The 53925-nt window shown below is 38.6% G+C and overlaps 2 protein-coding genes and 1 non-coding gene across 5 annotated transcripts in view; all 3 read right to left on the reverse strand.

The window, feature by feature from the left end:
* The window catches only part of Spg21 (SPG21 abhydrolase domain containing, maspardin), a 26262-nt gene extending 12456 nt beyond the window's left edge, over positions 1-13806 (reverse strand). Inside the window, exons 1-5 of one of the 3 annotated variants that reach the window (XM_027926055.2) lie at positions 13717-13806; positions 9521-9607; positions 7355-7516; positions 2897-2977; positions 1874-2019 (exon numbers count right to left, since the gene is read on the reverse strand). In XM_027926055.2, the coding sequence (XP_027781856.1) occupies positions 1874-2019; positions 2897-2977; positions 7355-7516; positions 9521-9583 (452 nt within the window). In that variant the 5' untranslated portion in view covers positions 9584-9607; positions 13717-13806. Of the gene's footprint in view, positions 1-1873; positions 2020-2896; positions 2978-7354; positions 7517-9520; positions 9608-13028; positions 13154-13709 lie in introns of those variants that run through there. The other 2 variants (XM_027926056.1, XM_027926057.3) reach the window with 2 other exon arrangements.
* LOC114085136 (U6 spliceosomal RNA) lies at positions 5484-5590 on the reverse strand. The gene has a single exon (XR_003581421.1). It is a non-coding gene; the product is annotated as a U6 spliceosomal RNA (small nuclear RNA).
* Positions 13807-22122: 8316 nt separating the features above from the next.
* Positions 22123-39537, reverse strand: Mtfmt (mitochondrial methionyl-tRNA formyltransferase). The gene is given in 10 exon segments (XM_027925911.3): positions 22123-22412; positions 22415-22573; positions 24339-24421; positions 25214-25292; positions 28518-28609; positions 32345-32420; positions 33552-33654; positions 34198-34320; positions 36573-36782; positions 39304-39537. Coding segments are annotated over 10 exon segments (1182 nt in total). The 5' UTR covers positions 39525-39537; the 3' UTR covers positions 22123-22376.
* Positions 39538-53925: the final 14388 nt, after the last annotated feature.

Below are 53925 nucleotides of genomic sequence, written 5' to 3' on the forward strand. Positions count from 1 at the left end.
AGAACCCATTTTTCTGTCAAATTAGCCAGAGTAAAACAGGGGATCTACCACATGAGGGTAAAGTCTGCAACCACTGACTCGCCCATTCCAACAAGGCCATTAGATTCCTGGACTTTTGCCCCAAGGGAGAACCCCAAGTACTTAATTTAAGAAAAAATGAAGGCTCAACAATATGAACTGGTAATATTTACCGAAATTTTCCTCCTTGGTGATCTTATGAGGTAACCCTCTCAAATGCTTGATAAAACCTCCCATGTCTGATCAGGAATGTGGGTCTTGGGGAACGAAGTTTACCTGATTAAATGAAGATGGCTCCCTCAGTATGGTCATATCCTACTTGAACCCCCTCAGTTCACCCATTAGCTCTAGATTTAATGGATATGTTCACTATATAGGGGGTATGAACAAATAAGGAAAATCTTTGAAATCCTACTGGTAAACCATATGGAAGGATCTTATAAAGAGGTACAACTAGTTCCCCATAGGGAGAAAATGGGCTAGCCCAAATGGGAGCCTGTCCTAGGCTGCACCCCTGAAAAAAGGATTTTGATTGTATCCTGAAGGATACAAGGGAATGTTGATTTAGTTTAACCTGGCCTAGAGTTAAAACTCCAATGCAGAACACCATTTGTAATATGGGGAAATGCTGATTTTGTTGGGGAGAAATACACCACACAGTAATCATATCTCTTATGTGATGCATCAGAACTAATGTTATAGTAAAAGTTTACTGGAACAGGCTAAGACTTCAAGTCCAAGTTAACCATTCCATTCCATATAACCCCTCCTTTGCCTGCTTTCAACAGGAAGTGGCCAGAGCAATCATTGCCCTTTGTCCGACAAGATTGTGAAATAGAGTATTGACAGTTGGGAAAATTGTGGCTGTACTTATGAATATCCTCTGCTAGAAAGAGCCTGTGCCTCCCTGAGCATGCAGCCCTTGTTAATCTTTTAAATTAGCAGCACAAATCAATAGATTACCAGCTACCAGGTTTTCCCCTACAGATAAAAGGAACTTAAAACCTGTGTTAAGATTTTTTTTTTTAATTTGTCCTACTTAGTTGTACATGAGAGCAGAATGCATTTCAATTCATTGTACAAAAATTAAGATTTTTGAGGGGATGCTAGTCCACCATTCTTGGTCTTGCTGAATAAATATTTTTCTTTGCCTCAACAACTTGTCCTAGATTCACTGGGCCCTTTGAGTGTGGAGTAAATAAACTTGGGTTTGGTAACAGGCCTTTTTTTTTTTTTTAAGATAGAGCCTACCTTGCTGGCAATGAAAGAAGTGAACAGTAAACCAGCTTTCAGGTACTATCCAATATCTATCCAACTAATTAAAATGATAAAATCAATGAAGGGATACCTCTGAGGAGACAGGTACCCCAATGTTATCCCCCAAGCATTTTCACCACTTCCATCTTTCTGGAGACATGATATCAAGTGTCATGATGTGAAGAGCATCTGCTGGTGAACTAACTGCTCTAGTCTTCCCAGTTGGAGAACACATCTCAGGAAAATAACCCAGAAAAGGAAGGAAAGCAATGATTTGTACAAAAATTTATAGCAGTGATGGAAAACTGGGGAAAGCCAAATGCCTAATGAAATTTTAGTCAATATATAGAACTGTTCACACAAAAAGTACAAGGAGAACACAGTAGCAGTTGATGCATTGTGAATGTACATTAAGCAATAATTTAGAGTAACAGAAATAGCTGAATTAAGAGTTCACTTGCAAGTGACTGTTTTAATTTTAAAAAACAAGGAACTACAAAAGACAGAAGATAGGAACCTTTTTCTCCCACTGCACCAAAAACTCCAAATTCTACTGAATAAAAACAATACCTTTTTGGTCCAAAGTTTATATTCTCACCTGTTTGCAGTCCAAGTTTGGTTAAAGATAGAGGTATCACTGAAGGAATTGCAGAGGATGAGGGAATGGACTCTAGGTGATTTGTGAGTATATTCAGCAAACTTTTGGGCCAAAAAGCCTCCCAAAGAAGCCCCAAATAGATGAACCTAATTATAAACAAACATAAGGTAGATCCTAAAACACTGATCAATCATGACCACAAGAATCAAAAAAGTTGCTTCAATTATCACTAACTACAGAATATAATGGCATCACTACCCAACAGACTGAACTATGTACAGTAATTAGAAATTTAGAAAACACAGCTGGGTAAAGTGGCACTATGAGATACAATTAATTATATATATAGAATACACACACACACACACACACACACACAATTTTCCATATATGGGAATTTATTAAAACACAGTGAAATGTAAACTCTAAAAGGATAATTGCATGGCTGGGTGCAGTGGTGTAAACCTGTAATCTCAGCTACTTGGGAGTCTAAGGCAGGAGGATGGCAAGTTCAAGGCCAGCCCCAGTAACTTAGTGAGACTGTTTCAAAATAAAAAAAGGGCTGGGGGATTTAGCTTAATGTTAGATAACCTTTGGGTTCAATCCCAGTACTTTAATAAAAATAATAATTGATTATGTGAATTATATCACAATAAAGCATTTTAAAATATAAAAAGAAGCTGAGTACAGTGGCACATAACTGTAGTTTCAGCTACTTAGAAGGCTAAGGATCACAAGTGTTCAAGACAACTTAACCATAATCTCAAAAGATAAAAGGGCTGGAAGCCAGGGTAGAAGCACATGCCTATAATCCCAGAAACTCGGAAAGCTGAGACAGGAGGATTGCAAGTTTGAGGCCAGCCTGGGCAATTTAGTAAGACTCTATCATAACATAAAATAAAAAGGGAGCACCGCTGTGTTCTATCCCCAATACCACAAAATAAATAAAAACAAAACATTAGGCTTTGCAAGATAGAGGCAGAATTAAAATCACATGTAAGTAATTAGCTTCAGGGTACTCACTTTATCCAATTGTAAATGGTCTAAAAGTTTTCTGAATCCATCACAGAATTCAAGATGATCCCAATAAACTGGATACTGCAACTGAAATGATTTTTTATTTTAAAAACTACAGAAGTAAAAAATGCAACATGTCTGAAAAATTTAGGACTCATCTAATACCATTTCTTATTTGCCCAAGCTTTGCTTCCATATTCAAAGTATGTGAAAATATTCATCTTCTAAGTATAATAAAGCACATTTTACTTAACAGTGCAGAATTTAAAGAGAATTAAAAGTAGTTGGGTAGGCTTGTAATCCTAGTGACCTGGGAAGCTGAAGTAGGAGGTTTGCAAGTCTGAGGCCAGTCTCAGCAACTTAGTGAGATGCTGTCTCAAAACTTTAAAAAAAAAAAAAAGGCAAAGGGCTAGAAATGTAGCTCAGTACCTTTGGGTTCAATCCATCATACCAAAAGAAAAAAAAAAAAGATTTAAATAATAGATGAGAAAGTCTAAGCACTAAAACAACAAGGGTGAATAGAGCAGGCAGACCTCATCCAAATAAAGAAACAGTTTCCCCTAAACCCAATTTCATTCTGAATTGAAGACATGATGCTCTACTTGCTCAGGAAAATAGGAAATAAAATCTGTTCGGAGGAGAGCTTCTTCTCTTTTTGGTAATATTTCTTTAAAGGGGTGTTAAATAAAATTGTTATTTTAATCGACCCACTCTATATGATATCCTGTACTTCCATTTGTGACAAAAAAGTAGCCTATTAATGCTATCAATGATGAAAAAAGAAGTACAAGTCATAAATTCATTTTAATGGAATTTAGGCTTGTCCTCTAAGGATTCCCCCTTTTTAATATACATACAATTCATCTGATGGGCTTGTTGTTTCAACGCTTAGATTTTTTTTTTATCACTGGAAAAAAAAATCAATGGAAAAAATACTGCCATGTGAATTATGGGATTATTTTGGATGTAATATATTACTTTTATTTTTAAAATTCTATTTGTGGATAATAATTCCACTATTCTGAAACAGGATGGAGACCAGATTCTCCCTAGCCGAACATCTGAGAATTTGCATCAGATAATAACCTAAAAGAAAGGGGATGATATTTTTATGAAGCCTTTAATTTAAAAATACCCATACCAGGCTAGAGGTATAGCTCAAGAAGAGAGTGCATACTTAGCATGCATACGGCCTGGGGTTCTATTCCCAACACACACACATTTGAGTACAAATGAAACTGAGGAAATCTGAATAAGACTGGCAGATTATATTAGCATCAATACCCTAGCTATGATATTGTGTTAGTTTTGTAAAATGTTACCACTGGGAAAAATATAAGAGGAATATTTCTTTGCATTTGTTCTTTTGGTGGTGCTAGGGATCAAGTTCAGACTTCACTCAAGCTACGCAAGAGCTCTACTACTGAGCTAAACTGAGCTAAGCCCAATCCTTTTTTTTTTTTTTTAAATATTTCTTTTAGTTGTAGATGGACACAATACCTTTATTTGTTTTATTTATTTATATGTGGTGCTGGAGATCAAACCCAGTGTCTCACACATGCTAGGCGAGCACTGTACTGCTGAGCCACAATCCCAGCCCTCTTTTGTTTTTTTAATAGTTTAATGTATTTTATTAGCAAGCTTTACAGGAACAGCACAGAAAACAGATAACATTCAAAACATATACTTACATGTAGAAACAGAAAAATATAGTGACTGGATGTAACTTACTGTATAATATAAATGCTTCAAGCACCATTTAGTTGCTAAAAATAAGAAATTTGTTTTAAAAAATCCAACCAGGCACAAAGTACATGCTTGTAATCCCAGCTTATAGGGAGGCTGAGATAGGAGGATCCCAAGTTCAAGGCCAGCCTGGGAAACTCAGCAAGATGCTGTTAAAATATAAAAATTTTACAAAGTGGAAGTTCAGTGGTAAAGCACCCTTCAGTTCAATCCCCAGTACCATAAAAAATAAAACAAATAATTTAATCCAAAAGTTGGCACTATCCAGAGAAACTTTAAAAGTTTATTTATAACGATTATAAAATTGAACTTGTTCACTGAAACATTTTAACTTAAAATTTTACTGTTTTAGGTCTGGGGTTGTGGCTCAGTGGTAGAGCACTTGCCTTGCACATGAGAAGCACTGGGTTCGATCCTCAGCACTACATAAAAAATAAATATAGGTATTGTGTCCATCTACAACTAAAAAAATATTTTTTAAAAAAGTTACTGTTGGGCTGGGGATGTGGCTCAAGCGGTAGTGCGCTCGCCTGGCATGCGTGCAGCCTGGGTTCGATCCTTAGCACCACATACAAAAACAAAAGATGTTATGTCCGCCGAAAACTAAAAAAAAAAATAAATATTAAAATTCTCTCTCTCTCTCTCTCTCTCTTTTAAAAAAAAAGTTACTGTTTTACATCTCTACATTTGTATTAAAAACTGATGAAATAAATTAGAAAAACTGTCAATATCTGATTTTTTTCCCCGTTTCCACTTACAATCATATATTTAGGTACCGTAAGATCTTGTGGAAAAAAAAATCTAATGTTCATAACTACCAATAATAACAAGAAGAATAATACATTTTTAAAAAATAGAACATTTCATCAATTTTCATATCACCCTTGAGATGGGGCCATGCTAATCTTCTCTGTATCATTTCAACATTAGTATACGTGCTACCAATGTGAGCATTTTGTATTATTTCTTACAAATACACATGACTCTGTAATCACCTCAATAAAAATGTGAATTAAAAAAGACCCATGCATTTTAGTTGTTAGATACTAATGAATATCTAATAAATTTCAAAACTTCTGATCAAATTCTGATGACAGTTTTGAAGACACTGTTGGCCTTTTCTTGATTCACTATCTACTTAATAAAATAGAGGAAGACCACCTCAAGAACCTTGAGGGCAAAGAAATATCAGGCAGAAGCTAAAGTTATTGAGACCTGCCAGCCTGGAGTAATAAACACATTGTCAGCATCTGCTTACACTCCCCAGCAGGCCAGACACCTGAGGGTGGCTCATTTCCCCTCCCAGGGTATAGAGGACTGAGATGAAGGTGCACCAACTGCTCTCCTATGATGCTACATATGAAGAAGGATGATGAATACCTAGAACGCAGGAGGATTAGGCTACAGAGACTCAAACATGTCATCTTACAAATATTTTAAGAAATGAGAAATGAAGCCAGAAAGGAAAAGTCCTGGGGGGAAGGGGGCAGCAGGCAATGCTTATAACTGTTTTCTCAAGAGAAAGGCTGTCAGGAGGAAGAGGACTTACATATTTGGTGTGGTAGTGTTGGTGGTAACCCTAGTAGAATTTTCAGTTACCTTCCAAGAGAAGAGAACTGATCCACTTTCTCTTCTTTAGATAGGATACTGGCTATAATTATACAATTTATTACTAACACAGAGCACCATGTGCATGCTAATATTCCAGGATCAGAAACCACTGCCAGCTCCAAAGCTAAAGAAGGGTCTCTCTTCTTCCTCACAAGTTAGAAGAGCTATCAGGCATGTAATCCCAGCTACCCAGGACACTGAGACAGGAGGATGTCAAGTTCAAGGCTAGCCTTGGTAACTTAGCAAGACCCTGATTCAAAAAACAAAAAAGACTGGGGATGAAGCTAGTGGCAAAGCATCCCTAGGTTCTATCCCTAGTACTAACACTGCCCCCCGACCCCCTGCCAAAAAAAAAGTTAGGAGACCAACTTCCTCACCAACCTGTGCTATTACACAGGCACTGGAGGGAGGGAATCAGCCACAAGCAAGTGCCTTCCCTATACACACCTTTGTTTCAGAGAAAGAAATTTGAGAATGATCAGGGGACACTAGGTTGAGACTTTAGACCAAACTTGACTATAAAATAACAATGGAAAAAAAAACTTCTTAACCAATACTAAGGATATGAGTTAACAAAAGAACCTTATTTCAATGTCAAAGATTGACATTAAAAGCAAGGTTTTCACTCAGCAGATTCCTGTAAATTAGTAGATCCCTCTGTTGACTTACATTCCATGCTCAACTTCCTGGAAACAGTGGTGATACAACAGGAGGGGAAATGGAGCCAGAAGACTGAACTTGGTCTCCCCCTCCACCATCTATCTGCTGGCTGTGTGACTTTGGGTGATCACTAAAAATGACTGCACCTCGGTTTCCTCTTCTATACACAAGGACAAATGCTTCTTAGTATTCAGAACTATGAGAAGTGTGTCAGGAAAGAATGCATGTAAAAGCTGGTACAGAGAAGGCTACCATTAGCAGATCTCTTCCAAAACTCTGTATGTCTGTATATACACACCAGTTTCCGGCAACAGGTTTCATCTCACATTTTAAAACAGGAAAAGAATATCTTATCACAATAAAAAGAAGTGCCCATCACTACGATTGTCAGAAACAGAAGCATAAAAAACACAATCTGAATTTTAACACTGAAGCGATAATACTTACAGCTATAACCCGATAGCCCCATCCAGTCAAAGCCAAAATCTGCCGGAAAAATACATCTGCAGTTCCGCTGACAGGGGGGAGAAATATGAGAGGACACCTGATACTTCTGGGGCCCGCATCATAAAGCGACCATATTTTACTGTCATCATCATCTACGATAATCTGGAGGGAAAATTACAAGAAAAAAATGGAAAACTTTATGAAATTTGGGTTTTATACTATTGCTTTATACTAATTTCACTGACAATTTTAACAGTACTGCTTTGTTACAAGGTAACTTGGGGATCACACCAGATTAGCATAAAAGGCCTTGGTTTCCTTTTCTTACTCCAATGCTAACAGATTGTTCAGAACTGCTTTGTAAACTTCCAGAGAGCTGCTTTTTTTCTGTTTAAATTTTCCTGTTCATCCTTGATAATAGGAAGAAGTCTACTTTGTTTACCACTAGGCAGTAAACTCTGTACATAGCATCTTATTTCTCCCCTATACTTCCGGTGGTGGTGGTGGTGGTGGTATGTGTGTATAAGGAGGGCGGTATGCACAGTTATTCTCTGGCACTGACCCAGAGGCCTGGCTGGGATCAATAGGGTCAGAGGATAAATAAGGGAGGATAAACTGGAAAAAAATTACATTAATTAAATTAATTCCTACAACTACTTCTAGAATATTTAGGTAAGTGGGAGAAAAACAACAAAAAACGACCCCTGAACTCTTAATGATCTTTGACAGAGCACACAACAAATACCAATCTTGTAGTAACAAAATCATGTAAAATGAATGCATCTTCAAAATCTCCTAGGGAATTACTTTAATAATCCAATTTGGAAGAATAACACAAAAATAGTATGTTCACACAAATATGTTCTGAAATGGTACATTCTGAAATAGTACATTCTGAAAACGGATAGAGACAATGTTATGAACATAAATGTGTTTATCACTTTGACTTTCTCAAAGGACCCTGAATGGCAATTTTGTCATATTCCCTAAGAAAACGCAATATATTTAATAATTTAAATTCAAACACCAAAAAATTTCAAGCAAATTCATCATGACTTGTGAACCAAGCTGACTGACATCAATTAAAAATTACATCAATTAAACTAATTCCTACAACTACTTCTAGAATATTTAGATAAGTTTGGGTGTTTTAGGTCTGGTGATCAACATGCTGAGGGAGAGAATCCATCAGGAGGAACTTGTTACTTGAAGGGATGGAACCAAGTAGAGGAATCCCAGAGGCCAACTCTCCTTTTAGTATAAGCAATAGTCTCCTAGAAAGCAAAACGGAAGGGGAGCTTTGGTAAGCAGCCCAAGTTCTTCTGAATTTGTCACCAGATTAATCTGATTTCAATACATAACCTACCAGGCAATGTGACCTTTAATATGTTCCTTATCTGTGAAATGAGCACCCAAGGATCCACCTTTTCAAACTGCTCAAAGTGTTAAATAAGACATCTGGGGATGTCCTACAATGTATGTATCCTGTCTACACCTGGAGAACTGTACCTTAGATTTCTATATGGAGAACAATTTTTTTATTAATTCAAACTTGCATGATTCTTCCACAATGCCTGCCCTGACAAAATGATTATGACAAAAAAAAAATGATTATGACAGAGACATAGAAGTTCTTGAGATCACAGTACTATCATATTGCTACAGGGGAATCAGCAAAGATTTTACTCTGTGATGTGAACAGCCTTTGTCTAGTGTGATCCCTGAACATTTGGGATTAAATCTTTGATATAAGTGTTTAGAGTTTACAAATATCTCAGGCAAATAGGCTTACAAAGAATGACTATAGCAGAGTAAGTACATCATTGCAAGCAGAAGTCTATAAGGTGACCCACAATAAATCTTAAAGCTGAGAAAGAGAAACAGAACTTTACTGTACTTAATCCATAGTTGGTGCTGTCAGCCTTCCACTATACCACACTAAAGAATACACACATACCTGGTTACTTGAATATGTAAAGCAATTATAAATAATGAGTACTGTTATACTTATGTTTACTCTTGAATGAGTCTTAATGGATGCAGTGCATCCCAGAGTTTGACGCTTGGCAATAACATTTACTCTCAAACACTACTAAGGCATACATCTAAATCACATGCAAAAACAATACAAGATTTTGCAAAAAGGTATAGTAAAATCATACATACCTTTTTAAGGGGAACTGTACTTCTAAACCAGTTATAATCAGGAGAGACTTTAATCTCTCCCATGATTAGCTGAAATGGAGGTTAACCCTGAAATAAAAGCATGTGATGTTTCATGTCAAAAATTCATGTTTACATCAGAATTAAATGTAAAGTCTGGTCTAGCTATATCAACAACAGTTTAAAACCAAGGAAATGGGCTATTTTATCTTGTCAGTGTATATTTAAACTACAGAAAACAATTTGGTGAAATGCTAAGAGAGATAACCATTTCTCCCCTCTAGTTCCTCTAGAAGAGTAATCTGGTCTAGAAAATTTAAATGACTTACCCGAGATCACATGGCTATTGCAAAACTAGGTTCAGATGCAAGACAGTCTTTTCTGACACCATACTGCCTGTCCTAGTTAAGTAATTCCAAACTGCAGTATCATTGCCTGTCTTTTGACTGTGTCTTAAGAATCCATTTTAATAAAGATGTTGCTGATTGATTATATGGAACAGTCCACACTAGAGAAAGGAATTAAAATAAGCCTGATTTCTGATAAATTCACAATATACCATAACTCTAATGCTAGCAGAACGTAACTTCAGAAATGTAGTTTGTAATACAAAATACAGGCAAATTTACTGTTCTCATTGATGTGAATTTAAAGTTACATAAGTTACTCAGAAAGATCTATGATATAAATGTGAAAGCACTATAACCAGCAACATAGCATCTGTCTTTAGAAAAAAATGCATGGACTTCTAATGCAAGCTTAGTGATTTCTAGCTTTTATCTCTCTGTGATGTTGGATAAGTCATCACCATCTTTGGGCTTGTTTCCTCACCTGAGTTTTACCAGTGTGTCCCCAGAGTCTAGAATAGTGCTTGGCACATAGCAGGCATTATCTATTGACTAAGAAAATGACTACATCCTACGGGGACTGAACTAGGCCCTCCTAGAGTCCCTTCTAACCCTGGCATCTGTGAGCTTGGTATTGGTTGAGTATCAGCAATTTCAAGGCTGCCCCTCTTTGCTCAGGCATCTGTTATGTCTTAACAGGAACCTGAAATTATAATTCCCTGTTTCAGAGTCTTTATTGTCAAGTGAGGAACTTTTACTTATATGTTTGTAATGATACTAATACTTATCTTGTACTATGTCCTTGTACCTCAGGGCAAGTCTAGATTTCCTAGCATGGCTAAGATGAGTTTGAGATGCCATTCAATTCCTGGACTGATTCTGAACTGTTATTTTAGAGAATGTCCTCTGGACTGGCAAGAAGCAGAGGATTCTAAACTCAATAGAATTCTTCCTCATTCACTGGCCTTCCACATCTGCTTCTACAGGGATACAAATGTTACTTTGGAGAGTTACTAAACTGAACCCCCCAGGAGACAGAAATGTAGACATTCCAGTATTAGACTTGATTTACAACTGCGACATTGTAATAATGGTTTCATCTCTCAAAGTTAAGATGGTACTTTTTGAAAAGTTTATTAAAACCATAAGTTGCTTCAAAGTACCAAGAAAATCACTAGTAATCTTACACTGAAAAATCAGTGTGCACAGATGTAGTTATTGTTCATGTTAAAATAAAGAAAATCATTGTTTGCATAATCCATTGTATCTTAAACATTAACATGTTAAAAAACTAAGTAATTTAACTAGTCTTAGAGAAGCTGGTTATTACTTTTAAATGAAAACAACTAGCACATATATAGTTAATTCTGGAATATTTTCCACGTGGACAGTCTTTAATTACTCCCATATCATCTAAACACTTCCTACTAGAGACATTTTCTAGTATTACACTTCTAAAAACAATCACTCTGTTCTACAGAGGGGGAATATAAAAACATGTTAAACAAAATCTCAATATATATTTTTAAAAACATCTAATTAAAGCCAGAAAGTTTGCTTCTAGTCTCAATAAACATAGGATAAAAAATAGTTTTAGGAATCAGTTGCAATACACAAACCAAATTACCACACAAACACAAAGTCTTACAAATTCACCCAATCATCTACTTCTTTCCTATAGTAAAACTCGAGAGATGTTTCTTACCAAGAGTCCTCAGTATAATTCACAACCACCTCAGTATTATGACATGTTATAACTAATCTTGCTAGATGGAGAGATTCCACCCAGCTGTGACTAAATTTTTGCAGGGACAAGTGATTTTAACACTTGTGCAAGTTTGGCAGTAATGAAAGGTGAGACAGATAGCAAATGTTGCATCTGACCAGCTGATGTCTATGAGAAAAAGGCTCCCTGCTGCAAAGTGAAAGCAGCTGTGAGTGGTATGAAAAGGAAAGTTTGTTCTAGCTCTCTTTCATCCTCTAAAGGGGTAGATACTTTTCCAAGTCACAAGAGAAATATTCTGTCTATGGCACAGAAGGTTAACTGAGATTGTAACCAAACTGGTCAGGATGAAATAAAAAAGAATGTGGATGGTAAGCTCAACACTGTTTGATCTTTTGTGATTTGGTTCTTCACAAAAACAAAAGCACCTTTTCAGGCTAGTGGGGAAAGGGCCAGAGAATGGTCTTAATCTTGATTAAGCCACAGTCCAGGGGTGTTCTGGACACCCAGTTCTCTGGCCCTTTCTTGTGCTGCTGAACAATAAAACAGCTAGTTGAGATAAGTGTGTACCATCCTTCAGGGAGTCAACAGAATCTCCCAGGCTTTAGTCAAGGAAACATTTTACAAATGTCACATATCCAGCTTAACCAGTCACAGATTTCTGACCCCTTATCTTAATCTATAGTTGATTTACATATAGAAAACATGTGACTATCAATAATACTAGCAAAATATATATATGAACCCAACTCTTCTCCAGGTGATATATTTGGCGTGGCTTTTTTTTTTTTTTTTTTTTTTTTTTTTTTTGCCAGAGATTGAACCCAGGGCTTCAAGAATGCTAAGCACTTACTTTTACCACTGAGCTACACCCTAGCCCGGCAACTGGCTTTTAAATTCAGGTCTCCTGGGCTGGGGTTGTGCCTCAGTGGTAGAGTGCTTGCCTAGCAAGTGTGGGACCCTGGGTTCCATCCTCAGCACCACATAAAAATGAATAAATAAAGGTATTGTGTCCAAATACAACTAAAAAATAAATATTTAAAAAAAATAAATTCAGGTCTCCATTCCTTACCATACTAATGTATAGCTATCTTTTTTTTTTTTAAGATTTCTTCAAGGGAGATGTATACCTCTTTATACCTCTTTTCTTCAAAAATCTATTCCATTATCTATAAATCTCACAACAGGAAAAGCTGTCTACCCAACATCTCTTCTGTGACACTTCTTGAGCTATCAGTGCAAAAGCTTTTGGAAAATTGAACACAGCTACTAGGTTACTGCTTAGTCTGTTGAATCTTTGTGCCAACAGAAGCTGGACCACTACAAATGAAGACAAAAAAAGAAACATAAGCTTCTAATTTATAACTTCCCAAGAAAAGAAGAGGAAAAGTGCGACACTGGACCTGCCACTTTCCTCATCCCCCATTCATAAACCACATACCTGGCCTATCACTTTCGGGCTGAGGTACAATCCCCAAAACGACTGGCCTCTACTCAAACGTTTCTTAAACGTTTACTGAAATAGCCAGTTGCGGTGGCTCCCGCCTGTGATCCCAGCTACTCCTGAGGTTGAGGTGGAAGGATCGCCAAGTTTGAGGCCAGCCTGACAACTTAAAGAGATCTGTCTCAAAGCAAAAAAATAAGAAGGGCTGCTGGTGTAGCTCAGTGTGGAGTGCCCTTGAACTCAATCCCTGGTACAAAAAAAAAAAAAAAAAAAAAAAAAAAATTTGCTGAAATAAAATGTTTTTGGGCTATGTCCTCACGGTCCCAGGATGAATATGCAGGAGGATGCCCTGATAAAGCCTTCTGCCTTCCCACAACCCCCAAGAAGAGGCTCCAAACAGTCCTCATCAGTCCCACCAGTGACAGCCACACAAAGGTAGGGAGGGTCACAGGCACACCGACCACCACCCATGAACTCAGACTTGGCCTCAGACATAAAAACACTGAGACACACTCACACACGTATGCAATCACGTGCATGGTCACATGAACCGGCCCACTCGGGGGCTACACACAAAGTCACACCCGGCCGAGGCAGCCGCGCATGCTCCATACACACCCATCTACAACCCCACACACATCACACACCTACATTCCCGATTTCCATAGCCTCACCGACCTCTCACCTGCCGTGGCCACCCCCACGTCCCTTTGCTCCCAGCTCCAAGGCGGCTCTTTGCTCCTATATCCGAGTAGATGGAGGCGGCTGGGATCCGCAGCCAGAGCCCGGAGGACCCGCAGACACAGCTGGCGGGGGAGCGGGGGAGCGCTGGAGCCCGGCCTCCGAGGGGCGGGGCGCGCGGCCGAACAAGCCCCGGGCCGCGGCGCTCCCTCCTCCGGAACCGTGTGCTCAGCAGGCGCGAGCCTCCAGCTTCCGGGTTCGGAGGAGGGCGGGGCCACGTCGCGAGGAAGGGGCGGGGCTGCGTGGCTCCGGCAGTCACTATGGCGACGGCGCGGACTGGAGACTGGGCAGGGAGACACCTGGCGCCATCAGGGATGCTGGCGGTTGTGGGGGCGGACATTAGTCCCAGCGGGGGCGACGGGCGCAGGACAAGGTCCGAGCTGTCACTGGGTCAGCCCTAGGTCATCTATCTGACGTGGCATCAGGAGGAAATTATGGTAATGGAAGAAAGGGGCGTTTGGCTTCAAGTTCGCGGGCTGCTTCTCCGTCGTGGAAAGCTTTAAGGAAACACCTTTGGGTTCTGGGCTTTGTATGCTACTTGTGTCTTGGCACAGCCAGAGACACCCTCCACAGTTTTTCCTCAAAGCCTTCCCCTCCCGTGTGCTGTGTCTTTTGGGATTTCTGGAAACATTTTCCCACTCAGCTTCCCGTTCCTTCAGCCTAGGCTTGGCCTCAGACATACATCCTCTTCCTTCAGATACTGAAAATATTAATACTAATATTAACATTGTAATTAATATTAATATTGTAATCATTATTCTTAGCAAGATATTGCAGGCGCCACAATTCCTTTATTTCAGTAAAATATTGCAGGTTCAGTTTGAAATAATATGATAAGGTTGAATAACATGTAAATCTCCTTGTTTGAGGTTTCTTAGGGATCCTGCAACAAGATCTTGTTGAAAGTGCCTCTCTGATTTGTTTTAGTGAAAGCTTATACCCTGTTGAAAGGCCTGTGGACTTTGCCCTTTCTCTGGCAACTGTTGATGGGATTTAGGTCATGGTAGATCCCAATGGAAACTGCATCTCTAGTTGGGACTTCTGCCCTTTTGGTTCAGGAGCCTCGGATACCAGTCTAGAATCTGGACAAATCCCAAAAGCATTCTCTCTCTCTCTCTCTCTCTCTCTCTCTCTCTCTCACACACACACACACACACACAATTTTTTTTCCCTCAATTAACTCTTTTGGAGGTGCAAGTCAGTCACAGAAGAGATCTTTTATTATAAGCCTCATGTAGGTGTATGAGGTATGTTCCCCCAGACGAATTTAAGGTTGGGGGGCTTCTCTCACAATTTTGTAATAGTTTAATGAATGGAATAACTATCAAGCCACTGGTTGTAAAACTCTTATGGGCAGATGCTGTGGGAGTATAAATCCAGAGCAAAGGGAACAAAGTGATTCAGTGCCTTAGCAGAAGATCTGGTCCATAAATAATAGATATTAAGTGTATATTGAATTAATGAGTGATAAATGAATCTGTCCACATCTATTCTTAAAACTGTATTTCTTAAATTCCACATCCCTAACCCTCACTTTAGTAATAGCAGTAAGGAGACCTAAGCTATGGATATACCTATACATGTTAAAAGTCCTTGTTAGTGTAGTAATAATAACTTAAAAAAATTTTTTTTAGTTGTTGATGGACCTTTATTTATTTGTGGTGCTGAGAATCAAACCCAAGGCCTCACACATGCTAGGCAAGTGCTCTACCACTCTAATAATAATTTTTAACTTTACTATTGATACTTTAAAAAAACTCTGTGGACCTGTTTTTTTTGTTTTGTTGCGTATCTCCTTTTATCACAGTGTAAAAATGGGAATGTTTGATTGTTTTCCTTAGAAAAGGACCACATAGTCTTGTTTGTATCCTCAGTTGTTGCATAACACATGGCAGCACATTGTCCATTCTCTAACTTCATCAAGGAACATTTAATGCCTGTGAATTCCAGCTGTCTTGTAATGCACAACTGCAGGCAGCAAATTGTGGACCCAGGCAGGCCACAGAGCAGGTGGACCTGGTATACAGAGCCCTTAGAATTTGCAGCTGTCAGCTGGAGTCTGCCAGATGGTTCCCATAGCACCTATTCTTGTGAGAATCTCACTGAAAGACTGGAATGTTCAGAAAATATGCTGTGAACACCAAACAAAGTAAATAAATGGCCAGTTGGCTCTCAGAATTGCCCAAATCCTGTTCTGCCCTTCTAATTGATCTTGTGACAGGATAACATTTTAAAAACACATCAACAAAGCAATCCTAGATAACTCTCTATACATGAATATACATATGTGAATGAATTTTTATAATCTTTGAGAAAGATATACACCAAACAGTATAGTGTTCACCCTTAAGGAGGAACTGGGGATGGAGAGAGTGGTAAAGAAGAGCTTTGACTAGGGATTTAGTATTTGAGTTTATATAAAAATATATTTGTATATTATTTGTGTGATCAAAATAATTAAAAGCAACTCTATTTGTGACTCTGCTGCTCTGAATCCTTCAGTAGCTCCCCACTGCATTCAAGCTGATATCCCAGGTACATAGACTTAAGCAGGTCTGGGTCTCTACTTGGCTGGCTGTGAGCCCAGTGTGCTTTAGCCATATCAACTACTTGAAGGGCTCCCAACACCTCCTGAGGCCTTAGGCCTTTGGACTTTTCATTTCTTTTTTTTTTTTTTTTTTAATATTTTTTCAAGCCTCTGGACTTCTGATAAAACTCTTCCCTCCACCTAGAATGCCTCCCTCCATTGGACCCATTAAAGTGAATACTCCTCTTTTGCCCCCAGAAAACCAAGGTGTGTACAAAGTGACAGAGAAACACAACACTTGATTTTTCAGACTAATACCAATTCTTAGAATACCATTATTTTAAAGTTTCCCAGGGTACAACTGACTGCAGTGTTACATACCAAATTATGCTGAGTCCCCAGATTGAAAATGAATGCTGTTTCCTCATTGCCAGATCAATTCTGTGTCAGATGTATGCTGCACTGGGTGCTAGGACTAGCATGGAGTGGATATTCTGGAACTGCCTGAGAAGGATGCTGCTTGGCTATTCTATAGCTTGAAACCTAGAGACCTTATCGAACAGAAATTATATTCAGTTATTTGTAATTAACAATTTATTAGTTGCCCTCTGGGAGTTAAGAAACCTGAGTTATATCCTTGGACAAAGATTTGTTTTTCTTCTCTTAAAAGGTTGGAGTAAATTATCTCTAAGTTCCTTCCAACTCCAAGATATTAGGTTCTATAAATTTAGGAGAGTGATATTAAAGGATAACCCCCCACCTTGGTGATAGTAGGCATGAAACTCGGGGCTTTGAGCAAACTCTTTAACACTGAGCTACGTCCATTGCCCTCGCAATTATTCTCAAGTACTCATTTTTTGCTCAGAAATGTTTTTATTTCCTGAACCACATGAAGAGTCCTTTTTAAAACAAAATCTTCTATAGTCTTCAGATTTCAAATTCTGATGTTGTCACTAGCTAACTGTTGTAGGACCCCCGTTTCATTATCTTGAAGATTAAATTTTGGATACTAGATTCTTGTCCGCTCTAAAGTGCTTTTCCTCCCTATAGGCATCCCCAAGCAGTTGCTGCCACCCAGAGGAAAAAATATTGTTCAGGCCCAAAAAAGGAGATTATACAGGCCTAGACTATGCTGATGCATTTAGTCAGGAATCTTGAGAAAAACAAGACAGAGTATAAAGAATTGGATCTTGTGATTATGGAGGCTGACAAGTCCCAAACTCTGAAGTAAACATGCTGGAAATTGAAGGTTGGTAGGCTCCCATCCCAGCAAGAGTGAATGTTTCAGCTAGCTCAAGTCCAAAGGCAGGAAAAAAGCTGATATTTCAATTTGAAGGATGTCAGAGAAGAGGAATTCCCTCTTAGCCTTTTTGTCTTCAACCGACTGGATGAGGCTCACCCACAATAGGTGGACAATCTGCTTTACTCAGTTTACCCATTCAAATATTAATCTCATCCAGAAACGCCCTCATACGTGCTCAGAATGTTATACACTCTGTGGCCTAGTTGAGTTGACACATATTAACTGTACAAGGTGATGACAAAAGCTATCATTTGAGTGCCTACTATGTTCCAGGCACTTCCCTGGGCATCTTCCATATACATCCCTATTCTGCAAGGCAGGTCTTAACCGTATTTTTTTCTTATATATTTATTTATTGAGATGTATCTTGCTATGCTACATAGGTTGGCTTGAATTCATGGGCTAAAGTGATCCTCCTATTCCCAAGCTCATATTTTTTTTTCTACTTTCTTTTTTTTTTTTTATCTAATTAGTTATACATGATAGCAGAATGCATTTTGATTCAGTGTACACAAATGGAGCACAATTTTTCATTTCTCTGGTTGTACTTAACCAAATTTTTAAACTGAGAAATCACAGTTTTAAAAATTTAATTGTCCTAAGTCATTCAACTAGTACCGAGCAACTGAATTCAGTTTGGAGTCTGATGCAAAGCATGTTTTTTTTTTTTTTTTCACAACAAGAACCAAAATAGAAGCATCTTGTGTAAGGAGGCGATGTGTTTGTAAATCTATCCTTTGAACCAGAGATTAGAATAGGCTATGTTCTACCTTCCTAGGAGGACTCTGAACCTAGGGGTTAACGTGTGACAAATCCATGTGCACTTCTCAAGCTAGTTAAAACTATTACTGTTGCAGCTGGAGATATAGCTCAGTTGGTAGAGTGCTCACCTCACATGCACAAGGCCCTGGTTTAATTCCTGGGCACCACACACACAAAAAAAGACTATTGCTGTTTTAGCATAAAGATTATCTGGTGTGAGAAAATGCAGTCTGATATTCAGAGATTTGGATTTAAGATCTGGAGTGGAGCTCAAGGAGCTGCTCCAGGTGACTCTGGTTCAAATGAGAAATCCTGCTCAATCACATTGGGTTGGGGCCTGAACAAAGAATAAATCATATGGTTTCCTGAGGCCTACTTGGTATGTACATTGTTTGTTTGTTTCTTTTGTGTGGTATTGGGGATTGAACTCAGGGCTTCACACACAGTAGGCAAGCACTCCACCAATGGGCTACTTCCCCAGACCCTAAGAGCGTTTCTATACCTGGTGTTTATCCTAGAGTCTCAAGAGGGGCTTGAGGGTCCCTGAATGAGAAACTGCATTTTGTATGGTGGATCTTACCTCAAGATTTCAAATGTATGAAAAAACTATTTCATTTAGTTTTAAGTCTTACAACATGCCACTCATGATGATCAACTTCCACAGCTCCCTCCTCCATAATGGGCTGTTTTTTATGCAGTGTGAAATTAGTGGTCTGTGGAGGTGAGCCTTGACTTGAATAGATGAAGAACTAGAAGTGGTATGGTACAAAAGGTTCTTTGAAGCAAGGGTAATGGTAATTGACAAAACAATCAGATAGGCTCTGCCCAGAGCATGCAGTGGCAGATGGCGAACCTTAATCAGTAGGTAATAAGAGATCAGAACCACTAAGCAGAGAACACACGTGCCATCAGGGGAACTATGGGGAACAGAGGAGTAGGGGCCAACTCCACTGCTGCCCTACTCCTAATGGCTTTCTAGTCTTTGCCTCCTTGCAGTTATAGCAGTTACTTACTGTTGTAATAAATGTAACCCTACTCTGCCCGGTCTTAAAGATGTATTAAGAAACATTTTTTGCAACCAATAGTTAAAATGCATACTTCAAGATTCTTGGCTTCGGGGCTGGGGTTGTGGCTCAGCAGTAGAGCACTCGCCTAGCACATGGGAGACCCTGGGTTTGATCCTCAGCACCACATAAAAATAAGTAAATAAAATAAAGGTGTTGAACTACAACTAAAAATAAATAAAAATTTTTTAAAAAAGATTCTTGCTTCACCAAAGGAAGGTTGGAGAGATTTTGTTTGTGATTCTTTCTAGCATTTTACAGGTGCTCCCCTTGCACCTCTAGAGTGGGGGAATGAGAGAGGAAGTAATTTCCTTAGGTGTTACAAATGGAGTCCAGTCTTTCCTGGGTCATAGCTCTGGCAATGAGCTGTGCCTTCAGTGAGGTTTCCCCACTCCCTGTGGCCAGTGTCTGAGTAGGCACTGTACTATAATTTGGATTTGGAAATGTCCTTCAAAGGCCCATGCAATGAAGGCTTGGTCCCCAGCCTATGGCACTACTGGGCGATGGCAGAAAGAAACTTGAGGAGGTGGGGCTTACTTGGAGGAAGTTAAGTCACTGAGAGCATGCCCTTGGAGAGGGTATTGGTATTCCACCCTGTTCCTCTTCCTCTCTCTATTTCATAGCCTCCATGAGGTGAAGTTTCCTCTACCACACACTCCCATCATGATGGCTGTGCTGCCACAGGACCAAAAGCAATGGATCAACTGACTATTAACTGAAACCATGAAACAAAACAAATCTTTCCTCCTTATAAATTATTTATTTTAGGTATTTTGTCATAGTGACAAAGTTAGATAGCACATCTCCTTGCAGAAAAACACACCCAGGAGCTCCCAGAGGACACCGATCTTCATTCTCTACGAACTCTCTAATACAAGCATAGTCCCTGAAGGGAATAAGTGCCCAATACATATTAACTGAGAAACACCATATTTTTTTTTTTCACATAGTCTCTCATTGTTTTTTAAGTTTTTGAAGTTGGACTTGAACTTGCAATCCTCCTGCCTCAGTTTCCCCAGTCACTGGGAGTGTACCACTGGGATTGCAGGTATGTATCACCGACAAATGACAAGGGCTAATAAGTGGCAGAGCCCAATCTCCATAAAGACACAATAAAGTTCACTGACTTCCACAGGAAAAATATTTTTAAATTTCCACCCATGCTTATAACTGCTGTTGTGATTCAGATCCTCTTGCCCAGGTTTCACCCTCAATCTCTCACACTGCTACCAAAATTAATCCAAAATATAAATCTGGATATGTCACTCCCAAATTAATCTATCTCAAGACAAGGTCCCAAATATGGGATCTTAGTATTCAAAGCCCTCCTTATTTGGCCTAAGCTTGCTTTCCAGTCTATATATCTATATCACTATATTCCATTCATGTCAATTCTTGAAATTTTTCAAAACAATGTGCTGTTTTGTGTTTAACTTGCCATTTGTTTTCCCTCCAAAATGATCCATGTTAGTTTCTCCCCAGCCAGCTTTTATACATAAGTATATAACTGGCTCATACATGCAAGAGAATGTGTAAGAAATGTATGATTTCAAGAATGATAATAAAAGAGCAATCATGCTTCCATAACCAGCCAAAGCCTCACATTAATAAAGCCCCCTTTAAGATAAGTCTCTGCACATGCTAGGATACCCTTCCAGGCATCATGCTGCATAGTGAACCTCAGTTTATCTCCCCTGGAAAGCTTCCATTGACTTCCCTGAGGACACGCAGTGCTTCTATTATATCTTCACTATGGCATTTATAACTGTTTTACATACACTTACATGTCTGTGCCCCCAATGGATTTAAGTTTCCAAATAATATAGAGACTAGTTAGTTATACTTTAAATGTTCAGTTAATAGAATGTCACCACCCAGTATGCCTGGGAGGGTCCTGGCTTATGTCTGTTGTGCTGGTGTAATTATTATAAGTGCTTCCTTCCACTCATGAAAGTGTTCTAATTTAGATGACCAATCATATGATCAACCTATCAACAAACTCTACTGAATGAATAAGTTAATCAGTGAATGAAGAAAAACTTTAGCTGATAGAATCTAGGCAGAAAAAAACTGATATGTGAAGATTCTCAAGTAAAAACCCAATAGGGGCCACTGTACCTGTATCTCCTTTGGAAGTGCGTGCCTTTCCTGGAGACAGAAAATGGATTTGCAGAATAGATGCTCAGTAATCTTTATTGCAAATCAGTTGAAAAATGTTAGCATCTTCCTACTTCAAGAAAACGCTGATTTAAAATGTGAATTTAGCCAGGCATGGGAGTGCATGTCTGTAATCTGGCTACCTGGGAGGCTAACACAGGAGAACTAAAAGTTTGAGGTCAGCCAGGGAGACTTTATCAAGACCCTGCCTCAAAATAAAAAAGGGTTGGGATGTAGATCAGTGTGAGATTGCTTGCCTAGCATGCATAAGGCCGTGTGTTCAATCCCTAGTACCACACACACACAAAAGTGAATTTATAGTACAAATCAACAGGGCAGAGGTTATTAAATATTATCTAGGTTTGCTACTTGATGAGCCCTAGCTGGAAGTGGAAATTAAAGAGCTGATTTTTGCTACCTAATGAAGCTTAGAAATGTAGACTAAAAATTCCAAGAAATATAGTGCGCAGGGACACACAATTTTAAAAATTCAGTATATGCACTATTTTAAAAGAACCTCTCTTCAGAATATATACATACCAGTCAGTTGCCCTTGCTCATGGGGAAAGATATATCTCCCGGAGTCTGACATTATAAATACAAAATTTATTTAAACTTCTTTTGTTATTAAAGTAGAAAAAGCTGCTTTTAACTATTATTACACAAAAAATGTGGAAAGTGAGGCAATCCATCTTTTTGATAATAATCTTTGAAAGTCAAAATAATTCCTTGTAAATAAGCCTTTTAATAAATTACAAATATGCAATAGGTTCTGTCCATCTTCTTCCTAATTACTTAATGCACTGTTGCATAGCAACAACTTGTTTTCCGGCTTCTTCTTTGTTGGAAGTCTGAGTGTCTTAAATTTGCAATGGTTTGGTTGAACTTGGGAATTTTTCTGGTACCAGGGGTGCAAATATCCATTGTAGAAATCAGTTGCTGTTAATGTTTTCTTAAGCATTACCGATCGAACACCAATCCAGCCATCCTAAAGTGCAAAGGGATAAGCAGTGACTAGGCAGGTGGTGGCAAGACTGGAAAACTAAGTAAATTTTAGATTATAACATCTTTTATAATGGAAACAAACCAAAAATATCTACTGAATATATAGCTGTAAATAACACCATACTAAGCAACATATATAATCCGTTTACTTCAAAAGTTTATTACCAAGGAGAGATAACTTACAGACCTATATAAACCTATTTCAACACACAGGAAATAAAGTAAAAAAATGTTATATTGCCTCAGCAATTTAGCAATGGACTATGCAACTTAGGGAGACCCCATCTCAAAATTTAAAAAAAGGGGCAGGGGCAACACTTATTGGATCCTCTTGCTCTGTTGGAGCTCTTTTCTGCTTACCTGAATAAATCCTACTCTTTTGTGCTAAAAAAAATAAAAAAAAAGAGGGGGGTGGTGACTGGGGATATGACTCACTGGTAAAATGCCCCTGAGTCAATGCCCATTACCAAAAATAAAAACGCAAATCCCATTTTAGGAGTAGAAACTGATGCCCTCAGAAGGTGAGTGATTTTTTTTTCCCAAGGTAACACAACTGGTGAGACTTAAATTCCCATGTTCTCAGAGCCTGTTTCTTCTGTGAGAGCAAACTATAATAATGAAACAATATATACACATCTGGGTCAAGGACAGCAAGACATATTCCCAATAAGCAAGTCATATTCTCCTGTTTTAGGAGAAGGTAAAGAGAGATGAAGAGAGGTTGATGGAAGATTTCTGTATCTATAGTTTGGGTGGGTTACATCAATCTAGCATTTTAAGCATACCTTCTTTTTATTTCTTTTGGTGCATAATAATTATACAGAATAGTGGGTTTCATTGAGGCATGTCTATACATGCACATGACACAATTTGATCAATTTAAATCCCCAGTATTTCCCTTTCCAACTCCCCCAAGTCTCCTTTCTGTACCCAACTGATTTCCCTTTATTTTCATGAGATTCCCTTTTTTTCTTTTTCTTTCTAGCTTCCCTTTTCTTCTTTTCTAGAGAAAACATATGACCCTTGACTTTTTGAGTCTAGCTTACTTTGCTTATGATGCATCCAATTTTCCATAGAGGACATAATTTTATTCTTCTTTATGGCTGAATAAAACTCCATCTGTGTGAGTGTATGTGTATCACATTATTTTTATCCATTCACTGACATCTGTTAATGCCCCTTTCTTGAGTGTGTAACATCTTACATAAATACCATTTGACAAAAAATATGAAATGCTTTTCAGTGGAACACACCATTGTCTTATAAAATAATGGTTCTAGTTGGGCATGGTGGCACAAGCCTGTAAATCCCAACAACAGGTAGGGACACTAAGGCAGGAGGATCCCAAGTTCTAGCAACTCAGCAAGGACCTAAACAACTTAGCAAGAACCTGCCTCAAAATAAAAAATAAAAATAAAAAGCGCCCTGGGTTCAATCCCCAGCACCAAATTAATTAATTAATTGAATTTAAAAAATAAAAAATAAAGAGAGCTAGTAGAGTGGCCCTGGATTCAACCCAGTATCAGAGAAAAAAAGAAAGCAATCATTATGGAATATTCTTCATTGAGAATGCCTTGGCAATCTTCACTGCTTTGAAAAATTTATGCTAGAGATTTTATTATTAAGAAAATTAGACTGTCCAATATGATTGGTAGGCACTTAAGTGAAATCCTAATTAAGATGATAATTGATACAAACATAAATTCAGCAATACAAATATGGTAATTTGAAACCAATGGAAAACATACCTTGCAATAAACTAGCAATATTTTTGACTGTTTGTGGTATATTATTGATCCTGGAGTAAGAGTCTGTCTTGTTAGTTTTGCATCTAAAGAATGGAGGGGAAAAGATATGAGACACAAAGAGAGGAAAAAATAATTATATAACTTTTTGGTACTTCTTAAAAATAAAAAACTACCCGGGAGGCAGTACTAATATTGGAGAGGACACATTTCCTGATGCACTGGCTTTGTAATATAAATACAGTGTTCTGTGTACATCACAAACCCAAAGAAAAGCTTCCTGTACCCATAAGAAGCTCCAAGTTATTTACTCAGTCTCCTGGTGATCATCTAAAAGTTCTATGTTGTAATTTTGGGGGAATAACTACCCACCAGGGGAGAAATACAGGATCCTTAGGATTTACGCTGGCCCTTCCATCCCCACCCAAACCAGTCCCCATTCTTAGATTCCTGGAGAACTCCAACTACCTTTAGACTAGACCACTGAGGACACTGATGGGCTTAAGAATAGATCTGTGGTGTGAAATGCTACACCCTGGCCTAGATTCTCACTGAGCTGCCCAGATGTTTTCATTATGATATTCATCAGAATGAAATTAATCAAGTAATTTTGCAGCCCTGGAAGACCTTAATTTAGGAAGTCACAAAGCTTAAAATGGGAAAGGAACACTGCTCTACTTCCCAGGTTCTTGTGATGAAAAAATACATGTGAATGGACACTGCAAAGAATAAAACATAAGGAGATGTAAAGTATTATCATTATTGAACTGAAACAAACTATAAAAATCCTTACTTTCAATAAATGTGAACTGTGCTAAAAACAGACACATTTTCAAATTGATTATAAATGAAAAAAAATTATAATCAAAAGTTGATACCAGCAAGGACTAAATTGTTAACTTCTACCAAATCCAGAAGTTTAATGGTGTTCTCCATCCAGAGTGTCTGCAACGGGATCTGAAATTAAGATTAAAGGAAAAAAAAAAAAAAGAGAGGGGGGCGGAAAAATTAAAGGAATGATAAATACACTCAACCTCCAAACCTGCTGCAACTACAGTTTTGTTAGTCTAGTCTGATTTTTCTCCTATGTACAGAGGAATCGGGGAATCAGTCACTAAATATTATGGAACAGAACACAAATGCAACTCTTTACATAGTCTTTGCAATTAAACATTTATGCTTACGAAAGCATTACATCACTTGTTAAAAAAAATTAGAAATTGACAGTATTCTGTATTTTAACCCCATAGGTAACCACTGTTAACAGTCTGATATGTTTCCCTGTATTTTTTCTACAGATGTTACCATTACAAAAATCTAAAACATACTGTTTTATAAGCAACTTGTTTCATTAGCACATACTGATCTATTTCACCTTGCATACGCAACACAATATCTCATTTTATGCATGTAACATAAGTATACAACCAATACCTTTATGATATTTCAGTTATTCCCAATTTTAAAATTATAAAATATAATAAAAATCCTTATTGACATATCTTTGAGCACATATATTTCTGTAGAATAGTTTGGTTTCTTTTTGGTGGTGCTAGGATCAAACCCAAGGCCTTGTGATTTTTTTTTTTTTTTTTAAAGTCAGATGTTCACAATACCTTTATTGTTTACTATTTAGTTACTTATTTTTACATGGTGCTGGGGATCAAACCCAGTGCCTTACATATGCTAGGCAAGCACTAAACCACTGAGCCCCAGCCCCAGCCCTTATGATTTTTATCATAAAGCTCTCTCTCAAGCTGCAACATTTTTGGTTTGGGATTTTGTTGTTGTTTGTTTGTTTTGTTTTGGTACCAGGGATTGAATCCAGGGACACTTAACCACTGAGCCACATCCCTTGCTCTTTTAATTAATTTATTATTTTGAGACAGGGTCTTGCTAGGTGGCTTAGGGCCACTTTAAATTGCTGAGGCTGGCTTTGAACTTGCAATTCTCTTGCCTCAACCTCCTGAGCCATTGAGGTTTTTTGTTTGTTTTGCTTTTTTAAATGATGTGTTTGGATTAAAGAGCATCAACATTGTCTGGGGATTACACATCAATCCTGCTTGCTTCTGACCTCACTTTATGCTAATCTCTACCTTGATGGCTCTGTATTAGCCACACCAGTCTAATTTCCATCCTTCAAACACATCCAGGTCTTTCTAACCTTGGGGTTGGTTGGTTGGTTTTGATAGCTTCATTGAGACATAATTCACATAATATACAAGTCATCCTTTTTTTTTTTTTTTTTGCAGTAGGAGGATTGAACCCAGGGCCTCATGCATGGTAGGCAAGTGCTCTACCACTGAGCTACACACTCCCAGCCCCCAAATTCACTCTTTTAAAGCGTATAATTCAGTCGTGTTCAGGTTCACAGAATTGTGCAACCATGGCACCAATTTTTTCACCACCATCCTGACCCCCCAAAAGCCTACCATTAGCAAACACTCCCCATCACCCTCTCCCTTCAGGCACTGGATTTGCTTATTCTGGACATTTCATATAAATGGAACAAAACAATATATGATCTTTTGTGACTGGCTTCTTTTATTTGGCATAATGTTTTCAAAGTTTATACATGTTGTATCATATGGTTATGACTATGGCTGAGTAATATTTCATCTATAGATAAACTATATTTTATTTATGTAGCCATCATTTGTTGGACATTTGGGTCATTTACACTTTTTGTCTATTCCAAATAATGTTGCAAGTTTTTGTGTGGCCTTGCTTTCAAGTAGTGCTGAGGATTGAGCCCAATGCCTCACATGTGCAAGGCAAGTGCTCTACCACTCAGCCACAACCCAGCCCCTCAAAATTCATTCTTTTGATTGTAAACATTTAGCACCATGTCCAAAACTTGTTTCTATTAGATTATTTTGACATTCTTGTAAAAAAAAAACAAAAAAAAAAAAACCCAATTACCCATAAATGTTGATTCTATTCCACTAGGCTATAGCCAGTACCATGCTGTTTGATTGCTGTTGCTTTATAGTAAGTTTTGAAATCAGGAAGTGCAAGTTCTCTGCCTCTCTGCCTCTCTGCCTCCCCACCCCACAAATCTGATTTAATGAGCCCTTTGCAATTCCTTGTGAATTTTAGGGTCAGCTTGTCAACTTCTGCAAAGAAGCCATTTTGTTTTGATAGGAACATTGTCTTGTTAAACTACCTTATAAGTGAACAACAACAAAAAAAATGACAACTGCTGTTTGGATTAGTAAGGCTGAGAAGCTGTCAATGTATTTACTTACATTTTTATTTATTTCGCTATACATTACCTATTTATGCCCTTAACCCATATTTGAAAAAACTGGGTTGTTCATTTCTTACTAGTTTATGAAAACCTTTTACATATTTAGAGAATTAGCCTTTTAATTCTTGTATGTGTTATGAATATTTTGGAGTTTGCTGACTTTGAGCTACTAATAAGTACAAAATGAAGTTGTGATCCTCACTGAAGAACTTGGCATGCCACAGATACCCAATGGTAGCTCCCATTTTACCCACATTAATATCAGAGGTAGTCCATTAAAAAACACATTCTTGGTAAACTCAGAATTTAAATAATACAAATGGTCATCAAAAGAAAGAAAGGAAAAAAACCAAAAAAAAATTTGTCAGGGAACTGAGAATTTAACTTGGATATTTTAACAAGCTTTGACATTACAACTCCTCTTTGTGTATCACATGTAGAAATCAATGATTTAAAATCTGTTTGTAAAAAATTGGCCAAAGGGAAAAAGATATACTAGAAAGAGCACTGGATTAGGAGTTATAAGACTCAAATCATTTTTACGAGCACCTTAACTAGTTTTCATTCCCCTTGTCTGTGAAATGGAATTTGGTCATAGGAAACTGCAAAACTGGGGCTGGGTCGTGGCTCACCAATAGAGCGCTCACCTAGCACATGCGAGGCGCTGGGTTCGATCCTCAGCACCACATAAAAATAATAATAAATAAAATAAAGGCATTTTAAATATTAAAAAAAAGAAACTGCAAAACTTATATTTGAAAGTAATTTATAAATGCTAATGCCTCCATCAAAACTTAAATAATACCTAAAAATAAATTTCAGGTTTTGTAGGTTTAGTTTATAAGATTCATTCTTAAATAAAAATATTCAGAAAGCAAATTACATACAAAAAACCCAATTAGGTAAAATTGCAGCATGACTTCTCAACTTACTATATTTCCAATGGCACGATAAAGTCTGAATATTTGCTCTGAAGTTTGTTCCTCCCATTTTATACAGCTGGTACCAACAGAAATCTTAGGAGCTACAAGGTAAAGCCAAGAACAAGAAAGAACATCAGGTTCAATATTCAAGAATTAATAAATATTGATGCTGAATAACAACAACTTTTGTGTGTTCAAAATTTCCCACAATATGAAGTAAAAATAAATAAACCAAACCAGCACTAAAAGAAAACACAAGGGGTTGGGGTTGTGGCTCAGAGGAAGAGCATTCACCTAGCATGAGGCACTGGGTTCAATCCTCATCACCACATAAAAATAAAGGTATTGTGTCCATCTACAACTTAAAAAAAAAAAAAAAAAGTTAAAAAAAAAAGAACACAAGTGAACTACTTTATAATGTGGGAATAGAAAAGGCTCTTCTAATTAACTAGGACTCAAAGTCCAGAAGCAATTAATGATGTTTTTTTTTTTAACAAGAAAAAGAAATGCTATAAGTTAAATCAAAAAACAAATGACAATGGGCTTGGGTTGTGGCTCAGTGGTGGAGCACTTGCCTAGCACATGTGAAGCACTGGGCTTGATCCTCAGCACCACATACAAAAGTAAATAAGAAATAAAGTTATTAAAAGAAAAAAAAAAAAAACCACAAATGACAAGGCTGAGGACGCAGCTTAGTGGCAGAATAAGTATTTGCAATGACAAACTGAGAGAATCTGCAGTTTATATCACAAAGGCTAATTTCTGTATTATATAAAGTACTCCTAAAAACTGAGGGAAAAAAAAAAAGACCAAAACTGATTGAAAAATAGGCCAAAGGTAATGATACCTCTCAAAAAAAGGAAATGCAAACCTTCCTTACACATATATGAAAAGATCTACTGTCTATTACTCCAGCAACTCAAGAAGCTGAGGCAGGAGGATTGCTAAGTTCAAGACCAGCCTTTGTAATTCAGTGAGGCCCTGAGCAATTTAGCAAAACCCTGTCTCAAAATAAAAATAAAAAGGGCTGGAGATGTAGTTCAGTGGTAAAGCATCCCTGGGTTCAATACTCAGTATCCCCTGACCAAAAAAAAAAAAAAAAGAGAGAGAGAGATTTTCAACATTACTCATACGAATAATGGACATTAAACTACTCCCAGATACAATTTCTCACCTACTGGATTAGGAAGTACAATGCACATTAAATTATTTAGAGTAGTAGTATTTAAATAGCAAAAAACTGAAAACAACCCATCAATAGGGACTCTACTGAATAAATTATGATATATCCACACAATTGAGAATTATGTTGCCATAAAAAAGAAAAGGCGGGCTACAGATGTAGCTCAGTGGTAAAGCACTTGCCTAGCAAGAACAAGGTCCTAGGTTCAACCCCCACTACCACCAAAAAAAAAAAAAAAAAGAAAGAAAGAAAGTTGTCTTAATAGCTAGTGGTCTCTACAATACATTGTTAAGTAAAAAGAAAATAACAAAATAACAATATATATGTTTTTGCTAATTTTGACAGAAGTAAAAACTGGAAGACTGAAGAAACTTGGTTTACACTGGAAAGCTCTGGTAGTCACCATTCCAATGATCAACTATTAATAAAAATAATTCTCTATAGATGGACAGAATAGAATAGAATTGGATGAGATGGGGATGAAAGGGGAACTTCTGAGCATACCTTTATAAATTGTTTTTATAATAATTTTTTTTATTCTTTATTTCCCCCAGGACTGAGAATTGCAACCTGGGGGGCTCTACCACTGAGCTACCTCCACAGCCCTTTTTATTTTTTATTTTTAAGTCAGGGTCTTGCTCAGTTGATAGTTTGGCCTTGAACCTGCAATTCTATTGCTTTAGCCTCTGGTACTAGGATTACATTTGTGTATGCAACTGTGCCAGGCCTAAATTATTTAATTTTTGAATCACGTAAATATTTAACATTTTCAAAAACTAAAATTTAATCACAAAGAGAAATAAAGCAACTCCTAAAACTGAAAACAAACTGAATAAACAAACCCTAGTAGTCAAAGTAGATAATAAAAATATGTGGAAAAAAAAAATCATCTCCAGCAAGTCTTAAACATAGTAATTTGATTGTACAACTTAGTAGCATATAGTCTAAGGACAAAGAAAAAAATTACAAGAAATCTTAAATCTTAGTAATTGCACAGTTAGTAGTAATATCAGTATTATAATATTGGAACTATTAAACACATAAACACATAACAAATAAGTAGGGATACTTGCACAGTGCAAAAGTATCACCCTGGAGATTATCTGTTAATTGCAGAAGGAAAAATACATCGTTACACTGTAAAGATCTGGTGGTCACCATTCTAATCAACGATCAAAGTTAGCGTTTCTATGCTTTCTCTTAGCTTTCTTTTCATGCAACATGATATCATGACTTGCCAAAGTGATACCTAAGGTTGGAGGGGACAAAAGAAAGATTTTGCTAAGTATATTCTTTTGAATGGTTTTAACTTCTGAATCAGGTGTATATTTTACATATTCAAAAATTAAAATTAAATCATAAAGAAAAATAAAAAGCAATGCCTAAGCTAGCACACATGTTATTGAAATACAGTACCATCTATGAAATACTTTTTAAAAACTTCAAATCTGAATCTAGCCAAACCTTTAGAACTTCTAATTTATGTGAAATATAAGGGATATAAACTATACTAGAAGGAAACAAATCAGATAACTGACTTGGTCTCTTCAAGAAGTTAATGATATAATGGGGGGGGGAATAGTGGAGAAATTATTTTATTTTATTTATTTATTTTTGGTACCAGCATTGAACTCAGAGGTGCTTAACCACTGAGCCACATACCCAGCCCTTTTCTTTTTTTTTAAACTTTTTTAAAAAAATATTTATTTTTTAGTTGTAGTTAGACACAATATGTTTATTTTATTTATTTATATGTGGCGCTGAGGTTCGAACCCAGGGCCTCACATGTGCTAGATGAGTACTCTAGTGCTGAGCCACAACCCCAGCCCAAGCCACAACCCCAGCCCTCTTTTTTTTTTTTTTTAACTTTTAAGACAGCATCTCATTGAGTTGCCTAGCATCTTGCTAAGTTGCTGAACTAGCTTTGTACTTACAATCCTCCTGCCTTATCCTCCTGAGCTGCTGGGATTACAACTGTGTCCAGTCTGGAGAAATTATTTTAAAGAGACAAAAGAGATATAACAACTAATAACTGGATCCTAAAATTCTTTCTTTTTTAATTAAATAAAAAATTTCCCCTGGGTTCAATACACAGCACTGCAAAAACCAACCAAAAAAAATTACATTTATTTGATTAGGGCCTAATTAGGACTGAAATTGGTGAAAAGAGATTTGAACAGTCTTGTGTTCCCTGGATCCTTATTAAAAAAAAAAAAAAGCTATAAAATACATTTTAGTAATTATTTTTCTAAAGAAATGCATAATAAAATACTTAGAGATAAAAGGCCATTTTCACACTTGCAAATGAATAAGCAAAATTTAAAATACACACACTGAATATATACACAGAAGGAAAATATGGTCATATATTAATAATTTATTGGGATACATTGATATTCATTATACTAGTTTTTAAATTTATTGCTACATTTAATATTTTTCAAAATAAAATTGTAAAAGTTGAATCCTTCATGAGACTATATGCTAAGAGGGAGAGGTGGAGCTCACCAACCATTCTTTGGAAAAGGACTTACAAGTGGGCACTCACCCTTGTCAAAATTAAAGGAAAAGTACAGCAAAAAGCCAGTATTCAGATACCATCAGGACAAACAAAACCTTACACAAGATGTGAAGTCTCTGCAGTCTCACTCACCTTGTGTCACTCCCTCAGCAGGCTGCTGCTTTCCATTTTTCAGACTTTCAGGCAAATTTTTCAAAACTGAAATAAGCTACAAAGAGAGCACATGATATATTCAAGATGCACAGAAAAGCAAAGCAGAAATATCTTGTAGTTCAGCACCATGAAATTACCTATAATGTTAGCTGGGTGGCTACAGGTAGTAAATTGGCTTAAGCTGTGTGAGGATGCAAGTTGACTTCAGTGGAGTTTTGGTGGAACTCCTCTCGATGAAGTGTAAGGCACTGATTTGTTTCCAGATAATTTGGAGCTTTCCCTGGCTGTGCATGATCTCTGCATAAGGACAGCCTGTGCTCAGCTACCTACATTCTTACCCCACAGAAAGCAGTGGAGCTCTCAGAAAGAATGTACTCTGGAGTTATATAGCTCTGTGTTCAAATCCCACTTCTACCACCTACTGCTGTCTTATTGTGCAGAAGTTATTTAACTTCTCTGTGGCATTCAATGTCATAATCTGTCAATCAATAGCAATTGTGCAAAGGTTTCTAAGAAGGGGGAAAAAACAAACAAACAGGAATCTAAAACAGTTTTGGCACATGAGTTCATGCTCAATAAATGGCAGCTGATATTATCAGATCATTTCCAAGGAAGTGCCAAAATAGGAAGTAACATCTATAGTTGTGGGAAAAAAATATTACACTATATAAAATTAGCTAGTTCAAATGAAAAATGTGAATTTAGTCACTAAGCATCTTTCTAGACCTATGGTTAACAGATTGAACAAGCTACGCAAAGCCACAGAGAGAACAAAGATCATCTATAGAAGGGTGGTCAGCAGAATTTCAGTGCATATAGATGCAAATGACTAGAACCCAGGACAGAGGGAGAGAAAAACTGAGTTACTTAGCAAATGACTGTTAGTTCACTCTGACAGGCAGGCAAGGTACATATATGAGGAAGGAGAAAGAACCTGAGCAGATTAGTGTAAAGGCCTCAGTCCATGGATGATCATCTGTTTTATTTGAAAGCCTTTTTTAAGAACCCACTCTGCAAATCTGCAAAGATTTATATGAGACCACAAATACGAGGCTACTTTTTAGGAAGCCAGGAAAAGAAAACAATAGAAGCTTAAAATTACAAATCATAAAAGTGTTCTTTCCTCAGAACCACTTGGGAGACCTACTGAGTGAGTGAAAAGCAAAGGAATATGGGAGAACTATACCATGTTGGCTCCTAGTCTTGATAACAGTGCTTCTAGTTCCATGGCAGTGCTCTTGGGTGGCACAGGGATGGTCTCCTGCTTGAGAATTGGGCCTACATCAAACCTAGGGAAAAACAAAAGTTGATAATGTGACTACTATTTCTTAAGATCAATGTTTGTCTACATAGCACAAAGATAGTTTATTGCAGGCTACAAATTTGACTGTCAATCATTGGCAAGGTAGAAACATCAATTTGAAAGAAGAGCAAAATATGGCCTGTACTTAAGATTTTTTTTTTAAAGTAACCATTTCTTTTCTTTAGTTGCTGATGGACCTTTATTTTATTTATCTATTTATGGTGCTGAGAATTGAACCCAGTGCCTCACACATGCCAGGCAAGAGCTCTACCACTGAGCCACAGCCCCAGCCCTTACACAATGTTTTTTATAGAAATCCAGGTGTTCATAATTTATTTCAACTAACAAATTAACAATTTCATAAGGACTTTAAGGGCTTATGTTAGAAATTATGAAACAACAGAAAGGATATAAAAGCAAGGAAGTTGGAGAATTGAGCACTGTCCATTCACCCGTCCACTCAGGCACCCAAAAGACTGATATTAACATTTAAAATCAGAAAAATCTCAAGAAAAAAAATATGTTCTACCTTTTAGGTCTAATTTGCATAATTGTCACTCCAGTAATCAGGTCTCCATGAAGCACTGTATGGATTATAGGGGCTGGACCACGCCATCGCGGGAGGCAACTGGGATGGACATTCAATATGCCACTAAATTAGAAAATGCAGAAATTAGTAAGTCAGTGGCTTTACTATTTAGTTACTACTACCTAAACTAATATAATACTGCTCATCCTTAAGCTTTCCCAGAAATTAAAAAAGACCAGAGAGCTAAATCTAGTCTTGAATCACCTAAAAAAACATAAGTCACATGTAAGTTCACTCTCTTACCATAAAAAAACCAATGAAACTTAATTAAAAGCAAAGCAAGAACAACCATTCATTATTCCAAAGTGTTCTATAAAAACTTGTGATATCTGGAAGTTTTAAAATGCATTTATTACAATATGAGAGGAACCCCTCAAACCCTATTGTGCACATCACAGACATAAGAAATTATATTGATAGTTATATCATTTAATTTCTGTTCATAGAATGCCTAAAGCAAGCTTCCTAAATCCCCATCTAATGATCTGTTCACCTTTGCTGTTTATCCCACTACACCTACCATGCACTGAGGAGTAATTTAAATATTTTACTATTCTATCATTGGTTTGTGTCCGTCAGCACAAGCCTACACTTGAGTGTGTGTATGTGTGTGAGAGAAAGCTTTATAATTATTCTAAGTCCTACTGTACAGCCCAGTCCCACTCATCCAACAAATATTCACTGGGTACAATCTGTGTGCAGACACTAAGTGCTAGCTAGGGATTTAAGTGTTAGAAACAGAAAAAACCAAAAAACAAAAACTCCTGCCCTTACATGCAAAGAGTGGAAAATAAACAACAAATCAAAGAAACAACACACACAAAAAAACCACACACAAAGAAAACACTGTATGTTAAAAGTTTGCCAGATGGTGCTGAAGTCTAGGGGAAAAAACAGAACAGAGAAAGGGATAGGAGTACTGGGTGGGAGAACACAATTGGGGGGCGGGCGGGAATACTGTGGATTAAATCTAGGATATTGCTCATGTACTTTAGCACTGAGTTAAATCTTCAGCTCTTTTTATTTTTTTTTGAGACAGGATCTCACTAAGTTGCCCGGCTGGCTTCAAACTTGTGATCCTGCCTCAGCCTCTCAGCAGCTGAGATTAAAGGCATGCACCACCATGCGTGGCTTACAATTTCAATAGTGGTCTAAGAAAAGCTTTACCAACAAGACACTTGGGCAAAGACAATGAATAGGTAAGGGAATAAGCCATGCAGATAGTCAAGAGTTGCTTAATCAAGGGGATATGTCTTGAGAAACACACTGTGAGGTGATTCTGTTCTGTGAAAATTAGGGCATGTATTCACACAAACTAAGTTGGCAATGACATCACTGGGCAATATAACCTTACGGGTAACTATCAAATAAGCTGCCATTGACTGAAATGTCGTTATGTGGTGCATGACTATCATACAGGAGAAAAGCTTTCTAGGCAGATGGAACTATAAATACAAAGATCTTAAAAAAGTAAATGCTTAGCACAATAAGAAGGTCAATGTGGATGGAATACAGTGAACCAGAGGAACAGTTCCTAGGTGAGGTCAGACAGCCAGAGGGGACGAAACATGTAGGTCCTCGTAAGCCAACAAAAAAATTTTGCCTTTTATTCTGAATGAAATGCTCAGAGGATTTGGAGCAAAATTACATGATCTGACTTGTGCTTTTAAAGGATCACTTTGGTTGCTGGGTTAGTAAAAGACAGAAAGGCCAAGGATAAAGGCAGAGATGACACAGGAGACTACTGCAGTAATGGAGGAAAGTGCAACTATGAGATGATTTTGAAGGTAGAGGCAATAGAATATCCTGATGGACTGAAGGTATCCTGATGCCAGGAGATAGATAAATCAAGAATGACTCGGGCCCATCCAACTAGAAGGGCAGAGTTGTCTTTACTGAGACAATGATTTCGAAAGGTTTTGGGCATCTTGAACATAAGGTACCTATCAGACATCAAAGCACAGGTAAAGAGAATGGAATGGGTATTAGAGGCCTGGAGTTCCAGGAAAGAGCTGTTCTGAAGGGACAAATTTAGGAGTTGTGTGCACATATAAAGAATTTCCTTTTTCAGTACCTGGGAATGAACCAAGAACTTTGTGCATGCTAGGCAAGCACTCTGTGGCTGAGCTACATCCCCAACTATATATATGGAACTTAAATGAGGTTAGATTAAAGTCCATTGAGTGTGATAAGGAACTCAACACATTTCAACAATTCATGCCAAAGTATAGAGTTCAAATTATCAAATTTTAAACACCAGGTCCTTTTATAAAGACCAAAGTCTGTATACTGTATTTCCTTGTAAATAAACTTACTAGGGAAATTTAAGAATAAGAGTCTCACTCAAAAGTCGGCCGAAGGAAGCCACTACTCCAACATCGTACTCTCCAGATCCCACATCTGGCCACTCGTGCACTGGAAGCTGAGACTGCACAGCATACTGCTTTACTGGAAGTCCTTTTGGTGATGGTGAAGGCACTGTCACCACCTCCAGTTTTTCAATTAACTCTTCTTCTTTGTTCTCCCTAAATTAAAAAAGATTAGAGAAAAATGTGAGAGCTCTAGGGCCATGGCTCAAAGGTAAGGTACTTCACATACTGTTATTTATTATTATTATTATTGTTATTAAATTCATGAAGCATTTAGGGCTAAATGATTAAAATGAGTGCAACCAAAAGACTGAATTTTTACTTTTTTATTTAATTTTAATCATTTTAAAGAATCACATTTAGACAGCATCATTCTAGAGATTTCCTGTGCATACAGAAACATACAATTGGGATATTACACTTACTATTCTGTATTTTTGCTTTTTTCCCCCTAACAATACTATATATGTTATTATGTGAGTCTTTTTTAAAAATAATGTTCTAGTTGTGGATGGACACAAAAACCTTTATTGATTTATTTATTTATTTTCATGTGGTGCTGAGGACGAGGCAAGCGCTCTGCCACTGAGCCACAATCCCGCCCATGTGAGTCTTTTTTTTTTTTTTAAATAAAATTAGTTAAATATCCACATGCTTGTATATGCTCTGAACATGTCTAAAATAAGAAACCGAAATCAGTGGCTGTCTCTGGAGAGAAGAATTGAAAAATGTGAGACAGGGGAGGAAGGAAATGCCTTTTTGCTGTGCATCCTTTTGTATCATAACCACATGCCATTCAAAAAACACAATACTTGTTTTTTGTTTCTGCAGTGCTAGGGATCAAACCAGGGCCTTGAGCACTCTAGGCAAACACTCTACCAATAAGTTACATCTCCTTAAATTTTTTTTAAATTTTAAATTTGGTTTTAATTGAATTTAATTCAGAAGGTAGGGAAGTACTGAGCACTAAACCCAGGGGCACTTTATCACTGAGTTATATCCCCAATACTTTTTTTTTAAAGTTTTATTTTGAGATAGGGTCTGGTTAATTTTCCAAACTTGTGATCCTCCTATCTCAGCCTCCCCAGTAGCTAACATTACAAGCATGTAGCACTGCTCCAAATCCCGAAAGAACAAATTAAAAAATAAACCAAATACATCCCATGAACATCATTTTATGGGATCACATGCAGCACTACCTCATTCTTCTTACCTGCTAGAGATTATTCCAGTATACTTATATTACTCCTTCATTTATGGGTGCTGGGGTTAAAACCCAGAGCTTCACACGTAAGTTTCACATTGTACCACTGAATACACCCCAGCCTGCAGGGTCTGAATGTTCATTTATTAAACAGGCATGCACATGTTGAAGAATTAAGAGAAAAGGAATATATACCAGGGCATTAAAAAGAAAGCATACAGCCAAGTGTGGTGGCACACGCTTGTAAACCCAGTGATTCAGAAGGCTGACACAAAAAAATAGCAGGATCAAGGGCAGCTTGGACAGTTTAGCAAGACCCTATCTCAAAATACAAACTAAATGGGAGGAGGCAGTAGTTCAGGGGTAGATTAAATTCCCAATACCACATACATACACACACACACAGACATACACACCCCAAAACAAACAAGCTTAGGGTAATGAAGCTCTCAAGTGAAGCATCATCAGAAGGGTAAGTGTCAAATGCATGTGGCAATATGGGAAACAAGATAGGAAGTGTGTGCAACCAGAACATAATGTGAAAGGTGTCCAGAGGTGTGTGGAGAGAGAAATACAATAAACAAGGGATTCTATACATACAGAAAGAAGTGATAAAGTGAGATACAGAAATGAGGTGGTGGTGGGGGTATCAGGAAAAAAACAGAATGGAGAAAGAAAAAACACAAATTGGAGAAAGAAAGCAGAACACTCTATATGGTATTGCCACCACACTCTATGGAGTTTGGGGAAGGATGAATTTCAAACAATTTCTTCCCCCCAGTAAACAAGATGTTAAATTTCATACATACTAAATGTACTCCTAAGAATTCTAATTTATAAATGTATTCATTTTAAAAAATTGTTTTGGGGATGTCCTCCTTTCAGGCCCAGAAAAGTGGGTCCTGCTGTGTACTAGGCGGACCAGGGAACAGGAGTGAGATGCAGGTGCACAAAAAGGTGCCAAGCCTGGATATTTAAAAAGAAGAAAGGAAAAAAAAAAAAAAAAGCCCTAAGGATTAGAGGCTACAAATTACATGGCTGGTAGGTAGCAAAATGATTGCAAAGGGGAGAACTCTGAAGTCAGAACTGATTTGGGCTCCAATCAGCTCAGCTGATGACCTTGGGCAATGCCTTAACCTCTCTGAGTCCGATATCCGCACACCCAACACCGGCAGGGAGGCGGTAGGCCTGGTCGGAGGTGCTGCAGGAAAAGTGCCTACCACTGGCTCGGCACCGCCGGGTGGCGCTTGGAAAACCGACGGCGCAGGGAGTGTAGACCGGACAGTACTGGGCGCCCAAAGCCTGACCAGCAGGTGTGGCACACCTTCCCGGCGAGCCGAGACGCCGAGATTTGGGCCCATGCCACCAAGGTGCTGCTGCTTTCCACCAAGAGGAATCCAAACACTCCGGAGACAGTCGCACAGGGTCAGCAAGGACGCCTTCAGCGCCAGCCCCCAGCCCCGGCCCGGGTACCTGGCGGCGTGCAGCGCCCGCAAAGTCTCCTGGGCGAACTGGTCTGTACCGAAGAAGAGCACACGCCAGGGCGGCTTCTCGCGGACTCGGGTGTCCCGGCCGTCCTCCTCGCCGAGGGACCCGCGGAGCCTGGCCAGAATCCGCCACTGCGAGGTCGGCCTGCCGCCCGCGGCGCCATGACCCAACCCTGGTCCCCAGCAGCGCCGCACCAAAATCCTCATAGCCTCTGCTCGCCGCGGCCCACCCCGCGCAGGCGCGTCGGGGCGGAGATAAGCGCTCAGGGCGGGGCCTGGAGAGAACCCGATGGGCTGGGCCTGCAAGCGGCTGGGGGTGGGGCCGGTCTAATTGGAAGCTTGGGGGTCTGTGCTGGAGCTGACCAAGGAATTTGCAGGTTCCATCGTTGTGTTTATATGCACTATTTAGAATATCCCCAAATAACTCTTTTGGGAACAAATCATGTGCTTTCAGATAATGAAACCTTACTTATTTATTCAATGAGGTATCATTTTCTCAACCATCATAACTAATATTTACTGAGTACTATGTGCCACCCTTTGGCTAAGTATTTAATATTCATTATTTCAGTTAATCCTCACATTATATGTCCGAGGTGGTTATTTTCCATTTTACTGTACAGAAACTGAGGCTCAGTAAAGTTAAGGACTTATAAGTGCTTAAGGTCTTTCTAGTGTCTAAGGTCTGCACAGCTAGTAAATGGCTGAGCAGGGGTAGGACCCTTATTGCTATAGCTCCAAAGCCTGTGATCCCAACCATTTGGCTTTCACAGCAATCCTACGTCTGGATTTTGCACCTGAGAAAACAGGTTTGGTAACTTGCCCATAATCACCTTAATGAGTTGAAGGCTTCTGTTTTTCCACCCTGGTATTGGGAATTGAACCCAGGGGAACTCTACCATTAAGCTACATCCCAAGCCCTTTTATTTTATTTTTAAATTTTGATACAGGGTCTCACTAAGTTGCCCAGGCTGGCCTTGAACTTGGATTCTCCTGCCTGAGCCTCCTCTGCTGCTGGAATTACAGGTGTGCACTACTAGGTATTGCAGTCTTCTCAAATATTCACACATCCATGAAAATGGCTTTGACTGTAGAGCAGTACAAGGTGTCCACCCTAGTCCTATTCTTACTGCCTTCCCCATCAGACAGTCTTAAACCCAGTGACCATGGACCAGATCTTTTTTGTGCACATCCTTGCTCCAGTGCCTTTGCACATGCTATCCTTCCTAGACTGCTCAACCATGTCTCTTCCTTTCTAAATGGTATTCATTCTTCAGAATGCTGAGCTCTTGCCTCCATGGATGTCTTGCTCCATGTGCCCACCCCCTTTAATACTGTGTAAAGACCTTTGCTTTTTCATTGGGTTTAGCTTAATTGAGGAAAGTTGTCTGATGTGTGCATAGGCATTAACAGATTTTCCAGTGTTAAGAACTCACCTATGCATTCAATAGAGAGAGAGAAAAAGGAAGAGATTCCATTGGTTCTTTTCATTTGATCACATAAAGAAGATAAGTGAAATAGGACCCCCAAGCCCTCTGTTCCCTTAATCAAGTTTTGTTCCATTATCCTTTCCTATGATAAGTGAATGTGATTCTAACATTAAAAAAAAAAAAAACAGTTTTTTCCCATACAATAAGATCTGAAAATACAACCCCAATTATCTGGCTTTTTACAGTAGATTTTGGCTTCTTTGTTAAATGTGACTCTTTGTGTTTGGGAGTGGGGATGGTGGTGAGGGTTACCAAAGATTGATCGCAGGGGTACTTAACCCCCGAGCCACATTCCCAGCCCTTTTTATTTTTTGAGAAAGAGTCTCATTAAGTTACTTAGGGCCTTGCTAAATTGCTGAGACTGACTTCGAACTTGAAATCCTCCTGCCTCAGCCTCCTGAGCTGTTGGGCTTATAGGCATGCATCACCACAGCCAGCTGGATTTTTAACTCCTTGCCTTAGAGAGCCTGCCTTATGTCACATGTAATTTTCAGCAACCCCCAAATTCTCCTGTGTAGCTCTGCCCTCTAGAACTGGCTTGAACCATTTGTCCTCAGCCTACCACACAGTGACTGCTCTCTGAGGAATTGATGCCAATTTATTTTCCTTCCTCCAAAAAGCTGCTTCCCAACATTAACATTGAACTTTCTCATGGATGGCTTTTCGATTTGCAGCAAAATTCTTAAAAAAAAAAAAAAAAGAAAGAAAGAAAAAAAAAAGAAAGGAAGGAAGGAAGAAAAAGAAGAGAAAAGCCAAATATATTATTGTAATAGCTGAGGTTTTCCCAGGCCATTTCCCAGTGAAAATATTTCTGAAACTCTTAGTAGTGAGTTAGGGGCTTAAGAGGAGGGGGGACCACTTCCAAGCACAAATATACGCCCCTCTGGAACTACCTTAAGCACAGAGAAAAGATGAGGACTCTGGTTGGAATGACAAGAAAATTTATTGTAATAAATTAAGACTCCCAAAAAGCATCTCCAAGGGGAGAGGAACCCAAATAATGCTGTCAGTTGATGCTCCAGTTTCCAGAAATTTCTATTCCCTGATGAATAGAGCATGTGTGCACAACAAACAGCAGTGCCACCGACTGAGAAAGAACCTGTGTGGTGGTGAACATCACAACAGTTCATCTTCTGGTGCATTGAAACAAGTTTTGAGAACAGAAACTGGAAATATTTGGTAGTAACAGTGGGAGTGGCCACCATGACTGTGGGGCTGGAGGTAGCAGGGAACACGGCCTGTCCCTGTTCCCATCATCCCACCCTGGGCCTAACTTGTGTGTATTATTTCCATGGGGTGAGACCTACCACAGACCTAATGTGTGCGTGACAGTGCGACTTTGGGTATTGAGTCAAAAGCGGGGTCGGAGAGAGCTGTGGGAACGATGAGGCAGTGGCAGGAGGAGGAAGATGGCCAGAGCTCTGGTTAGTAAGGGGGCCGATGCCTGAATCCACAAGAACTCCTGCCTGTGGCCAGAAAGGCAATGACACATCTGACCAGGGGAAGGTCTGCCATACACAGGCATTGGCTCAGTGCCTGGGTAAGAACTGAATGGAGGGGCTCAGTTAGTGAAGCCTTTGGGGACAAACTTCCCTGCCCCGCCATCTCCTGCCTGTGGTTGCATCAGAATTCCGAGAGGAGGCGCTGCTCACCACCTTTCCTGAAGATAGAGACTATTCACTTCTGCACCTCTGACAGATTGTGCCGTGGGATTACTGGCCTGTGTGGCTTCAGCAGATGTCATTCGCTAATCTGTCCAGCTGCTTTGTAAATCAGCGCTACAAGGCCACACATTCTTCCACTTCTCCCACCCCTGAATGGATGATACACAAATGCCAAATCTCAATAGAATCTCCTCCACCAGGAGCTTGAAGAGGTAGCAGGAGCCCACGGGGGCGGGGGGTGGGGGCGGTGAGACTAGAGAAGTGACATGTATCTAAAGGACACCAGGAGACCCAGAAAGAGAACCCAGATGTGGAATCAAAGGTAAGAGAAGTAGCCTAAGGATGTAGAAATTTCCAGTTGTTGCTGAGGGTCAATCTAGTAAATCAAGGAAATATCTCAAAGAGGGCTGGGGTTGTAGCCCCATGGTGGAGTGCTTGCCTCACACTGAGTTGGATCCTCAGCACCACATAAAAATAAATAAATAAAGGTGTTGTGTCCATCTACAACTAAAAATATTTTTTAAAATAAATGAAGAGGGGCTGGGGTTGTGGCTCAGCGGTAGAGCGCTCGCCTAGCATGTGCGAGGCCCTGGGTTCGATCCTCAGCACCACATAAAAAATAAACAAATTAATATCTTTATATTGTGTCAAACTACAACTAAAAAATAAATTTTTTTTTAAAAAAAGAAAGAAAGATAACCGAACACGTATTAGGGCAGCCCTAAGAAAAGGTTCTGTGTAAGATTTTTATACCAAGATATTAAAAGTTGTACTAAAACTTGATATAAAAATATGAGAGAATAAAATAAAAATGACAAGTTAATTTAATCACTTGATTATACCAAATACTTGGACAAATAAATTTTTTTAGTAAATATGGCTTAAAAGAAAGTTATTGCATATATCTGCGAAGGAACTCCTTTCCAGAATATATAAAGAACTCCCACAAATCAATATAAAAGAGGGCAGATAACCCAGTGGACAAAGAAGTTTTACATTCTGCAAAAGATGATATCCAAAGGCCAATAAGCATATCACTTAAAAGGGGAAATACAAACTTAAACCACAATATATGTAAATACAAAGATAAAATCAGAGATAAATCAAGTATTGGTGTTGATATGGAGAAACTGTAATTCTCATACACTACTGGTGGGAGAGCCACTCCAGAAAGTCATTTGGCAGGATCTGCTAAGGGTGAGCATGCACACATCCTTTAACCTGGAGATTTTACTAGTGTACACATGTTCCCCAAAAGACAAGTTCACAAATGCCTTAGCAGTATTCTCCATAATAACCCTAAATTGTGAACAACTGAAAAGTCTGCCATGAATAAAATGTACACGTAATTGAGGGGTAGTCACAAAATGGAATACCATACAGCAACGAGAATGAACCACCTCTAGCTACCGGCAACAGCAGGATGAGTATCACAATGTTTGGTGCAAGAAACCAGACACAAAAGAATATACAGGAGTAAGTGCTCCTATTTACCTAAAGTTCAAAACACACAAACAAGGTATTAGAGTCAAGCCAGCTGTTAGGTGGTGGAGATCTAGGAGGGTACCACAAGGGCTTCCAGGTGCTGTTCCATCTCTAGCTCCACGGTGGGGGCTTATTACACAGGTATGATCAGTTTGGCTGTGGAGAGGATAATGAAGATGTTATAAACCTGATTGTGGTGATGGTTGCATGATTATGTAACCATACTAAAAATCATGAAATTTTATACTTTAGGTGAAGGTATGTGAATTATATCTCAAAAAAATCTCTGTTTAAAATTGTTCTTGTTAGGTAGAGGGAAGTGAAAGGAGGGAAGGCAGGGTATGTGAGGATAAGAAAGATAGTAGAATGAAACAGACATTATTACTTTATGTATGTATGTGACTGTATGACCAATGTGATTATTCAACATGTATAATCAGAAAAATGAGAGATTATATCCAATCTATATATGATATATCAAAGTACATAAGTGCATTCTACTGTCATGTATAACTAATTAAAACAAATAAAAATTTTAAAAAAAATTATTATTGTTGGGGCTGGGGTTGTGGCTCAGCGGTAGAGTGCTCGCCTCACACATGCAAGACCCTGGGTTTGATCCTCAGCACCACATAAAAATAAATGAATAAAATAAAGGTATTGTGTCCAACTACAACTACAAAATAAATATTAAAAAAAAGAATTGTTCATGCTGGGTGCAGTGGCACACACCTGTAATCCCAGTAGCTCAGGAGGCTAAGGCAGGAGAATTGTTAGTTCAAAGCCAGCCTCAGCAAATTAGCAAGGCCCTAAGCAACTCAATGAGACCCTGTCTCTAAATAAAATATAAAAAAGGACTGGAAATGTGGCACCCCTAGGTTCAATCCTTGGATCTCTGGTCCAAAAAAAAAAGTTTTCTCATGTGTATTAAAATATACTTTTTTGTTGTATTCAAATTACAATAAAATCAATGCAGTAAAAAGTGTTTTAACTTATGTTTTATGAAATTAGTTTTATTTTAAACTAAAATGTAAAGCTTTAAATAATATTGTAACCTTCATTTATTTAGGACATGTTTAAAATATGTATGTAGGTATTGAATTATATTAAAATTAAATAAGTGGGAAAGAAGGAAGTTTATTAATAAAGTACTAACATCCGATTAATACTCTGATCAGATGCATTATCATAAAGATAATGCCTGTACTCAACACAAGGTAGTAAAAAGATTTTTATTTGTCTTTTGCATGGATGACAGTAAGCTTTTTGCTCTATCTTCCCAAATGTATAGTTTAGGGTGTTTTTTCCTTTTTTCTTTCTTTCTTTTTTTTTTTTTTTTTTTTTTTTTGGTGCTGAGGGTCAAATTCAGGGCCTTGTGCATGCCCAGCAAGTTCTCTACCACTGAACAAATGTATATACATTTTTAAAATTTAGATTTTAATTTTAGGTATACTTTAAAGTTAGAAGTGAATAATAGGTCAGAAATCATGTAGTCTAGTTGCATCACCTAGCACCTAGTGATTGAGGTGAAAACATAAAAGCTTAATTGTGATTGTCTAAAGTTACAGAAAAATATTTTGAACGATGTACCGAATATCTTAGGTAATCAATGTATGTCAAAAAAGATTGTAATTCTTGAAAATTATGTAAATCAAAAAAGTTTTGGGCTTTGAAGCTATCCATTAACTACCTGAAAAAACACCTGTAAAAAAGGTATAAAAATAAAGGTCCCTTCAGGGACCTTTCTTAGGAATGGGCATTGAACCCAAGGGCACTCAAGTACTGAGCCATATCCCCAGCTCTTTTTATAGTTTATTTTGAGACAGGATCTTTCGTAGTTGCTTAGGGCCTCACTAAGTTGCTGAGGCTGGCTTTGAACTCGTGATTCTTCTGCCTCAGCCACCCAAGCCACTGGGATTGCAGGTATGCGCCACTGCACTGGGCTACAAATGTATATTTTATTATTTTTTATTTTTATTTTTGTAATTGTAGATGGGCAGAATGCCTTTACTTTATTTGTTTATTTTTATGTGGTGCTGAGGATCAAACCCAGTGCCTCACGCATGCTAGGCAAGTGCTCTGCCACTGAGCTACAGCCCCAGCCCAACAAATGTATATCTTAAAAGAATCTATTAATTTTTACAACACTTTTGGGGAAAAGACTGCAAATAACTGTAAATAAGCAAACAACAATAAGGATTTCCTCACTTCCAGAGAAGTTAGAATTCCTGACATTTGTTGTGCACCTCTGTTGTGGTTGCACAAAGCATCCTGAAACTCTGGTTAACAAAATAGCCAAAGCTGTGGTCACTTGTTTTTGGATATCGTGTTGCCTACCACACAATTCGCCCACTTAAAGTGTACATGCCGATGGCTGGTGGTGAATTTAGGGTTTGCATGAATCCCTACAACCAATTTTAGAACATATCCATTCTGCCAGAAAGTAATCTTGTTCCACATTCCTAACACTGCAGAACAAGAAAGGAAGAAAAAAAGAAAGAGCACTAATTTACTCTCTGTCTCTAATGTACATTGCAATTTGTCTATGCTGGACATTTCATACAATATTTGGTCTTTTATATCTGGTTTCTTTAATTTACATATGGTTTAAAGGTTCAGATAGCACACATTAATATTTCACTACTGAATAATTCCATTACTCATTTATTCATCAGTTGGACTTTGGGTTGTTTCTACTTGTTGGTTATTATGAATAATGCCACATACATTCATGTACTCATTTCTGTGTGTAAATATGTTTTCAGTTTTCTTGGGCATATAACTAAAAGTGGAATTGCTAGGTCATCTGGTAATTCTGTTTAGCTTTTGGGACAGTCGAGCTGTTTTCCAACAAGATTATACCATTTTACATTTCCATCAACAGTGTATCACAGTGTACCAGGAATGCATCCCCAGTTTCTTAAGGAAAAAAAAATGTTTAGTTGCTTGTGGAAGGTGGAAACTGACAAAATGACTAAAAAGTTTGACATTTCTTATGTTACTGAGTAATACATCTTTCAAATTGAACTTGTCAAAGAGAGCTATCTCTCAGAATGATTAAACTTCAAGGACATCGATGTAGTTAAAGGGAAAGCTGATAGACTTTGGCTTTGTTCTACCTTTAGACTCTGACTTAGTTGGAGACTGAAGAAGATATTTGGTTACACTATAACTAGGATCAAGGGGTAAAAGTAATAGAAATAATTAAGGATTACAAATGGGGGTCAATGACATAGGAAGTCTCAAATCCTATAGATAAGATACAAGAGAGAAAGGTAGTGACCATAGAAAGTCTTTTCTTGGAGTGAGTACATCCTTTTTGCTAATTGTCATGCCATTTCCAGTCCAAACTTCTCATGCTTTGCAAATATTTTTGAAATGATTCTGGAAAAATATGTACCTGTTGAAAAGCATTTGTTCACCGACATCATTTTACTTTGTCATAGAGATAGATGGCTTTCCTCTGGACACCCACCATTCCTCTCCATAATTCTGCTGCACATCAGACCGTCAGGTCAGAGCTTAAGCACCTATTTTCTAAAATTCCCTCACTAATTCCACTATTTGATTTCCCTCTTCTGGGTTTAATGTAAGAATTAGTCTTTCAAAGAAAATATGCGGTTCCAGCCCCGGCATGGGGAGTGGGGGTCAAGGGTAGTCGTGAAGGAGGAGTGGCCTCGGCGAAAGAGTTGGGATGACAGGGTGCAAGTTACGAGCAACCTCCAGAAGACACCTCTCTGCCCCTGGAGGGACCTTTATTTTTATACCTTTTATTACAGGTGTTTTTTTAGGTAGTTAATGGATAGCTTCAAAACTTCCGAAACTTTTTTGATTTACATAATTTTCAAGAATTACAATCTTTTCTGACATACATTGATTACCTAAGATATTCAGTACATTGTTCAAAATATTTTTCTGTAAACTTAGACAATCATGATTAAGCTTTTACGTTTTTACCTCAATCACTAGGTGCTAGGCGACGCAACTAGACTACATGACTTCTGACCTATTATTCACTTCTAACTTTAAAGCATACCTATAATTATTTCATTAACCTTTAACTTTAAAGCATACTTATGATTATTGGTAAGCTTTCTTACTTCTAAACTAAAATCCCAGTAAAACACACTTAAAGTAGTGAAAATATATTATTTAAAAGCCTACTACTCTGAAGTGCCTCTAAAATATATCTATGTTAATTTTACATTGTTCTATTTTTAATTTCCAAGGTAATTTCCTTTTTTCATATGACCTATTCAACTGCTTTCTTAAAGAATTTCCTTGATCCTTGGTCAAAGCACACCAATTCTTATTTATTTGTAATCTTTAACTAAAGGGCAGACTTTATACCTCAACTCATTTGTCATTTATATTAACGATGTGTTTTCCATTTTCATCATAAGTTTCTGTGTAAAGCAAAGGAGGGTCTATTGGTTGGGGAATGTATTTTTATTAGCCTCTTGTCCTTGAGGGGATAGCATAAGCTGCATATGGCGGTCCCTGTACTGTTGGAACAGCAATTGTTTTTCTGTAGCTAGGCTACTGTACAGGTTGTGATTTAGGGTGGGGTTGGGGGGGCTAGTGTAAATTGTTAACCATGGGATAAATATTTCTTGTTGCTTAGGCTTGAGGAATAACACCATTGTTCGTATCCTGAGAGATATTGAAACGCACCTCATGGCATGTCTCCATTGTATCCTTAGTCTCATTCTGGGAATTTTCCTGCAATCTCAGGCAATACATACTTTTATTATTGGTTGACATATACCCTGTTATCCATATCATGAGTATCATAAACAAAACACTTAACATTCCTAATGGTTCCAGTTTTCAGATGGTGCGGCCTTGCTGCAGCAACCGCCATGCTGTGACCCTGTCAGACAGCGGGTGCAGGAACGCCTTCACCAGGTGGTGGCTTAGGCCTGTAATCCCAGCTACTCTGGAGGCTGAGGCAAAAGGATCTGGAGTTTGAGGCCAGCATCAGCAATTTAGTGAGAACTTGTCTCAAAAGAAAAAATCAAAAGGGCTGGGAATGAAGTTCAGTTTTACAGCACCCCAGAGTCAATCCCCAGTAACACCCACACAAGAACCTACAGCTAGTCAGGGACCTGTCCGCCCCTCCTGGCATCAACTGACAGTGAACAGCCTACTCTGAAGAGCAGAACAACTCGACCTAGAAGTACAAAGCAGCATCCACCACCTTGAAGCCTTAGCAGGTTTTATGCCTTTACTATGGGGAGGTAGGAGGATGAGAAGCAAGAATATGCTTCCCCTTGGACCCTAGAGTTCAGGACAGGACTTTACCCAACCTTTATCCCTGGGCTGAGGTTAAAATGCCCCAGCTGAGGGGGTCAGGACCCTGGACAGCTCAGCATGTATTTCCACAAGGAAAAAGTTTTTCCTCGTGGGTTTTTACCTTGTTGAGTAGAAAAGGTAACTGCTTGGTCCCAGTGAAAACTTCCAAGTTTAAAGGGTGCCTGGACTTTATCATGACACAATTGCCCCCTATTGATAATAATTTCTAAAATACTTTCTCCTTTTAGTCCTTATAAAACTTTATTTGAGGCTGGGGTTGTGGCTCAGCGGTAGCACGCTTGCCTAGTATGCGTGAGGCACTGGGTTCGAGTCTCAGCACCACATACAAATAAGCAAAAATAAAAGTTCAACAACAACTAAAAAATATTTTTTTAAAAAAATAAAACTTTATTTTGTTGGATAAGAAATTGAGGTCTGGTGCTTGCCTGGAGTCCCAGTTACTCAGGAGGTTGAGGCAAGCAGATCACTTGATATCACAAGTTTCAAATCAGCCTGAAAAACATAGTGAAATACAAGAGGGACAGAAGGAAAGAAGGAAAGGGGAAGGGAGGGAGGGAAGGAAGAAAGGAAGGAAGGAATTGCGATCTAAATGACTACCAGCTCAAGGTCATACAGCTAGTCAGAGGCAAGGATGGAAAGACAGAGGTTCTTCACTTATTCAGCCAAGTTATTGAACATGGGTGGTGCATATATTTGTTACATTATAGTCTAGTCTACATTTCTGTAACAGAGATCCCCACATTTTTTTCTCCCATAGCATTCCAGAAGTGGACAGGTGGCCCAGTGGCAAATAGACTGCTCAGCTCCATGAAATCTCTCAAGAACCCCAATTTCTTCTATCTTTTCCGTAAAGAGCCAAATACTAAATATTTCAGGCTTTGTGGACCTATAATCAGTATCACAACTGGTAGATTCTGCTAATGTAGCAATAAAGCAATCATAGATACTATGTAAACAAATGGGCCTGGCATGTTCCAATAAAACTTTATTTATAAAAAAAAATGCTGCAGGTCAGATTTGTCCCATTGATTATTATTCAATGACCTCAGCCCTAGAATGTCCTTTGAGCCATTATATATGTGTTCCAGGCAGAAGTAAGAAGTGGAGGGGTTGAAATGTTCTTACAAAAACATGATTCAGGGGCTGGAGTTGCGGCTCAGGGATAGGGTGCTTGCCCAGCATGTATGAGGCACTGGGTTTGATTCCCAGCACCACATATAAATAAACAAAAATAAAGGTCCATTGACAACTAAAAAAAAATTTCAAATATTTATTTTTGGGTACCAGGGATTGAATTCAGGAGCACTTGACAACTGAGCCACATTCCCAGCCCTATTTTGTATTTTATTTAGAGTCAGGGTCTCACTGAGTTGCTTTAGCACCTTGTAGTTGCTTAGGCTGGCTTTGAACTCGTGATTCTCCTGTCTCAGCCTCCCAAGCTACTGAGATTACAGGCTGCGTCATCGCACCTTGCTCAAATATTTTTTTTAATATATTTTTTTTTAGTTATAGGTGGACACGATATCTTTATTTTATTTTTATGTGGTGCTGAGGATCAAACCCAGTGCCTCACACATGCTAGGCAAGCACTCTACCTCTGAGCCACAACCCAGCCCTGCTCAAATATTTTAAAAATATTTTAAATATTAAAAAATATATATTTTTCCAGGCTGAACTTGAGCTTGCAAAACTCCTGCTTCAGCCTCCTAAATAGCCAGGATTACAGGCATGTACCACCACAACCAGCTGAATTGTGGTTTTCTGTTTGTTTGTTTCATTTTGTTTTTGAAATTCTGCAGATTGAACCCAGGGATGCTTTACCTGTGAACTTATTTTTTATTTTGAGATAAGTTCTCACTAAGTTGCTGAGGTTGGCCTCCAATTTGTGAAACTTTCTCCTCAGTTTATCTTGAGTTGCTGAGATTACAGTCCTGCACCACCAACCTGGTCTGAACTGAAGTTTTAAGAAGAAAAAGAGTTGGATGGGAGTGAGAGGTGAGTATAATTAGTCTTGGTCAAACTGTGATCTGGTTGATAGTCTCTCAGTTTGGTTTTATAAAGTGACTTTTAAGTTCTTGTTTGAGGGAGTTTCTGTTTGTTGCTTAGTATGTTTATCTAACAGACCTGTGATCCTGGGAGGGGGCAATGAGATGATTGCTGATTGCTCCTGTTTAGGGGATCCATCTCATAGAGGGGTGATGTACTGCCTCCTACCATTCCTGGAAAGTGTAGGACAACTGAAGACTTCTTTCAGGTTCACTCCAGGATGCTACAAATTTTGCCTCAGTTTTGAAAAGGGGCAAGATAGGCTAGATAAATTTATGGCTAATGAAATTTGTATTATAGTTTTCAGATGAACCCTCCTTAAATTATTAATATACCTATATGCAGAGGTGAGCAGAGACCTGAAGACAAACATAAAATGAAGGTGGAGATGTCAAGTTTTACCCTGCTTTCAGTTACCCACTGGGCATCTGCAGGCCTAAATGAAGAGTCACTGCTTTTAGCAAAGTCAGCCTTTCTGTCCCTGTCATAATACAGAGAGAAGCAGGAAGAGGAAGAGAGCCAGAGAAAGAAAGTTTGAAGGATTCTCAAGCCATTTCCCCTCATCACTGGGCTTTAGCCCCTGGGCCACTGTTTGTTTCTCCAGCTCATTAAGCTCATAATTTCTTCAGTGTCTTCGACCTGCTGTGCTAGGTCTTTGCATGGTTAACTCAGTGTTCATTTTTTAGTATAGTAATATATTAATCATAGCTACCCACCCCATCTCTTTCTAGATCATTATGTTGTGTAAACGTCACAGAAACTATCACTAACTGCAGTTATCTCGTTTATCTCTTACTTTGCCTACCTCCCCTGGAGTTTGAGCTCTAAGACAGCAGTGTCCTCACCTGTCTAGTTTACCCTGTATACACCCAGTAGGTGTTTAAGTAATATTTCCTGAGTGGATGAATGAATGAATGTGTTACAGAGTGGTAAGGAGCTAGGGTTCCATGTGCCCTCAGGTTCCTGGTTGGGTCTCTTTCCCTCTGCACCATGCTGTCATCCACACTGCTGACCACAGCTTAACTCATAAAGGAACTTCAGCTTGACACTCAACCTCACTCAGCCTCTATTTCTGCATTTATGGAATGAAAACCCCTTTCTGAGCCAATGATAGTGGTTGCTGGAGATGCAGAGACACTGGGTAGAAAAGCCCAGGGTTCACAGACTGTCAGAATTAAATGGGTCTGGCCTGGTAAGGGGAGCACCTGACTCCTGCTCCCTCCCCAAGGTGTCAAGCCTGCTCCTGCTCCTCCTCTGTAATCACACAGTCTTCCCCAACCCCACCCTCCAAAGGTCTGATTTTATAGCTCCTTTCAAGAAATTCACATGATGCATGACCTTCACTATGAGAAAGCAAAGGCTGTAAAAAGCCAGCCTTGACTCCTGCTCTTTAGTTAAAGATTGATAATAACGAGAAACACAGGCCTGGAGGGGGCCCTCCACTATGATGGAATGCACTGAGCTCCTGATTCTTTCAGATTGTGAAAGGCAGGTGGAGCCTGCTTGCCATTTAAGGCCACTCAGTCAAGAGGTCAGTCACCCCAGAGTGACTGCAAAGGCAACAAGTCTGGGCGTATGCTAAGGGCAGAGCTACCAGATGGGCCCATTTGTTATAGCTCCATTTGCTATAGCCCCTGCTGGCACTGTCCCCACCAGGCCACAAGTGCACCTTTCTGGGGATAGCTCAGCTGCAGAGACTGTCCTGTGAGGAGGAGGAAGAGGACACCACAGAAATCAGTGCTGCACCCATCAGCAGATCAAGGCCCCAGGAACCAGGATCCAGGGTGAGTGTTCTCAACCTACCACAGGGGTGGTGGTCTAGGGTCTTTGGCAGAAATCACAGCCAATGGCAGATGGCCAAGCCCTGATTAAAATTCAGGGATTTCCTAGAGGAAACTAAGGACACAGGACAACTAAATGTTGGATGTGTTGGATGGGATCCTGGAATGGGAAAAAGGACATTAATAAGAAAATCAATAAAATCCAAATAAAGCATGACGTTTAATTCATCAGTAAAAGAGTAATAACATGATGTCACTCTAGAGGTAAACTGCATGAGTCCTCTGGCACTTTCCTTTGTTTGGGGGGCATTTAATGAAGTGAGGGAAGATTGAGTCTCAGTTTGGATTTATAACAATCTTCATTTTGATTTTTTGCTGGTTGATATGTATTTATTATGACATTATTATACATTTAAAAAATTCATACTCCACCACAGACATCAGGCTATTTGCAACTCTACATTTATTTGATTCATTTCATTAATTAAATATTCAAAATTGGAATTGGTGTCTCAGAAGCTATACAATAGAGGCTGGCAGTGTAGCTCAGTGGTAGAGCCCTTGCTTAGCATGTGCGAGGCCATGGGTTCAATCCCCAGAACCATACATACACACAGACACATACATGTACCCCACACAGAGATTATACTACACACACACACACACACACTGAAAATTTTATACAAGCTTGGCATGATGACACACTCCTGTGATCCCAGCATCTTGGGAGGCTGAAGCAAGAGGATGGCAAGTCCAAGCCAGCCTGGGCAACTTAGTAAGACCTTGTATCAAAATTAAAAAAAAAAAAGAGGGGAGGTACTGGGGG

Source organism: Marmota flaviventris, chromosome 2, assembly GCF_047511675.1.
Source record: "Marmota flaviventris isolate mMarFla1 chromosome 2, mMarFla1.hap1, whole genome shotgun sequence".
Taxonomy (NCBI): Eukaryota; Metazoa; Chordata; class Mammalia; order Rodentia; family Sciuridae; genus Marmota; species Marmota flaviventris.